The 72,089-nt window shown below is 39.5% G+C and overlaps 2 pseudogenes; one reads left to right on the top strand and one right to left on the bottom strand.

Annotated features, from left to right (window-relative positions):
• Window positions 1–57,564: 57,564 nt before the first annotated feature.
• On the bottom strand, window positions 57,565–58,419 carry LOC147465599 (uncharacterized; annotated as a pseudogene).
• Window positions 58,420–62,866: 4,447 nt separating this feature from the next.
• Window positions 62,867–63,609, top strand: LOC147465598 (uncharacterized; annotated as a pseudogene).
• The last annotated feature ends 8,480 nt before the right edge of the window (window positions 63,610–72,089 follow it).

The raw sequence follows: 72,089 nt of genomic DNA, 5'->3' as shown, positions 1-72,089 counted from the left end.
TCAACCATCTTTGAGCAAGTTTACATAAAGGAATTGGCAACCTCTTTTATTGGGTGCATCTCCCAAGCACGCCGCGGGACTACTAAGAAAAGGTACAATTTCTTTCAAACACATGCATGTGTTAACCCTCACGGCACACGGACACCTGATCACCTACGACGGACGTGTATTATGTATTTGGTAGAGTCAGGTACCGGGCTTGTCGGACCAATAGGGAAAGGTAGAGTGATCGTCGATGAGAGGCGCACTTTAACTTGGACATTCAAGGGATTAGTTGGTTAAGCATGGGCGCCCAAGTGTGAATGGGGTGAGCTCCTATAAAAGCCAACTAAACCTAATTTTTACTCATTCTTTCATTTGTGCAATTGAAGAGTGCTCTTGCTCCATCTCCATCTTCTTCTTCTTCTTCACCTCCTTGTGTGTGTGTGAGAGAGAGAGAGAGAGAGGGAGAGTGTGTGTGCGATCGAGCATTGCGAAGGCACGACGGCGGCGAAGCGGTTGAGCGCGGCACGACTGCAGCTTCTTCTTCATCGCGGCGAGGAATCCACCACGAAGGCGAGCGTAGAGCGGTGAGTGACACACCCTTTGTTTTCTTGAGCTTGCTAGTTTAGGCTTGTTGTGTGCTTGGAGCCGTTTGTGGCTCGCATACGGTGTATTGGCAAGTCCCTTGCTTCGACAGTGCGGCAAGGAGCGCACATTTTTGGCGCCGTTGCCGGGGATATGCCCTACACTAAGCTCGGTTAGCACTTTACGCTTCCTTGTGGTGCAATTTGTATCATAGGAAAGGCAGGGAAGGGGTGTGTGGAGATTTCTGTTTTTTGCGTTTTCTACATTTGCTGTCAAGTTTCAATTTCTGCTATTGTCTGCGTTTTTCAATTTCTGCAATTTCAAGTTCGGTGTTTTCAATTTCTGTCAAGTTCTGCAATTTCCGCGTTTTTTCTGCATTTTCTGCGTTTTTCCTGCATTTTCTGCAATTTCTGTGCTTTTTCTGCAATTTCTGTGTTTTTTCTGCAATCTCTGTATTTTCTGCGTTTTTTCTGCATTTTCTGCGTTTTTTTGCATTTCTGCATTTTTCAATTTCTGCGTTTTTCTGTAGGAAAAAAAAAAAGAAAAAAAAAGGTTAAAAATTTGGGAAAAAAAAACGCGAGCGAGTGGACGGCGATATTTTTCGAAAATAAAAAATTAAAACGGACGGGTTGGTTTGTATTCGAAAATAAAAAATTAAACGGACGGGTTGGTTTGTATAAAAGATAGATCGGGATCATTTTCCCAAGCCCAAGCCCAAGCCCAAGCCCAAGCCCAGGCCTCAGTCCTCAGTCTTATGATATATACTAGACTCACTCTTATATATATACCCTACTCCCTCAAGAGAGAATGAGAGCATGTGGGACAAGTCCTCCACTCTCCTCCTTTCTCTTCCCACTTGCACCCTTAGACTTTCTAGTTTGGGCCTAGTTCCCTACTGGAAATTGACAGTTTTAGGGATTCCGAGGGCATAGAGTGACCAAACGGAGGGCTGTAAAGCACGGCACGACCCTCTGACCGATACGCTTGTTTTGAGCTATCACACGGCCCATTCCACGACACGCTCAAAAAAATCTAGCAAAAAAACAAACAAAAGACACGCTAAAAACTAGTCACAAGGCCTCCTAGAGCAGCTTTTTGACACCTTAGGGTATCAAAAGCACATGCACTTACGCTCTGGGCGGGTGCTAGAACACGAGCATATTGAGAGTGCCTCTGTTCATACGGACACCCATTACCCATCCACGATAAGCTCTAGACCCTCAGCGAGGACACAAGGTAGCACCACCCAAGACCCTAAAATAGCCGCTAGTGATTCCTCCTCCGACTCAGAAATCATGGAAGCATACCCTACCCAAAACACTGTGAGAGAAGGCCATGCACCTCCCGAAGCTCCACAGCCTAGTACTAGTATGTTTAGCCGTTTCATGGAAACATTAGGTAGAGCTACTCGCTCGGAACCTGATGCAAATGGAGCACACGAAGAGGATGGGTTGGACTCTGACACACCTCTACGATACCCCATTGAGTTAAATAGTGCCTATGGAAAAGTGCTATATAACGCCTTATTGGACACGGGTGCTAAATACAATCTGCTATCCTATGGGGTGTGGTGTCAGTTAGGGAAGCCACCTCTATCTGAGAGTATTATCCAAGTCAAGGGTGTCAACAAGAAAAAAACTGCGGTTTTTGGAATCTGGCACACTTCTGTCAGTTATGACAATGGGGTGGTAGCTCAAGACTTTTTGGTCATGCCTACTGGAACTATGGAGGGTAATATAAACCTAGGCCGCACGTGGATGATAGCCACCAAATGCACTATTGATTGGGGGACTGGGGGTGTTACAACGCAAAAACCAACTCTTAGCCCTACCACTCAATCCATAGTCCCTCAGATATTGCCCAAGGAAATAAAACCCAAGACATTGCATGTCCAGGAGGTTGAACCATACGTCCCCATAGCCCAACTCTCTAGAGCTTCAACTAATGTAGTTGAAAGAAAGCTTGAGACACACAAGAACCATCCTAATATAACAGAGAAAACATACAATTGGGTCCCTAAAACCTCTGTAGTGAGCATGGTTGATGCAAAAAAACGGAAACCTAGTAAGAACCGTACCACTCGCTCCAAGAAAAGTAAGAAAATGTTGCGTTGGATTCCTAAACGACTATTGGAAGCCCAAGGATACTATGAAGGAAATGATCAAATCTGGGTGCCCAAACGTAAAGTGTACTCTTACCTGTCACTTGGCCCATGTAAACCCAATCCTGTGGCTCCAAAACAAATTGAAAATCGCGGAAAGGAAAAAATCATGGAATGTTACACACCCGTTCTAGAGCTAGTTTGGGTACCAAAGAAAGAACGATTTGTTCCACCTAGCTCAGGAAGGGGGGAGTCCCATGAAGATTCTAGCTCCTCATGTAATACATCCATAGAGGTAAAAGCTTCTACACAGCCTCCATCTATAGTAGTGGACCTCCATGAAGCTACAAAAGAATCCACACCTCCCAGTGTTCAAGAATCACCTGATGAACCACTTCAAGTTCGATCCTGGGAGAGTACCTTACCACCCTTGCAACTTGACGAGGCACCTAGGGTAATAGAAAACTACTGGCAAAAATCCTCACCTATTACCAACTGGAACAATTGGTTTCAAAGGGTGACAAGCTCATTTCAAACGGTATGATCTACCCAAGGAAGGGGGGAGTGTGTGTGGACATCCATCATTCACTTGTTTCCCTCTCAACCTTTTTCCCTGACCTCTTAATCTCCGATCTTAGGGAATGTATATATATAGCCTTATACTCACAAAAAAAGAAAAATAGTAAAGAGCAAGAGCGCCTAGCAATGAGAGAGCACCCTATCAGATCTTACATATAAGTCCAAATTCACCGTGTCAAGTCAAGCAACACACAAAAACAACTCTTATGTTTTAAAGGCCTAACCAAATCTATCTGTCTTGTCAGAAATGGCTACTTCACCAGAGGCATGCACTTCTATTTTTGATGAAAGGTACCCCTTGTCTTTTCAACAAGTGTTCTACGTATGCTACCCTATACTTTCTTGCGAATGGGATTTGATAGAGAGCCTTGCATGTGAGAGAAATTTTGAGGAGTTAGAATGGCTGATACGTCTATGGCTAACTAGTGATCCCTACCCAGTGGCGAATGTGTCTCCAATGGCACATGCTTATTCTTTTGCACAAGATGAGTATCCACGCATCACGAGGTTCTTGATTAGCATGCTTGCACAAGAGGATGATGAAGAGGAACTAATAGAGACCGAGGAAGACTATGGCCTCACGGACAACGATTTTATTTATCTAGATGATGAGGATAGAGGCCTAGCCTTAGGGTGGCCACCCGGTTTATATAATATCCTCTTTCCTTGATTCTAAAAGGGGTGACAGATAGGTAGGTTAGGGGTCTAGATTGTGTTTTGAGTTTGTTTTTTAGGAGTTTTAATTTTTTCCACTGATGTGCCTCCTGGAGGTATTCCTTTTGTTTCCTAGTGTGTACAGGAGCGTGTTGCTATTGATAGGATTTGGACCTTCATGGAACCTTTCTCTCGTTCACACTTCAAATCAAGCGCGACCATCAACACAAACAGGTGTTTCTTGTCCATTAGCATTGCCCTTATCTTTTTGCATCTATGTTTGTCTGCTTTGATTGTGATTGGTAGCATACTATTCAGCGCGTTGGCTTAGTATCCAACATTTAATTCAATGCAATCTTTTGTCATAATCACTTGTTTAGGTGTAAAAATCAAGCAGTCCGACTAAGCTAGTTTGACCAAGCTAGGTATTAGAAATCTTCTCTTAATACCATGGGGAATGCCTTCCTAATAAGCAATGGTTACTTAGGTTCTTAATCCGATTTAGGCAGCATTGTATGAAATGTACTAGGGCTTTCTAGTGGGCTTGACCCTATTGACCTTTAGCTTAAGTATTATAAAGGGAGTTTACTAATGTGATGAGCCTGGGGAGGGTAACAGTGTTATATGGCCCCCCAAAGTTACAAAATTAAAATGATGAAAATGAACAAACAAAAAATCAAAGTGCCACAATGTAAAATTTTAAGCTGGAAGAGAAATCTCAGCTTGATTTGGTACTTCACTCACATGTATTGCCTATGGTACTAGAGCCCTAGAGGTTCCCAGTGTGGGCGCTTTTCCTTGAAAAGCAAAAAACCCAAGGCATACAAAATAAGCACACACATCATAATTGAATCAATGTGAAAAGACCTTGGGGGGTCAAAGAAAAAGTAATCAGTCAGGCGATGATTTCATGAGAAATTCCTTTTATGGTAGCTTAACTACAAGGTTTTCTAGATATAGCCTCTAGTCAGCCCTTGAACATGAATACTTGGCTCTCGCAATTAAACAACTTAATTGACCACTGAAAATTAAGAAGCTTACCCATGGTATTAATATTCGATCTCTAGTGCTTTTCGACCGTCAAATTAGTGACCCCAGACTTGTTTAATTTTTTACCTTTACATCAGTTTATGCATTTGATTACATTGCAATTTAATGTTCATTGCTAACAAATTGTTTGAAATTCTTTTACCAATCAATGTGTCTACCTAAAACTGCATATGCTTTTTAAGAGAATGCAATTACTGTGCCAATGTTGTTTGATTTTGCAGTGACTGAAGAAGGCTAAGGACATTCATCTCAAATGCTCTTCCACCTCGACGAACCAGCTTCAACTCAATAGCTTCCGAGGACGGAATCTACATCAGGAAGGGGGGCATGTTAACCCTCACGGCACACGGACACCTGATCACCTACGACGGACGTGTATTATGTATTTGGTAGAGTCAGGTACCGGGCTTGTCGGACCAATAGGGAAAGGTAGAGTGATCGTCGATGAGAGGCGCACTTTAACTTGGACATTCAAGGGATTAGTTGGTTAAGCATGGGCGCCCAAGTGTGAATGGGGTGAGCTCCTATAAAAGCCAACTAAACCTAATTTTTACTCATTCTCTCATTTGTGCAATTGAAGAGTGCTCTTGCTCCATCTCCATCTTCTTCTTCTTCTTCACCTCCTTGTGTGTGTGTGTGAGAGAGAGAGAGAGAGGGAGAGTGTGTGTGCGATCGAGCATTGCGAAGGCACGACGGCGGCGAAGCGGTTGAGCGCGGCACGACTGCAGCTTCTTCTTCATCGCGGCGAGGAATCCACCACGAAGGCGAGCGTAGAGCGGTGAGTGACACACCCTTTGTTTTCTTGAGCTTGCTAGTTTAGGCTTGTTGTGTGCTTGGAGCCGTTTGTGGCTCGCATACGGTGTATTGGCAAGTCCCTTGCTTCGACAGTGCGGCAAGGAGCGCACAGCATGTCTTGGAATGCATCGTGTAGATACATCATACCAGTACAGTTTCACCGCACTCTATGCAACATAAAAAGTGCAAGCCTATTGACTTTAATTTTTTGAAAGCCCTACAGGGATACTAAGTTTTAAGAAACATTTTTTAGGGCAATCAAAAGAGAATCTCCTTCCATAGCCACCTGCTTCATTGTATCTTGGCAAGCTTGGAGCTTGATATCAAGAGTGCTATAGTGCGAAGAAATTTCTCTCGTTCAATGTTGATGGCAAAGAGGAGGGGCAAGCTGTGGGGGAGGCGAGTGATCATGAAGGGGAGTGAACTTGGGGTGGGGTGGGAATTGCAAAATCTTTGTAACTATTGAACTTAGTTGTAAGTGAGTTGAAGTATCCACAACTTTGGAAGAATAAAAAAGTTAAAAAGTAAAAATCCTTAGACTTTTGCATCAATATACTATATATTAAAACAGAGAGAAGAGAGCTCCACTAGGTTGCAAACCCATGCAACTATGAGCTTTCCTTGAGGGGTTCACTTTTCAAAAGTATCTATAGCACATGCGTTCAAGAGGTATTTATAAACCTCTTTACACACACAATCACCATGAATTAAGAGACCCCTCTTCTTTCATAAACTTGTAGCTTTTAAAATTCTTTTAATTTGTAAACCCCTCTTGTACATGTAAAGCTGTAACTTTTTGTTTATGTAACTTTTTGTTTATGAAAAATCCCTTTGGGTAAACTTACTTGCTACATTTACATATTTTAAGGTGGACCTTCCGAGGAGCTTTCCCTCTCTCCTTAATTAGACTCTCACGATACTCTCTCTCTCTCTCTCTCTCTTTGCTCGACGTGAGGGCTAGGCACAATGATCATATGGAGTTGCCTTTCGATCCATTTGATAAAATTTTTAGACGTTGAAAACCATATTTGAGATGGAAATTCTACATAAAATCAAACTTTTTAACTAAAATTCTTAAAAGTTGAGGCGAACTCAAATCCCCTTTGAAATAATTTGAGTCGATCATATTTTGATTTGAGTAGATGTTGGATAAAGTGAATTTATCTTTTTGCGAGCCTTGATCTTTGTCAACTCTCTCTCTCCCTCTCTCTCTCTCCCTCTCTCTCTCTCTCTCAAATTATGGGGTGCACTACCTCTCCAACTTCTCTTGACCTGTCAAGTCACACAATCCTTTTCTCCGATTGTGGACAAGCATCCGAGGTAGGACATAGCAAACTCATCAACGCTCGAGTGTCAGGTTGTAGCTAGTACACAAACTCGATCTTGATTTATAGGAATCACGATTATATGCATCTCATCTCTCATCCCAACTCTTACATATGATTTTCGAGTTGAATAAAGATTATAGATTTGTGATCTACATGTCGACCTCGTTTTGTGGATATATTACATGATATGCATGGTTTTGTCTGCTAGATTTGAAATTTCATTTTGAGGAAAAAAGTGAATACAAATAAACTAGTCATTTTGCATGTTTGAAATTAAAAGTTGTCCTTTGATTGCTCTTTTAATGTTAGAGATTTGACTCCCTTAAATTGTCAAATAAAGAGGCTCTCCTTAATCCCGATCTCTTCCTAATGGCTACACAACTGATGCATTTGGAGAACCAATACGTGCTCCAAATGCAACTAAGTAAGCAGCTACATGTTAGGGTAAGCTCAATTTGTGGCACCATATGGTAATTCCATCTAGCCATCTAGGAAGAGATAAATGATGAGATGGCCAATAGCAAGAGGGTGCAACCTCTCTCGCCAATGATTGTAAAACACGGCCTATTTGAGAGGTTCTTTTTTATTTAATCTTTGCACTTTGAGCATAATCATTTTGTTGTACTCTCTCTCTACGCTCTTACTCTTGGCATAACTAACCCTAATCACCATCTCTAACCCTAATCCTATCACCATGATTAAGCTATGCTTGTTAATCATTAGCGATTAGGGTAGCACATGCTTCTCAACAAGTGGTATTAGAGCCAACAATATCACACCTAGTCCAATCAGCCTTTTCACTTGTTTGTCATCATGTCATCAATAGCTTAATCAATCTCTTGCATTATTAATAAGTTCCACTCCCTAATCATCACTTGGGATATGAGCATGCACCACTACCCAAGATGATTAGGTGAGCGGGAGTCAATTATGCATGTTCTTTGCATATTTTTTTAATCAATCTTTACATCTCCTTGCACAATAAGCAACCGTATTGGCCCCTCGTATTGAAACAATTGGCGTTCATAATTTGTGTGTGGACATAGCTCTCATCAAGAGCTTTTTATAGCACTTCTCTGAGCCTAGATTGGTTAAGGAGTGCAATTTGAATTGATCAATTAAGTTGACATCCTTTTGAAGTTCACTGGTTTTTTGCAGATCCAAAGTTCCGTGTGTGTGTGTGTGTGTGTGTGTGGATACTTTCTTCATTGATGCTCATCATCCTATTTTCACACCACCACTTTTCTTTTTTGTGAGACCCACCACGTGGGAACCTAGAAAAAGCAATTCAAGGGCCATTGAAAGTAGATGCTCACACTAAAAACAAATAATGGTAAAATCCAATGTACTCAGTCTTTTGGTCCGATTGGGCCAAAGCCAACCATCTGCTCTTATCTTTGTGAATCATCATCACTAGCTTCAAGCTTGTCCTACACTAGAAGGGGATGCTTTTAGCTTGCTCAGTCCATGAAGTTCAACCCCATTACTTGCACTTTGTAGCACCCACAAACTTGTCACATGTTGATCCGTCCCTGGTCGAGTCATTTCTCAGTCCAACCAATTGAAGCTCGCATTGATTTGCAACTCATCATGTAAGTTTGCAACCGCTCTTGGCTTGTCTTTGCCTACCAATTTTCCCTCTCCTGCTCATCATAGGCTACTAACCTACGCGGCGCTCACGGCCATGTCCCTTCCCGATTGACACCTATCACTACGGATTTTAGACCTTTTCTTACTTCGACAAAAATGCCTTTTTTTCTACCCTCTTTTACACCTTAATGCATAAAAAATTTGAACATGTCACAAAGTTTCCCACCGGCTAAAAGTTAATTTTTAAACCTAGTTTTCTAGTAGCGCTGGCGGCGCCACTACTCCTTTTTAAGCAGTAGTGACGGGCGCTACTGCTCTTTTCCCTGCCTGCGAAACATTTTGAACTTAGAAAAATCAATGAAAAAGTCACCATTTTTAGCTTAAAAAACTTGTATTTCAATTGTAGACTGACAAAAGCCATATTGTCACTCAATTTTGGCACGTGAGAATATGTCTAAAACCTGTAGTGTATTGTCGAACCCCACATCTCCTCGTGGGCTCGCTATGTTTGCTAGCTTCACTCGCCTTGTAGTCCTGCCCTCCTAGTTTGCATGTGGCATGCATATCTATCAATTGTCCACCTACTCATCAACATCATCACTAGCTAGCATACGTTGGCTCACACATCATTTTTTTGTCAGTCACATTTGCTGCTCTCAAACTCAACATTTTTGAGCTTAAGATTTTCACATTTAAAGTCCCTTCTAAAGCGCCCATTTTCACGAGTCACTACTGCAAAAATTAAAAAAAAACTTCATCAACCCCCTAAGGTGGTGCTCCCACATCCATTAACATCTGACTTGAATGCTTTTGAGAAGCCTACTTTTCACACAGCTATCATCTCAAGGTTTTAAACCCTCATCTCTTGGCTTGAAGTAAAATTTGCTCATGTACCTCAAGGCTACAAAAACTTCACAACAAGAGACGTTTTGTATATGCAATGAATGTGACATTTGGCATTAAATACATAAGCATGACACCGAGTGCTTATATGTATCAAGTTTTTTAGAGCCCTTCTTAAAACAAACATTATGTATGCATTATAAATGCACCAAGGCACATGGCTCCACAACACACTAAGTGTAGGGTAAGACCACCCACCATCATGAGCACATGCATAAGAACCACACACATAATAAATGAAATGTATGTGTGCTTTGTACATTAGTCGGAAAGGTTGTACCCTCAAAAAAACGGACCAACGACATGAACTAGACGACAATAACTACACATGGTGAAGATCACAACATAAAGATCACAACAAAGATCAATGTTGAAGGGGAAAACATCCACAACCCAGCTTCATTAATGAGTTGAAACCCCATGAATGAATAATATTTGTACTACATAGGACTACTAGTGAACCTACTAAGTCTCACTCGTAAACCATAGCGATGAATCCAGTAGAGAACTAATAGGATGTATCATGGGACATTCAATCATGGTTGTTGAATCCGCTCAGAATCATCATGATGTATCTGATTGATAATCATAAAGTGATAAATCCAACGAGAACCACTATAATGTATCACGTAGATGAATCATGTTAGCCTATGAATACACCCTGACAAAAAAACATGAACTCTTTGTGAGACCCCAAGTTTGTCTTAAGGGGGCAATTGTTAGGTTAAGCCCAGCTTGTGGCACTGCATGAGAATGCTCTCTAGCCACTTAGGAAGAAATACGTTATGAGATTGTCCAATAGAAAGAGGCTGCAACCTCTCCATCCAATGATTGTAAAGCACTAAGCCTATTTGAGAGACTATTTTCTAGTTAATCTTTGCACTTTGAGCATAATCATTGTGTACTCTGTGTGTGTGTGTGTGTGTGTGTGTGTGTGCTCTTACTTTTAGCATAACCTAACCCTAATCACCATCTCTCTAGCCCTAACCCTAACACCATGGTTAAGCAAAGGCTTCACCCTCCATAGCTTAACATTGATTAGGGTAACACGCGCTTCCCTACACTATAGCACATATGGCCCAACTGGCCATGCGTGTATGCTAAGGATGAGCAATTACTTCATTCAAAGAGAAAAAATGCTCTTTGAATGCACCAAATGCATATCCCTAATGAATATGGACCGTTATTTGATCTGTATGCACATTTGGTGGATTTGAAGAACAAATATGGTCGTTGAATGCTCAAATATGCATCCACAGTGCATATGGATTGATCGACAATTTGCCAATGATGTGGTAGCACAATTGATTCATTTCGATAACAAATATGCTCTCTTAGTGCACCCAAATGCACTACCATATCGCACGTACATGATCCATAAGTTGATTTGTATGCACTATGTATGCACATTTGGTGCATTTGAAGAGCATTTTTCCTTCCAAATGCACATTCATAGGATATACAGACCGTATACGCTCTTGTAGCATGTTTGGATGCATGTGGAGAGCATATTTTCTCTTTGAATGCACCCAGTTTTCAGAGGGTGCACCTACAAATTTCCTATGTATCACGTGCAATCAGAGGGTAATTAAAAACCCCCTCTACACATTTCTTAACTGTTAATAAAATGACCCCTCTTTCTTAAGAAATATTTTTTTCTCAGAATTGAATTAAAAACCCCCTCCTGTAAATGTAAATGTGTAACTTTAGAGCTAAAATATACCCTCTTGTTGAGCACACATGATACATCTACAAATCAACAAGGTGCACCCCTTGGGACCCAATTGTGCATCCCTAGCATATATGGACCATCGATCAGTTTGTAAGCACTATGGATGCAAAATTGGTGCATTTTGGAGAGTCAATACACTTTTTAGATACATCCAATTGTGCGTCCATGGAGCATACAATCCCATGGATGGTCCGTTTACACTACGGATGCATAATTGGTGCATTTTGAAGAGCAAATACATGCTATGGATGCCGCTTTAACTAGAGATGGCTATATTGGCATGAGGGCAATGGGCTATTTTGCACAAGCTTTGCTTACATCTAATTTTTTCAATAATGGGGGTTGTTGTTTGTAGGTGATGTTTAGGCATGTCTATGGTTGTGACAAGGTGACATAACAGGAGTCTATCTATTTATTTATCTATCCAGCTACCTATGTATTGTATTCATATATCCATAAACATGTTTATTGATCATAAATTATGAAACCTTGTAACACACTATTGTTAAATGCTCGATAATTTTTCAAGCATCCTCGACACCATCTATGGACAAGATACAGAGAGCCATACTTCATGGCTACAGAAGCTACAGAGAAAGATGTCTCCACTCGATGCTTTTTTAAGTAGTTCTATCCAATATCCTTTTTTGTTGCATCAATATTTTCATATGTGTCATGTGTTTTATGTGTTTTTTCAATATTCAAATAGCTAATAGACATTTTGAATTATAGTAGCAACATGGTTAGAGTGACATGAATAAGGTTGCTCGGCAGATAGCGATAGGGTTAGCATCCTCAAAACTGGCTAAGAATATACAACAAGAGGAGAGGACTCCTCCTCCGATGACTTTATTGAAAAGAAAGGTACATGTTTTGGACCTTTAATCACTCCTAGAAGTGTTACTCAATCCACCACTTTGTTGTGCCACTTCGTAGGCATGGTGGGAAAATTGTGAATCAACTAGTTGTTTAGTGCCTAGAGTGCATGCTATAAATGGCTACAAAAGGTGGAGTGGAAGCCTCTTATGCTGAGAGTAATGCTAAAATATTCTCAAGATTATTTTTTTGGGGATTCAATTAGGTCCAAAACATGCCCCATGTGGCCTAATTAGCTTATGTCATGAATGTTTTATGTTTAAGAAATCGAGAATGCATGCCTGTTTGATGCAACAATTGGTGTCTTTGTCGGTTTTTTGATCAAAATTGGGGTTTGGTTGTGGTCAATGAGTTTGGGACTTTCTTGGGATTTACAACACCCTATTTGGGTTCATTTTGAAGAAGCTATGCTGAAAATACCCTTTTTGGGTCTATTATGTGGAGATTTTGGAGGTACAAATGGGAGAACTAACCCTAGTGTGCCTCATGGTAGGGATTAAAACCCACATGCAGAAGCTGAGAGTGAAAAATCAAGGTATCAATACATGACCTGTTGGAATTACGGTTGTAGAGAAACACACACAGTTTGGAGAAGATGAAGGAAGCTCAAGGCACACAATAGAAAGTGTGTTACTTAGTGTAGAATGGAAAGATAGATAGCCCTAGAGTGATGGGCGTATATACAATGCACGGGGGAAAAAAACTCCTAAAGAGGGAAAAAATGCCCCGGCGGTCCTAGTGTGTTCACACACATCACTACCACATGTATATGGTAACAAATCCCCCCTGGAGTGATGCGGTGAACGAGAGCTAGCACATGAGTAAAGGGAGCTCAAGGCACACAATAGAAAGTCTGTTACTTAGTGTAGAATGGAAAGATAGATAGCCCTAGAGTGATGGGCGTATATACAATGCACGGGGGAAAAAACCTCCTAAAGAGGGAAAAAATGCCCCGGCGGTCCTAATGTGTTCACACACATCACTACCACATGTATATGGTAACAAATCCCCCCTGGAGTGATGCGCTGAACGAGAGCTGGCACTTGAGTAAAGGGAAGTGCCATGCCCTAAGGACAGGATCAGTCCACAAAGGGGAGTAAGCCCAAACCTTTGCGGAAAGCTTCAAGCTTCTCAAGAGACAATGCCTTTGTGAAAAGATCTGCAAGGTTGTCCTGTGTTGGCACATAAGCCAAGCTGATCTCTCCTGCTGAGAGCCTCTCCCTGACATAGTGGTAATGCAACTCAATGTGCTTTGTGCGAGCATGAAAAATTGGGTTCCTCGCAACTGCCAATGCGCTCTGACTGTCAGTGTAGATAGTGTTGGCAGTGTCCTGTCCAACACCCAAATTAGCCATAAGGCGTCTGAGCCATTCACACTCAACCGTAGCTGTGAAGACTGCCCTGTACTCAGCCTCACAACTCGAAGTGGCCATAGTAGGTTGCTTCTTGCTCAGCCATGATATACATGAACTGCCAAGCATGAAACAAAAACCACTTGTGGACACTCACGTGTCAAAACAACCAGCCCAATCTGAGTCCGAAAAAGCATGTAAGTATGGCGGCAATGATCCCCCCTTGGGATAAAACAACCCAAGATGTAAAGTGCCACTAAGGTAGTGGAAAATCCTCTTGATAGCCTACCAATTCTTAGACCTTGGGCTATGCATAAATCTGCTGACCTGTGAGACTGCAAACTGAATATCCGGCCTCGTGTTGCATACATAAATGAGGCAACCAACAGCAGTTTGGTAAAGAGTGACATCAACTGGATCGCCAGCATCATGTAGACTCAACTTCAAACCTGTTTCCATGGGAGTGGCAATAGGTTTGCAATCCTCAAGTCCAAACTTACATAGCAATGTCTCTATGTAACTTTTCTGACACAAGGCAATAACACCATCACACTGCTTAAACTGTATACCCAAGTAATGATGCAACAGACCCAAATATTTCATCTTGAAAGTAGCATTCAAATCAGCCTTAAATTCAGCAATATGTCTCTCATTTGGTCCAGTGATCAGCAAATCATCAACATAAAGAACCACAATGAGAAGTACATCACCCTCACGCTTTACATACAATGTGCTTTCTGTTGGACTGTTATGAAAGCCTCATTTAACCAAATGAGTGTCAGCTTTCTCATACCAAGCACGAGGAGATTGCTTCAACCCATACAAAGCCTTCTTACATTTGCACACTTTGTCCTCTTGTCCTTTTATGACAAAACTGCAAGGCTGCGTTACATAAACTTCCTCAAATATGTCACCATTCAAGAAAGCAGTAACAATGTTTGATTGATGTACATCCCAACCAAAATGAGCTACCAATGCACATAGAAAACGTACAATAGTCATACGACAAGTGGGAGCAAAAGTCTCTTCATAATCTATGCCTTTTTGCTGTGCATAACCTTTTGCAATAAGTCGAGCCTTATGGCGATTGATCTCACCATCCGGCTTGCATTTCAACTTGTAAACCCACTTTGTACCAATGGCCTTTTTGCTACGAGTCAAATCACATAAAGTCCATGTGTCATTTTCTATAAGTGCATCATATTCTGATTGCATGGCAGCCATCCAATTTTCTGAATTCTGTGCTTCATCAAAAGACAGAGGCTCCTCAATATCATGTAAGCTAGACACAGGCAAATCATAACAATCGGATGCATAAGGTGCATGGTGAGAGCCTGAACGAGTATGACTAGACAAAGGTGCATCCAATTTACTGTCACGCAAAGTGTGCACCAGCCATTTTGGCATACCTCTAGCCTGCTCATTTTCAGCCCTTTCCTCATCAAGTACATCATGTACATCTACATCAGTAATAAGCTGATCTAAAACATTTTCAGAAACCCCCATAGGTTGTACATTTGCCTCATTGGAACTTACATTCGTATTTCCACCACTGAAAAGAGGCAAAAAAGTGTCATAAATGTCATGTGAGCTTACATTACTGTCTCTAGTACATGACAACAAGGGATGAATAGAATCTTCCACAAACACTACATCCCGAGAAACCAGAATACGTTTTGTTTGCGGATGATACAACCTGTAACCTTTGCTTTCAGCACTATAACCAACAAAAATACATTTGACAGCCTTATCGCCCAATTTTCTACAGTGCACTTGTGGCACCAAAGCATATGCCAAACAACCAAAAACACGCATGTGATCAATAGAAGGCTTTATATCATGCCATGCTTCATATGGAGTAATAGAATGCAAAGCTTTTTTAGGACACCTGTTAAGTACATAAGTGGCACACATGATGGCCTCAAGCCAAAAAGAATGCGGCAAAGCTTGACTTTTGACCATACATCGTGCCATTTCCGTCAGTGACCTGTTTTTCCTCTTAGCAACACCATTTTGTTGAGGTGCATAAGGCATTGTACATTGGTGTTTTATCCCACGACTACAGAGAAATGCATTAAATTCATGAGACATATACTCCCCCCCTCGATTGGAACGGAGGGTGCCCATAGTACATTTCGAGACATTTTCAACCATAGCCAAAAATTGTTTGAAGCACATAAAAACTTCAAACTTCGCTTTAAGTGGAAATACCCATGCATGCCTGGAGTAATCATCAATGAAAGTCACGAAGTATGGGTAATTGCCCAAGGACGGAGTTTGCATGGCCCCACAAACATCACTATGCACAAGCTGCAACCTGCATGTGGCCCGAACTGAACCATCCTTTGGAAATTTAGAACGCTGCATCTTACCCAAAATACAGCCTTCACAAACATGTTTGACAGGTGCTTCAAGAGGCGGCAAAGAAGCAACCATATCAGATTTCTGCAAATGCAGTAAACTGGCAAAATTTAGATGACCAAAACGTGCTTGCCAAAGTTTTGCATCTAAAATAGCCCTTGAATCTGCAATAGCATTTGCAAAATTTTGTCCACACTTGTCATACAAAGTGAGCTTATACAGCCCACGGCACAAAAGCCTAGATGCAACAATTTCATCACCAAAACTGAGATCATGAACTGTACATCTGTCATCCACAAATTTGACTACAAGTCCAAGTCTAGCAAGTGTGGATACAGATAAGAGATTCTTCTTGATCCCAGGTACATAAAGTGCATCAACAAGTGTGAAGGAACTGCCATTATCAGCAGTGAGCACACACTTTCCAACTCCCTGAACTGGATAAGAGGCGTTGTTGGCACAAGTGACTGAATTCCCATGAGGGATAGACTCGAGAGAGGTAAACAATTCACGATGTGAGGTAATGTGCTTTGTAGCACCACTATCGAAATACCACACATGTGAATCTGCAGCAACTGACAAGCATGCATCATGGACAGCAGGATTGTAAGTGCACTCTGGGCTAAAAGCCCATTCTGCATCAACATCAGCAACACAGTCTCCTTTCACAGAAGACTCAACAATGGCTGCATTTGTAGTGGAACCAACATTTGCAGTGGAACCACCCTCTTTCTTCTTAGCCTCTTTGGCCTTCAACTTAGGGCACCACTTGATCAAGTGATCATTGGTTTACAATAATGGCAACACATCTTCTTTTTGCCCTTATCACCAGAATTTCCAGATGAATTACTGCCAGCAGAAGCATTAGGAACAGAATTTTTTCCACTCGCAGCAGAACCATAAGAAGTGGTGCATTGCTGTTACTACCCTTTCTTTGAGAAGCAATAAAAGCCTGTTCAACTGCAGTCCTGTTTTTTCTAGAAAGTGACTCTTGCAACAACAATGTGCATAATGCATCAAACTTGACAACTTCAGGATTTCCTTGGGTCATCAGTCTCCAAGTACTAGCAAAAGTCTGGTAGGAATCTGGTAAGGCATCAAGAACAGTCTGCACAAGGGAACTGTCTGAAATGACTTCACCTGCAGAAATAAGTTGCTCATTGATATCCTTGACACTAGCAAGGAAAGTGTCCATATCATCTTCCTCATGCATAATCTTCGACTCCAGCTCTTTACGCAGCAAAGCAATTTTAGCCTCATTGCGGCTTGCATAAAGACCTGCTAGAATATCCCAAGCCTGTTTTGCAGATTTTGCTGAACGGATGTGAGGAACAATGGTGCGCTTCACAGACAACGCAATCAATGCATGAGACTGCGCATCCTTAATATCCCAACGAGCTTGTTCTACCGTAGGCAAAACCACTCTAACAGCTGCAATCCTTGCAGCAAGACCTGCAACATCCTCAACATCGCCTACATCCTCAGAACCAAGACGTACATCAATGCCCTGCACAATGTTTCAGACACCCTTTGACACAAGAACATGTTGCATCATATAAGCCCACATAGGGTAGTTGTCCCCATCCAACCTGTCCTCAACAGCAAACATCTTGAACACATTTGTGTTGTTGTGGTAAATGTTGTACCTGATGTGAAAACTGCTCGAAAATAGGAGAAGCGGAGCGGGAACAACCTATGCTATATAGCACAAATCGTAGAAGACTATAAGGCACCTGTTATGCAGAAAACGGCACTGACAGAAATTATGCACAAAATGACGAAATAGCCTGTGCAGTACTGCCTATAGTGGAAACGGAGGCCGAAATGAGCCCAAATCAAAATTCTGAGCAGACCAAGCTCTATGAGCTTGCCCAAAATATTTGTCGACCCGCGAACGCTTGCCAAAGCTCACTGAAATTGGAGAAAGTGAGCAGGCGTGTGCTGGAGCAGCTGGCGACTAAGCCCGGGAGGACGTGACCTGCTCTGATACCAATTGTTGGAATTAGGGTTGAAGAGAAACACACACAGCTTGGAGAAGACGAAGGAAGCTCAAGGCACACAATAGAGAGTGTGTTACTCAGTGTACAATGGAAAGATAGATAGCCCTAGAGTGATGGGCATATATACAATGCACGGGGGAAAAAACCTCCTAAAGAGGGAAAAAATGCCCCAGCGGTCCTAGTGTGTTCACACACATCACTACCACATGTATATGGTAACACGACCATGCACTTCCCATAAGTATCTAAGTGGTAGAGAGAAGCTTGTTAAAGCTCCATGGCTATGGAGGTCCTTTCACCTTGCTCAACAGGCGGAGCACTAGGCACTGAGGGTTGGATTGTGCCAACATTGATGCTTGGATTTCTATTTTCATTGTTGGACGGGGAAAGTTCCACACTTGGGTGCTCAGAATGGGTGCCCCCTTATGCTGGGGAAGCTTTTGACCATGTATGGACATGTGGGAGATAAGTGTGGGTGATTGCATGTGGTTGTTGGGTGGTTTGGTATCCAAGGTTTCATAAAAAATGATTGGCTAAGTTAAAAAGGGAAAGAAACCCATCTGTTGAGGTGCTATTCTAGGTAGGCCATGAGCTAGGAGCAAAACAAAGGGAAGAATTCTTTTTAATGCTAGTTTCGGGAAGGCTATGTGGCGAAATTTTGGAAAAGAGGAAAGATGGGGGAGTTGAAGGGGAAATTCACATGGTGAAGGGTTTTGAGGGAGATTTCTCTTGATGCAAAATTGGTGGGCTCTGTCTCAAGAAGGAAGAAAGGGGATTGGTGAGATTGTTCTTAGAAGAAGGAGAAGTGCTTTCTCATAGCTCTTGTGGATCTCTCTCTCTCTCTCTCTCTCTCTCTCTCTCTCTCTCTATATATATATATATATATATATATATATATATATATATATATGTATGTATATGTGAATGGAAAGGGAGAAGAAGAACAAGGGAGGGATTTCATGTGGCTCTCTTTTACTCTCAACAAGGGGGGGGGGGGGGGGGGGGGGGGGGGGGGGGAGTTCATATGCTATGGATAGGTTTTATGCAAGAAAATGGGGAAGAAGAGGATCTTTTTTATGAAGATTGGGAACTCTCAGCCTCTTGATGAAGGGAAAGGAAGAAGAAGCTTTTCTCATGAGGGCTCTCTCGAAGAAGGGAAAAAGGGGAAGAAGAAGAAGAGGCTTTTCTCATGGGTTGGTCAAGATTTTCTATTGCCAAAAGTAAGGTTTCAATAGTAGTAGATTGTGTAGGTCTAACAGGGTTGAAAGTTAGAGTGGATTTGGGGTTGGATTTGATGCCAACTATCCAATTATTGGTGGCTTTTCATAGGGAATTGTGCAATTGGATCATAAACCAATTGATACCAAGTTTATGGCCACTTTGCATTGCTTTGATTGTAAAAATCATCAATTGGACTTGTTTGTTGGTTTCCCCTCTCATATATCTCTCTCTAATCTGTATTGAATTACTATTATCTTGTGCGGTTAGTAGTCTATTATCTACATCTACACTATTTATCCTATGTTTTAGCTGCTCCCTCAAGTCTCTCACAATCAAAGGCATGATGCCTTCCCGGTCTCTCCCGTAGAACTGTGGACTTCCACAACATTCAGGTTCACAGTAACACTTCCAAGCAGAATATTGAAAAGATTACCTTGCATTTTTTAGTGTTCAAATTTTGTGAAACACATACTAACACCAAAACACTCTATAATCAGATAAAGGAAAGTCTCTAGGAGATTTTCTACTACAGACTCCACTCATTTGGAAACCTAGCACGGAAAACATGTATAAAGAAAAGCTCACCCAAGTCAAGGTAGGTGAGGGAAGGTAGCAGTGCTCAAAAAAAAACCTAGGTTTAGTGTAACACCACCTACAAATTTTGAGATTTACCTCTAAATTTTATAGTTGAAGGTGAGAAAACTTACAAAATTTGAAAAAACATAGTGTAAATTGGTGTAAAAACCTTCAGATTTAGTCAGTTTACGTCTATTGTTTCATATGTAGGTTTGACAAGTTTTTTGTGAAAAAGTGTTTTTGGAGCACTGGAAGGTAGGTGAGGGGTGGTATGTTTTGCCAAACTTGAAAATAGGACTGATAGTAATATGTAGGTACTAAGAGATGAAAATAGGACTTGTAGTACTATGTAAGTAGACTTTGATTTGAATATGCCTCTCAATTGCATGTATGCCTTTTGTGAGTCCTCTATAAATAAAAACTAATCCAATTCCAAGTGTTTATGAAAATTGATTTTCAAATTAAGCTGGATAAAAGATTTTGTTTGGTCTTACGACACACTATCTATGCAAATCTGGTTTAAAGTAACCAAGAGATGCTTAGTCTTTTAGAAATATTGAAATAAACATTGAAGCTCTTTTAGATGATCGTGCCACACCGCTTGCATGTAAACTTGACAAAACAACAATTTTTTAATGTTCATGTGACATGATAAGTGGGGACTTGAACCTTGCAGCATTGTCACCTCGCCTTTTAATGACATAACTAGGAAGATGTCCATGTGACATGATAAGTGAGGACTTGAACCTAGCATCGCCATACTCATAACAATTTTTCATGATGTAACTATGAAGATGTCCATGTGGCACGATAACCCCATGATAAGTGAGGAATAGTAGCACCTTGCGGATCGACTAGGGAGAGCTTTTTTTACCATGTAAGTGCAGGGTAGCGGGGTTTTCCAAAAAGATAAAGAATTGTATAAGCTAGGGGCCAGACCTCTCAAGGAATTGACAAGGGAGAGCTTTTTGTACCATGTAAGTGTAGGGTTGGGGGGGGGTTGGTTCAACAAGCTATATAATTGTATACACTAGGGGACGGTCCCCAATAGTTTGTTTTTGCTCAAATGTATAAGGAGAGGGTGGGATATAAGTCTCATTGAAGGGAGGAGGGGGAAGGGGAAGGAGAAGAGATAGAGATGCATTGGAAGGAAAGGAACATCTATTCCCTCTTTGGAGCCTATCAATAACATATATCTCCATTGACATATATAAATAGTGACATATATAAATAGAGAGTCTGATTAATACATAGAGGTAAACATTGCTAGCACAATATTTGTAACTCCTCCATGGAAGAATTGAGAGTTTGCGCATCGGTGTTTGATTTTATAAAGACCTAGATCATTTTCATATCAATAGATCCAAGTTATTTATACTCACAAGCTGCCATTGAGAACAACCTAATGAGTAATTCTTAAGTTTTGCTCTCTTGTGGTGCTAGAACTATTTGAGAGGCTTACGAACAAAAGGAGAATCCCATCAAGATATATTGAAATCAAGTTATATATACTCACAAGCTACCATTAAAGACAACCTAATGAGTAATTCTTAAGTTTTGTTCTCTCTTGGCAACAAAGGGCAGTGAGAGCTTATGCACACTCAAGAGTTTACTCACGAGTGCAACTGGAAAAGTGCAATGTGAATGAGCACCTTTTGGAGATCCAATTTGGCCTTTGGCCCTTGTTCCATTGACTTTTTATTACACGGCCTTGAAGAATTTGAAGACCAACTTGAACCTTTGCTTCACCAAAATTATTTGATCATTGAATGCTCTCAAGTGCACACACACAATGCTTCTGTTGTTTCAAACTAGAGAGTGAGCTTAAAAGCTTGGAACTTAATTGAGGCGTTCATTAGAAAAGCTTAACACAAAAGTGTGTGTGGACAAATTCACTTGAAAGCTTGTGATTGTGGCTACACATACACACACATAGTTGTGGTCTTCCAATTTGTTGCCATGGCTTCCTTTGAGAAGCTTAAAAAAAAGCAATTGTGGCCTTCAACAGAGTAACACCAATGCAAATGCGATCCTGAATGCAAAGTGAAAATGCAGTCCTAAATACAAAGTGAAACCTAATGTGCACAATAATTAACTTCAATTGACATGAAGGGTAGCAACTCAAGGAGTAAATCCAAAAATGTAACAAGAGTGTAATTAAAAGGAGCTGAAAGAGTGATTGCAATCAAATCCTCTTTGTTGGAGAGATGCACATTTGAAATGGCCTTGCTAAATTTGTATTGACCCCTTTGACATTGCCTCCTTTTCTTGTAGAATGAGCAGTGTAGTGCTAGATATGATTAGAGCTAATCCTTTCTAGGTTAGTCAGCAACAACTGGTCTCTAGAACCTTTGACTTCTCACAGAGAATCCATTTGTAGGCTAAGATCAGAATCCCATTTCTCAATGCGAGTGGCTCTAGTAGAGTCAATACCTTTTTGTCACTGAGGGAGAACCCATGAATTTTGGGAAACTTCATTTTTAAGAATTTTTAGTTGGTTTGTCCATAGACATTCAGGCTAGGTTAGGGTATGAAGACTTCTCCTATCTCCTTTTAGCTTTCCCTTTCTGCATAGGTAGTGTCTTCTCCTTTGCTTGAGTCATGAGGATGTTCAAGAGGCTTATAGTGAAGCTACATGTTCATTTTTGCCTACTAGTAATGAGCTTCATGCTGAGGTTAAAATTCCTTCTTGTTAGAGGGTTTCTTTCCGTGGATACTTTCAATGACTTCCCATTCATTGTCTAAGCTATCTGAGTATGAAGCTCCTCTTGTTTATCATTAGGATTATCAAGGGGACAAGGCATAGGAGATCCCTCCTGCAAATCTTTATTTTGAGCAGGTCTCTATTCCTTGGATTCTTGCATGTTACAATTGATAGGTTCAGGTGGTGCCTCCACATTGAAGGTTCAAAGACTTCCTCTAGCAAAACATCAAACTTATTGAAGCTTCTAGAGAAGGAAGCCTTATTATCTCTTTGGTTTTTTATAGTGTATCTTTTATTAACTTACTAGAGTTGTGATGGCCATTAGTAGGCTCATGCTTCTTGTTTGTAAGATCAGGACATTCCTTAATGACATCCCTTGTTGGTGACAATTGAAGCATGCATTGGGAAAGCTTTCGTAAATTATTTCTTGTACATGTGGCAGAGAGCCATTTGAGTTCGTTAGTGGGACTTCATAATTAAGATCCTTTCCAACATCAACCTTAATAATTAGAAATTGTGGATCCCATTTTGGGTTACTCATACTACCAATTTACCTCAACCAGGGATAGTACTCCACGCGCACGTCTAGAAAACCAACCCACAAGGGGATTTTGGTGATAGGTTTATCATCTTGCCCAAAATAGGAGTCCAGATCTTGTTTATTAATTATTATAGCATCTCTTTGGAATTCACCCCCTTGCCTTTGGTGACCAGAGGATGAAGGCCTAGAGCTAGCTTCATTAAAAGCCTTATCATTGCCTTCAACATTTATGCTTTCAAGATGTTCCCTTGATGGTCTATCATCAATTATCCCTACCCTTCCCTAAGGCGATACTTCATCTAGTTTCCTTTCTCGACATGATCATCCGACAAAAGTAACAGCTATTCTCCTAGAGAATACAAGAGGAGAGGATGTAATTTTGCAAATCCTACGTTGCTTGGAAAAGGTCCTACAATCTTAAGAAGCTCAAAGAGGGAGGAAAGAGTATCTCTTTTTTCACCTATGATGGCACCTTTGGTGCTACTGACAAAGTTTTAGCCTTCATCCAGCAATTTGATGCGTCCTTTGAAGACGAGGGCTTCACAGAGTCCTCCAAGCTACATCATGTAGCTATGCACTTTCAAACATATGCTCAAAAATGGTGGGCTAGCCTTTTTGGCAACGGTGAAACTCCAAAGACATGGAAAACTCTACGAGTTTCCATCATGAAACAATTCCTTGCAAGTGACACCGAAGATAAAGTGATCACCGCATGGCGGAGTTTGAAGCTACTCTGCAACAAGTCTAACCACAAATATGTGGACAATTTTTGGGGTTCACATCTCAAAGCTACAGTCTTTCAAAAGATAGACTTTGCTGAGCAAAAGCAATAATTTTGTGCGGGATTACTTGAAGAAATGGATGAGTATGTCAACTCACAATGGCCTAGTCCTATCACCGAAGTCATCCACCACACTATGGTTACTTCCCACATTAATTTCCAACAAGTTTCTAAAAGGAATGCCAAGCCCATGGAAAAAAAAGGCCGAAATGAATCAACATTTTTGTGCGGGATTACTTGAAGAAATGGATGAGTATGTCATCTCACAACGGCCTAGTCCTATCACCGAAGTCATCCACCACACTATGGTTACTTCCCACATTAATTTCCAACAAGGGTCTAAAAGGAATGCCAAGCCCATGGAAAACAAAGGCCAAAATGAATCAAGAGGGAAGAATAATGCTCAAAGTTCTTCCCAAGCTAACTCCAACAACAGGAACAACACCAAGGAGAAGGGAGTCTACAAAGGTAAAAATAAACTCTCTCTCCTAAAGAGTTAGAAGCTTTTTGAAAGGATCATAAATGTTTCAAGTGTGGGGAGCAAGGGCATGGTTACCGTTCTTGCCCTAAAAGAAATACACGCAATGAGACTCCTAGAGCTTCTACGGTCGAAGCTCCAAAAAATGATGATCATTGCAAAGGGTCATCCCTTTCTATGCTTGGGAAAAGGTGAGGGAGCATGATTCCTTCATCCTTTTTGACCCTCGCTCTACTCACAACTTCATATAAATGGAGTTGGCCACTAAGCTGCGCATTCAAGCTTTTGATGGGAGATACTGTAATTGTTGATGGAGCTTTCAAGGGGTAACAAGTGTCCATTACTCCCTTGATTGGGAAGTTGAGGCGCGTCAACAAAGAAGACTTTTTCATCTCCAGTGTGTTGTTTTTGCAAGCTTCCAATTTTAAGCTTTTGCAATCAAAACCAATTTTGTGAGTTTTTTCACTTTAGTTTCAGAGCCTTTTCTAACACCACAAAACAAGTTAGTTTAAAACAGAGACATTACTATACAACACACACCACAAAACATGTATCATTTTGCAATAACTTGGCTTTAGATTGAGAGCCTTTTCTAGCGACAACAAATGTTAATTTAAAAGATAGACATCATACATAAGATACACACCAAAAACCTGTACAAGTTTCCAAAAGAACTAATTTTGTGCTTGTACATTTGGCAAGATAGACACCACAAAGCATACATCTATAGATAAAAGGGATTCAACAAAAGTTTCAAAAGGTGGGGGAAAGTAATTTTTTTGCACACACATAAGAGATGTCTCATCCGATGCATACCTTTAAACTAATATTACTAAGGTTTTGGTCCACTACACCACAGGGTTTATCTTGCGCATTTACCTTAATACAAATGCAAGGTCTATGGGAGTTAGTGCACTCTGATGAATGACCATGTGTTCTTTTGGTTGAAGCCCAAGTATATGCACATACACATAGTACATGTGTTAACATGCCAAAAAAGCTTTGTGTGTGGATTCTCTCTTCTAAAAATCAGGGTAGGTTCAACTAGGTTCTACCTTAATATGTACATCATAACAACTCTTTGTCCAAAGTCAAAAAACTATGTGTTGTTCACTTTTCAGTTTCTCTTCCAAGAACGTTGCAACCATACTTGCAGCTGACTCCAATCTCTTTTGTGCTTCTTTAGAAATACTTTGTCTCCACTTACCCTTTTTGCTACTAGAACATCCCTGTGCAAGAGTAGCAGGCATATTGTTCATGTTTCATAGTGGTGTTGCAAGATCTCCAAATTGATATCCACTTTGCACTAAGTTGTCACTCTCTTACCTTGATAAGTTGGTTTCAATATCCACTCGTCAGAATGTAGGAATGACATGCAAGAATTTCACTTATCTCTATATTTTTTGTGTGTGGCTTACATCATAATTGCAATACCATATCCACATTGCAATCTTCTTGAGTCTATGTAAGCCTTACAAAGGAGCTCCATCAAAAGAAGCAATAGTTGCAGACCCTCCAAAAATCAAAGATCAAGAAGAAGTACTTCGTTCTAAGTCCATCCTATGAAAGACAAGGTATTCAGTGAGATTATCTGACAATATCTTATTAAGTTTAATAATTATTATTTTAAAGATGCTAGGTGGATGCAAAGACCCTAGCTTAAGGATCCTATGAACCGTGTCATGCTTACAATGATGCCTTAAAGTAAGTATATGAAAATGCATTTTAAATGAACAATGTTTTTGTCTTATAAGACTAGTTCTCTTTTTATTGTGCACAAATTTAAATAGTATGCATGCTTAGGATCATGTTTGTTGTGACCACGTCTCACAAACACCAAGTAGAACTTGTCACTCTACTTTGGAAGTATGATATGGACTAAAGAGTAGACATGCTTGCGGCAGCTACGTCTCCCAAGCACCAAATAGACTAGTCATCCATCTTGGAATGATGTCGTAGGGTAAAAAGGGATCCTCTACCCGCTAAGAAACATGGACTAATGACTAGGCTTTATCTTCTCTACCTCATAGTCGAGGACGACTATGATTTCAAGAGAGAGGTAATGTCATAAAATATAATATCTAACTTTACCAAATGATATTCTCATATTAAACTAATCATTTAACGTGGGAGGATAAACGGAAACAAGAGTTAGAATAGAGACATGTGCTTCTAGACCTATCTCAACAGGGGACCAAGAGGAGAGATGGTTGCATCTCAATAGGGGTCCAAAAGGAGATGGTCCATCAAAGAGCAATGTGCAATAAGTGCTTCTAGACTTACCTCAGCAGGGGTACAAGAGGAGAGATGGTTACATCTCAATAGGGGTCCAAAAGGAGGTAGTCTATCAAAGAGCAACGTGCATCTAATGGAGCTTAAAAACCTTAGGGTTAGCTTCATTAAATACCTCCAATGGTTAGTGTTAAAAGTCCTTTGACCTTAGGCAAAAGCTAGGACTAAGCTTAAGGTGGGAACCCGAACTAAGCTTGAGGTGCTTGTCGTGCTTGGTGACTAAGGTGCGTGCTTGAAGACTAAGGTGCTTGAGGTGCTTGCCATGCTTGATGGCTAAGGTACTTGAGGTGCTTGTCATACTTAATGAGGAAGGTGCTTGAGAAGCTTCCCATGCTTGGGGGGTACGGTGCTTGAGTCAAAAAGAGACCGTACAAACTTAATGAGGAAGGTTCTTGAGAAGCTTCCCATGCTTGGGGGGTAAGGTGCTTGAGTCAAAAATAGACCCTACAAACTTAATGAGGAAGGTGCTTGAGAAGCTTCCCATGCTTGGGGGGTAAGGTGCTTGAGTCAAAAAGAGACCCTACAAACTTAATGAGTAAGGTGCTTGAGAAGATTTCTATGCATGAAAGTCCCAAAGGTAGGGGAATATTTGATTTAACCTTCCACTCACCCAAAGGGCACCCCTTTTCTCAAAGGGCACATGGGACACATGTCCAGACTCTCCCTAAGCTTAACCACATGGTGTGCTTGAATGCTATTGGCTGGGCTAAAGAGGGATCCAATGAGCTTCCAGTTCCATCCAATAAATATCTATATATTTTCAAGCTCTCTCTCTCTCTAAGGGGTAAGGAGGACACTTGTCCAAAGACTACCCATGTACTTGAATGCATGTTGGATGTGATTGACTAGGGGGGACAGGGGTCCAATGAGCTTGAAACATGTGTAAAAGCTACAACTCGCCCCAAGCAAGCAAGGGGGGTGCTGGGGGGATATACACCACACACACACACTCATTTTGTGGATCATTCTCACTTGGTGAAAGTTGAGGAACTCCACCTCCTTCTCCAAGCTTGTGAGAAGTGAGAGCCTACACCAACACTCTTGTATATGGAATGCAAATCCAACCAAGAGCCATGCTTCAATGCTTAAGCTTTCCATCTTCTCCATATTCATTACTGTGCTATTATGTATGCTAGAAAGAAGAGTGATGATAAGTGAGGAACTATTTCTTTCTCCTATGGAATGTTTCTCCTTTCTCTTCCCTATCCTCATTCCCCGCTAGCTCTCTCCACCTTCGAAGGTGTTTGAGGCCTTGTGACTGAGGCTTGGGATAGTTAATTCTTTTTACAAATTTTATGTTATGCTTGTGATGCATGAAGATTTCCATCTTCATTGCATCACCTAGGTCACAAGGAACACAAATATTGTATTGTACTAAGTCTCTCTTGATGGGAGAAACTATAATACAAATGCCTATTGGAGGGGGGACCGGCTCCGTATGAATCCGGTCCTCAACTATTGTCATGTTCTCTAAACTCTCTCCTTGCAAAAGTATTGTTCATGCCAAGTTAACTAAGTTCACCCACTATGCTCACAAAGTAACCTCACAAAAGTACTTCATCTAATTTCGTAATTCTGCTACTCTCAAAGTTCATAGGCCATTTCCATTATAATTTTTAATGTAAGATAAGTTGTACTAGTACGGTGAAGGGTTCCCCATCTAACATAATAATGGTGTCATAAGTATCTTCTATTTTAAGAACATCTAAGGGATAGATGTTACTAAGCTGCTCTTTAAAACATATATTGTTTAAACTAAGAATATCGTCCATATATCTTGCAGTATGTATAAATTGTGTGAGTTTTTCTATGTCTCAGAGTTATGTAATCTTTGTATATACCATTTGTATTCAAAATAAGCTAAATAAAGGTTACTAGTGTTGATGAACAGGAGAATCCCATAGGAATCCCACTTCGTTGTGTAAATCAATTTGTTCCAAGTTGGATAAAAGTATTGTCGAGTAGCCAATGAAGGTGAATTATTAAACTACTTTGATTAAAATGTAGAGGGGTATTTTGTGTACATTTTTTTACCCAAGTTGGTTCTTCTATAAGAGAGATAGCAAAATAACGATTTCTTGGTTTATTTCTAAAGGCAAGATCAATCTGCTCTCGTAAGATTGAGAGCAAGCCATAAGGTCCAAAAAAAGGAATGTTTTTGTAGCATTGTGTAATGTCTCCCGTATAGACATGTGTAATATGTTCTAGGAGGTTTCACTACAAGAGGTATCCACATTAGCGATGCCCACACTGAAACGCTCAAAAGTGAAAATCCACGGCGTCGCTATGAGCGTCACTATTTTCTTTGTTACATAGTGACACCTATAGCGATGCTCATAGAGACACTGACAGGGGTAAAAAATAAATCGAGAGCGTCAGAAACTCAGATCTCAGATGTGAGTTTCGACGCTCAAGCGAAAGAGGTAAACCCACGCTCTCCCTCTCTCTCTCTTTCTTCCCTACACACACACACACACACACAGGAGGAGAGGATGGAGAGCCAGGTATTCTCCTTCCCTCTCCTCTCTCTCATGTTCCCTCTCTCTCTCTCTCTCTCTCTCTCTCTCTCTCACACACACACACACACACACACACACATTATGTCTTTGAAAGAGAGAGAGAGAGAGAGAGAGAGAGAGAGAGAGAGAGTACACACATGCATAAACAAAAAATACTTACACACACACATGCATAAACAAAGAATGTATACACACACATTGAGAGAGGAAAATAGAGAGAGAGAGAGAGAGAGAGAGAGAGAGAGAGAGAGAGAGAAATTAAAGAGAGAGAGAGATATATATAAAGCAAAGAGAAAGAGAGAGAGAGAGAGAGAGAGAGAGAGAGGAGAAAACAAAGAGAAAGAGAAAGAGGGAGAGAGAGAGAGAGAGAGAAAAAAAATCCAAAGAGAGAGAGAGGGGGAGAAGAAGAAAAGAGAGAGGTAAGGGGAGAAAAGAGAGAGAGAGAGAGAGAGAGAGAGAGAGAGAGAGAGAGAGAGATTAAAAAAAGTAGAGAAAATATGAAATAAAATGTTCTATTAAGATTTAGTGTTAGGTTAGATTTAAAATTACATTTAATAAAAATTAGGTTAGATTAAGATTTAAGATTAAGTTAGATTACATTTAAATTATATTTAAAATTTATACTAAATTTAAAATAAGGTTAGACTTAAGATTAGGTTAAGATTAAAATTAGATTTAAGATTACGTTAGATTACATTTAGATTTATGTTTATGTTGAGTTTAAGATTAGGCTAGACTTAAAATTAGGGCAAGATTTAAGATTAGCTAAGTTAGATTACATTTAGGTTTAGGATTTATGATTGGATTAGATTTAGGTTTATGTTGAGTTTAAGATTAGATTAGATTTAGATTGAAGTTATATTACATTTAGGTTTAGGTTAGATTTAAGATTAGATTAGATTTACGTTTATGTTGAGTTTAAGATTAGATTAGATCTAGATTTATGTTCAATTTAAAATTAGATTAGATTAGATTAAATTTAGGTTAGATTTAAGGGCATGTCAATGAAGGCTTTGCCCAAAGAGCAAACACTAGTTGACACAACAATATGTATATTCCCATCAAAATCTGACACCTATTAACTCACCCACTAACCATGTTCAATTAGGTCAGAATCACCATATGTTCAATTAGGTTAGATTTAAGGTTAAATTTTGGATTTAGTTTTTATATTATAAGTCTAACTTTGGGATTAGGGAAAAAACATTAGAGTTAGACGAATGATGATCCCTCTCTTCCTCTCTACGGATGCGACGTTAAGTTGAAAAGCTTTCAACGGCATGATACCCAAATTGGAGGCCAACATGTAATGTGCTAAGTAATCTCTCGAACGAAGATCTACTATGAAGAGATGTTAAGATGCTGTGAATTGCTACAGCTAGAGAAGAGGCAAAGGGGTTTTGTCCACTACATGCACTATCATGTAGACGTGGGTGTGTAGATTTCGCGTATCCACAAATATAGGCATTGATCAATAAATACGAGATTATAACCCGGTGGTTTTGATTTCCGTGCACCTCTAGACCGAGAAGTGCGGGGATTGGACATGACTAGAGAATGTGAGGTAGTTTACAATGTGAACAAAGAGAAAGAGAGAGAGAGAGAGAGAGAGAGAGAGAGAGAGAGAGAGAAAAGACAGAGGGTGCCAATAGAAGATTAAATTTATGTCCAAGTTATAAGGTTTTTACATTCATTATGAGTAGTGACGAGGATGTGGGGCCGTCCAACCAAAACACCTATCTCTCAACAAGGATCTTATGTCTTTGTAATCAATGCAAGCATGATGTGCGATCGACAAGACGCGTTTCTTTACAGCACGTTCGCAAATTTGGCGAGTTTGATCCATCTATTATAGATCCAGTTGTTGCCAATTATAACTCATCGGACTTTGACGCTGGTCAACAGGCAGCAATCTTGCAACCCAATAGACGTGTTCGCACGCGCTTTGGTCAAGCAGCATACGTGAGGCCACAAGATGTAGCCTCTGACAGCTTGGAGGATGATCATGTAGACCGCATTCCCAACGAGACAATGTTTGAGCCCAAGATCAATGAAATGATCGAGACGATCATGGATTTAGAAAGGCTTATCTATGATGATGAAAAGTGAAGCCGATACGCCATTGTATGATGGAGCAGGTGTGTCTAGATTGAAGGCGCTCTTGGTTCTTCTCAACATGCAGACAAAGTTTGGATGGAGTGACACTAGCATCACAACGCTTTTTAGGTGATCTATTATAATGTGTTTACTTCAATAAGAAACTTTAGATATATAATGATCTGATACATTACTTACACAAGTGTACCACATTTTTTTCGTTGTGTCGATTGCTCAAAGAGCACATATTGCCAGTTGATGATGTGATGCCAGATTCTAGAGAGTAAGCAAGAAAGATCTTGCAAAACTTGGGGATGGATTACAATTTGATTCACCCTTGTCCTAATGACTGCATTCTTTTCAGAGGCGAATACGTAGACATGGAGAAGTGTCCGAAATGTGATTCCGAGAGATATCGAGTAGATCTCCACGGAACAAAAATTCCACAAAACGTTTTGCGACATTTTTCTCTACTTCCTCGCATCAAGAATTTCTTCAAATGTAAGTCCATGGCCGCCCTAGCATCATGGCACGAGGAGAATATATCTTGAGATGGTGTGCTACGGATTCCTCAAGATTGCGCAGCCTAGAAACATATAGACGATACATGGCCGGATTTTTTCAGGGAAGCTCGAAATTTGCACATAGGCCTAGCCATGGATGGCGTAAATCCATTTGGTCGGAGATCAACATCTTACAGTGTATGGCCCGTTGTCATCGTCAACTACAACATTCCCCCATGGTTGACTACCAAGAAGGGGCACCTGTGGCTAAGCTTGATTGTGCCAGGGTGGTATAAAGTGAAGAATATGGATTTGTATCTTTGTCCACTATTGGAAGAGCTACAGCAATTGTCAATTGGCATAGAAGTGGTGGATATGAGCCGACGCACAGGTCAAAGGAATGCTTTCATCAGAGGCATTCTAATATGGACCATGCATGACTATCCCGGACTAACAGAATGCTCAGGTGATTTACACTCAAACTCAAATACTATAAATCTTGGTTTTTCTCACGTTTATCTATTGTCATGTGTATACATGCAGGGCTTCAAACAAGCGGATACAGAGAATGTGTCACATGTGGATCTAGACTTAATGCACGTCGGCAGGCCCCCTCATTGAAGAAGAAAATCTACGAAGGTCATCAAGCGTATCTTCCAAAGAATCATGTGGTATGCAATGGCTTTTTGGGAAGAGAGCCACCAAGAATGTCTGCACAAGTATGGTTAGAGCAGAAGGAGATGTGTGATGACGGTTTGCCCCCAGGGATGAAGAGACTCTCTCTATGGTACGAGTTACCATATTAGCCCAGACTCATAATCAATCACTTGCTCGATCCAATGCACATATTCAAGAATGTGGGTAATCTATTGTGGGACCATCTGATTGGAAAGAAAGATACTTTGGGAGCCAGGGTTGACCTTAGAAATGTGAAATGTATGGAGCAATATTGGCTGCAGACAACATCCGATGGATTGATAAAACTCCCTAAAGTGTCATGGATTTTGATAGGATCCCAAGAACGCAAAGTAAAAGAGACCATTCGATCTGTGTGGACCCCCACTGGTGTAATACACTCGCTCCGAACGTGTTTCACTAAAGAAGGAAAGCTTACCAGTTTGAAGTCACACTACTGGCATAAAATGTGTCAAGTATGTTTGAAGTAGAATATATCATAGTGGAAATTGTGTAACAAATTCGTGTGTGGACTTTAATATCATTGCTAGGCGTGTTTTACAGTTTATTTTACCGATGGCCATTGAGGGATTTTTGTCTCCTGACGTCCGTAACACAATCTACAAACTTGCGAAGTTGGTGCAATGGATCTCACAAAAGGAGATCAATGTAGACTGCATACCATTCACCAAACTAAACACTGTGGAGGTTGTGTGCATGTTTGAGAAACACCTTCCTACTACCATGTTAACCATTCAGGTCCATCTTCTTGTTCACATCGTTGATGAGGTGGAAATAGCTGGCACAATACATTCCATATGGATGTTCTTTTTAGAACGTTTCATGAAAACGCTCAAGGGATATGTGCGTCAGAAGGCACATCCGGAGGGTAACATGGCAGAAGGTTGGCTGGTATCAGAGTCCCTAGTTTACATTAGAGAGTGGGTAGATGGATTTGATAAAGCCCAAGACACGCTATGGCAAACCATAGGTGATGAGCGAAAATCTGGGATTTTCATGTGCAATCTCGCTATTGAGAAGAAGATGACGGAAGATCTAGAGGCTAAAATCAACCGATTTTGCATGCTTCACAATCCAATGATGCAAAAGTGGATTTCACAATACGAGGATGCAAAGCAAGAGCGACAAAGGGCACGAATCGAGTGGAGATGAGGAAGCTGACCGCCGATGCATTATCCAGCGGGTCTGGAGAGCCTACCAAAATTCATGATCTTAAGATGGTTGCACAACCAATTGAAAATTGCACAACAGTGCGATGAAGAAGTGACTGAGGAGAAGTGGGAGTACTCTTGGTGTTGCACGACCAAGGTAAGTTTGCAATGTACGACTAGCGACTTTCTAGATGTTTGAACGGCCACTCATAATCTTTATTGGTTGTAGTATAAGTCATACATAGCAGTATGGTGTAAAGGTCAACATTTTAGGGTGGAACGGATCGACAAAAGACATTTTACTCAAGATTGTGGAATCATGGCAAAATCTGAACAGTCTAGTCGATGATGGTCCTCTGATGCAGATCATGTGGTGGCGGAACTCACTTACTTCGGCATGCTACAAGAGATTTTGAGGATCAATTATTTGAGTAATTTTTTTTTACTTGTTCGACTTGCAATGGTTCAAGATAAACATGGAGGGTCGCAACGCTACTGTGCGTAAGGAGAGTCTGGTTTCCTTGAGGCAGATTCAACTAAAAAATGGACCGACCTAAGAGACACTTTCGTACTACCCGAGCATTGTGAGCAAGTAACTATGTAAATAGTTTACATCCAATTTTAGAAGTTATGTGCTTGGAAGCTCTCATGTAAGTTATGTGGCTCTGGCAGGTGATATTTCATCCTACAAAGTTTACATCAAACTAGTGGTATGTCATAAAGGTAGCCCCTCGTAGTGCATGAACATATGAGGGCTACCATGTGCCAATCACAGCGGCATCAATGGAAGAGATCGGAGAAGATGCTTAGTCAGAAGCCATTGAGGTGGTGCCAGAAAAGCATCAAGCTGCTACTCTCTATGGGGTGCATGCAAAGGATCTACAAAATGAAACGGAGGACCTATGCCTAAACGGAGAGCTCTATATAGATATAGGGAGTTATGCTGAGCTATGCGAGGATGAGAGAGAGACCTCTTAAAGCCATAAACATTGTGTTCGAAAAATTTTGCTCCGTTTTATAATATATAATGTATTCATGTGGCTTTTTGTCCATTCTTGTCTATATTCTATACTTGAGAAATTTAAATTGTGTTTAATCGTCATTGTATCCACTCCATGTACGTATGCTCCACATATGTTCTCACAAGCAAGGTATGATAGTATGATAGTATGATATGATATGATAGTATCGGTGTGTCGTGAAAGTATGATATGCCAACGAGCACTGTGCTTTGAGTGCAATGGAGACTGAGGTTGCAATCGTGAAGGAGGTGATCCGTCTCTGCTCATAAATGTTGCTCGCCCCTCCACTAGATCTAGTTGATCGGGTGAAAGAGAGTGCTTCTTAGTGTCTTTTTCACCCGATCAACTAGATCTAGTGGAGGGACGAGTAGCATCTATGAGCAGAGATGGATCACCTCCATCGTGATTGCAGCCTCAGTCTCCATCGCACTCGGAGTGTAGTGCTTTTACAAAATACATAGAATGCATACGGGAGACAAATTCACAAGAATCTCTCTACACAGGAATCCCTCCCCCTTTATGAGTCCTCTCTCTCTCTCTCTCTCTCTCTCTCTCTCTCTCTCTCTCTCTCTCTCTCTCTCTCTCTCTCTCTACTTGTCCATGTTTTCTTCTCCATTCATTATTAAGATTAAATGTTCGTGTGTTTAATGCATGTATGGATGATGATGAGTTTCTTTCTTCTTTGTTACCCCAGCAATGGAGGTGGTGCGAGGAGCATCATTTCTCTGAAGCACCATCATATTGTTCTACTCCTTCAGTGTCTCCCTCTGTTTTGGAGCATTCAGCACACTTCAAAGCTTCGATGTCGACGAGATGATCTTCACACTCGTCTAGGCACCGACGCTCTAGTGGTGGCGGTGGTGATTGTTGTGCGGATGCGGCTGCTGATGCCTTGACACCACCTCATGTTCGACGAGGCTCCTTACCTTCCCGTTCTTTGCCCACCCCCACACCAGCCACGACATTGCCATCTATGCCAAGTTTTATGTGGCTATTGGCCTATCTTGGCTACACACCACTAGCTACTACTCCGGGAGTCACCTCAATCGACACTCCTCGCTTAGGGGCCTAAACTCTAGTGGACACACCTCACGTCCGTACCCCCATCAACACACCACTAGAGACCCCTGCCGAGACACCCAGGTTCACGTGTCACAGGCAAGAGGGCTTGTTGTACTCGATCGACATCAGTGGCGGCATCATCTTGGATGACGAAGGCAAGAAGGTGATCTCGTGCATGCACAGTCTTTGCTCTCAGGTGTTCAGACACTACATACTAAACACCTGGAGTGAAGTGCCAAGTGAATTAAAAGACAGGGTCATCAACATGCTGCATGACGAGTTTCCCATGTCAAGTCAGGATGAGCGCTTCAATGAAGACCATATGAAGGTTCGAATGCGCGAGTACTGCAAGCTCAAGCGTTTTGAAGTACAAAAATCAATAAAGCATGGGTGAAACATACCAGATTGGCTGGCCAAAGAATATTGGAAGAATACGAAGCGAGCAGCATGCGAGAATCCTAACAAGTGTGTGGAAGCAACAAAAGGAGGCATCCAAAGCGCGAGTAGAGACAGGGAGCTCACACCACTTGGGGAGCGACGGGTGGACATCATTTGAGGCCAATTTTGTAAGTGTTTTTGCATTGCTCTTTAGGTTTGGTAGTTACGTCTATTTGTACTTTTAAATTCTAACATAATGGATTCTTTGTATGTTTTGAACAGTGGTCGATGACAGGACGTGACCCCACATCGTACGAGTGCAAGTACGCAGGCCTAAAGGGCTTAAACACCCTGATGGACATTCTGAGTTCTTGCGGCGGCATGGTTAGTATTTCACTTTACTCTTTTACATTTGCTGTATTTTAATGATAAGCTAAGAAAATAGATTGTTTTGTAAATTATATGTTTATACTTACAGAAAGTCTTTTTTTTTTTGCAAAATCCGACAGATACGTCGCTTGGACGCGATGAGACGTCTAATTAGACGATGTCAGTCTAGCCGTAGCCAGATAGCATTAGTTTCCTTTTGTCATAGCATGTATAATGAGATGACGTGTGTATGTCTTTTTGTAACTATTGGAAAACCATGTATTTCCTCACTAATGACAATGGTGTTGTAACTATTACATTTGCAAAGCTTAACAATCAAGTGATTTTGCCTATGATGTGTACAATTGTCATTGATTTACTTTCGTCAATTTACTTTTGTCAGGTTTGTATCTTTATTCTGCAAACAATACTATGCATGATGAAGTTAATGGTTATATTGTCTTGTGGGTGACTACTTTGGGTCTATACCTTGCACTTTCTTTCAAAGGTAAATCTAGGCTTATCTTGGATTCATTTATGTTTACTCTATTATTGAAACATTCAATATGGTTAATGGGTGGTAGGGCATTAAATGCCCTACCACTCAAAAAAATTTACTCTCAGGCATCGCTATATAAGGATCTGCAACGTTGCTATCTGCGTTGCTAAATAAGGCCTGTAATCGTCTCTATTTGTGTTGCTATATAGAGATGCAGATAGCGACGTTCCCGTAGTGACGGTCTTAGGGACGCCCGGGAGTATAAAAACCCAATGTATTTTCGTCACTAAAAACGTCACAAGTGCACACAACCTCTTGTAGTGTTTAGAAATAGTTCGGTACTGTTCTTAATAATCCAAAATGGATTGTAATTGATTCCCAAAAAATTGAGAGTGGTTTTTCGTTTAGTTGCATAGTGGAGTTCTAGTTCAATTAGGATCAAATTAAGACAGTTGGTCATGCAACCCGTAATTTTAGTATAGATTCCATTGGAGGCATCTAAGATCCATCTAAACTTATGTTTATGTGCTTTGTAAGGAAAAATTATAGGTAGTGTTTATTATCCATATTGTAACCAATTTCTTGAAGTTGAAATGTAAGTACCTTCCCAGTATCTATTGGGTTAAGGGCAGAAATGGAGAACTCGTCCCCATTCAATCTTTCTAGTGCATCTAAACATATCAGTTGTTTACAAATAATTGAAGTTGTGTTGGGAGCCTTTTCTAGTCCCACAATAAAGAATTTAGATGCTAGATCTCTAATTTTTGTAATTAAATCAAGAGTAAACCAAGTAGTGTCCGTACTAAGCCATTGTGGGTTCATGTTTCCTACCTTGTTTGAAAAGGTTTGAAAAAAGTAGTTGAGAAAGGACGTGGATCTCCACTGACTCCAGATGGAGTTTAGTAACCAAGTTGGTTAAGCAGTTAAGAAGGGCAGCAAAAGCTAAGTGAGAGTTGGGTGGTGGTAAGGGAATATGATTCAATCCTTTGTTCAGTAATACGCGAATCTCCTGATCCTCGCAAATGTCTAAGTTTGAAGTATAGATGTGTGAGCTGAATTTTTCAAATTGTGATGTACAGTCTGCATAGTCAGCACAATTATAGGTAGGGATGTCATGTAATCTTAAAAAGTCAGTATTGTAAAACCAATTTTTCAATGGATGTGTATTTCCATCCAAATAAAACAGAATCAAGTAGAGAAGTGTTACCAAAGTGTTGATGAAATATGTCCATAAAAATGGACTTAGGTGTGTATTATTCTAGAGTTTTGTTAACAAAAAGACAATGCACAAAAATCTGGTTTTGAGCCTCCTTCTTTTTATTCAAGATCTTCTTGCCTACCACATTGGTAGTAACCTAAAAATATTACAATCACATATCAAGAAGATGTTTTACAGGAAGATTTTTGGCTCTACCTCTACCAATATAGATTTTAGTTTTACCTTTGCCAAAGTTAGAACTAGAAGTAATAGAGGGAATTAAAAAGGAAGTAAGTGAATTAGGAGTGTGAGTTAAAGAAATAGGTCATTTTAGGGAAGGGGTAGATTCTTCTTCCATATTAGGTTTAAGCCATAGGTCTTTATTCTTTTGTAGTTTCCATAGGATGTCAGAAAAGTTGCAGGTTCGTCTTCTTTAAGCTCTTTGAGAACTTGAATCATCATGTTGTGGAAGTGAATGAAAGAAATTTGAGCTAAAACCAAGTTACGAGCTTGTCTACCCAGCCATGAACCTCTTAATGATAAGTGAAATTCTGGAGTTTTGTCTCGGAATAGTAATTCTAGGTGATTAAGAATGTACCAAACCGCATGACCAAACCAAGTGATGCTTGATTCACATGCTGCTTTGTTTTCAAGGAACTTGCAGGCACTTTGATATAGGGCCTATAAATGTTCCAAATAGAATTTGTATAGTAGTCTGCATTAGGCTTGGAGAAAGCCATAATACCCTTTGTGCGCCCATAAATCCCAGTATTAGTAGATCATTTTGCGGGATCCAAAAAGTTCATGGTAAAGGGAGCACTGATTAACTCTCCTTTATCCAAAAATTGGGTGCCTTTAAGAATATGAACCACCCTACATTCATCCATGCAGGCAGTAGGCAAATTGGCTAAGAAAATCCAAGATTCAAGTGAGATAAATGCCAAAAAGCCTTTGTTAAGAAGGGTCCAAAGCTGATTGTCCACATTTGCACCTTCAACCTCTACTTGTTTCGAAGGAAGAAATGGGAAGCTTTTTGACACTTTAGGAACCATTTCTAAAAGAGTGGGCTCACTAAGTGAGCATAATTCATGTTGAAAATTCTTAACAGCTTCAAGTACTGTTGGATTGCGACTTAAAATATTGCTTGTAACATTGACTGTTGGAGCCGATGTAGTAATGAAGGCTGGGTTGAGTCCGCATAACTTTTTAAGAAAATTGGTTAACTTTGCACCAGAGGAGGAAAAGGTAGCAAGTGATTGTGTGTTCTTTAATTTTTCTTCTACAAGTTTTAATTCCTTCCTTCTACAAGTTTAAGTCCTTCCTTCTTGTTTTTAACCAAAGCTGCTAAGAGTTTGATCCAATCATTAAATGAAAGAAGTTGTAGTAAATAACCATGAGGATAATTCTCTACATTTGTTGATCCAAAAATAATGTTAGATGCAGTTGCATCTCAATGCAACGTAGAACATAAGTACTCACTTTAGAAGAAACAAGCTTGATAGGGAATTCCAACCCAAGGGCCAAGGAATCAGTCTGAAAAATAGATAAATCGTCATAAATTAGAGGAAAGTAGAAAGAAAGCTAAAAAAAGGGGTTACAACCAAATTTAATTTTTTTTGCCAGCTATAGAAAGGAAAGGTTTGTATCTATTTGCAAGAGACATCAAAGGACGCCTAAGAGTATGTTTGTACAATTTGGCACGGGCCATTCTCAATATTTTATTGATAGCTTCTATATTTTATGGGGAGTAAGGAATCCGCATTCGGATAGTGTATTTGTAGGGTTGAGATACCTGACAAAAAGTGAATGAAAAATTAAAGCGATAAGACATACATCCTTTAAACTAGTCAATCTGAGGATATGATAATCGTGTGTATGTATCCCAATTAGATAATCATGTCAACACCTAATAATCTATTTTTTATATATCTTTTCCATACTCCTGGACATAAATTGACAAAGCAATATTATGCCCTTGTGCCTATGTGTGTGTGTTGGAGTATTAAACTATATACTTTATTCACAATTTGAACAATATATTCAAAAAGAGACATGATAAAGCTTAATAAAAGTGATTACATACAAATTTTTACCAAAAACAATGGAGTTTTGATGTTTTATTACATCTAAAAAATAAAAATGAAGTAGCAACAGTAGAAGAAGTATCCCTGCCAAAAATATTGTTCGAACAACAATTGAATTCAATGATAAAGGAAATCGGAATCCTTACATGCGGCCATCATGTAAACAAAAAAATCATCAGCAATTCTGTTTAAACATGGAATGCAAGTATAGGGCGGATCCGGCGGTATATGTCCCTTTTATCCTTGCATTTAAACAATGTTCAATGATAGCCGTGTATCAAAGACTAGTCACTTAAGATTAGTTCGAAAGTGTAAGAGGGTGAAAGCCTGGTAAAGATTAGGCATAGGTTTTTTTTTTTAAAAAAAACCTCACTACTTAACTAGCAAAAGCACTTAAAAAGGACTAAGCTCTTATGGAAAGACCAAGCAAAGATTTAAGTAGTCATTTAGGGCAACATATTGAGTTAAAACTTACATACTATCATTGAAAATGTACAAGTATGTAAGTACCCTTCTATGAACATCTGTGTTTGTCTAAATATAAGAACTATTTAGCCATGTAAGTATAGTCTTATTTGGTTTCTGATTCATTTTATCAGTATATGGCAATTCTCATGACTGAAAGTAGTGAAATTGCTGCTATTATTGTCTAAGATAATATATGGCAATAAGGAAATGAAAATTTCTTTACCTTAGTAAAGATTATGCCAATCTGACAAAAAATTTCCACGGACTTATTAATTTAACAGGTTGCAATTTGTAAAGCTCAGTAGAAATAATCATATTTGGTTCTTTAAGAAGGAGAAAACTAAGATTTTTTACGGAGAAAATCTACCTGAGGGAGGAAGAGTGTACTCACAATTAGCAAAGGGTCTAAACGCATTTAGGTATTTGCTCTCAAAAATAAACATGAGTAGCAGCATAAAAGGAAATTAAAATTTTTCTATGTTCGTGGGTTACGTATATAGAAATTGTGTGATCTACTACAAGCATGAGTCAATTTAATTTCTATAAGACCAAAATTATGCTATATAAAGAGAACGTATTCCACTGAGAGTAGAAGGATGCGATCGAGTCAGTATCTGTTTGTTTTTCTGTCATCATGTGTAGTACTGAGTAGATGCTTGTATACCTTTGGCACTGAAATTGTATGCTCAACCGCTTTTTGGACCTTTTTGAGCTATTCCTCTTTCAAAGGTTAGTGACTTGCATGAGAGAGTAAGCGTGATTGCGAATGGAGGCTTTAATGCATGTGTACAAGTTGATATATAAGAGGATAGAGAGTTATATTGACTGTGCTCCAACTAATTAAGAGTGCATATGCTTCTGATAGATATTGTTTGAGAAGAATAAGGCAAATAACTAGTGTAACATTGTGTAAGGGCAATACAAAGGGAGTGCAACTTCATCCTAATGTGTGCATTTAAATAGGTTTCATGTGTGTGTGTGTGTGTGTGTGTGTGTGTGTGTGTGTGTGTGTGTGTGTGTGTGTGTGTGTGTGTGTGTGTGTGTGTGTGTGTGTGTGTGTGTGATCGAAAGAGAGAAGGAAAATAACGAGCCAAAGTTAGTTTCGCTACTTGCTGCTATAAGCAGTTTTTTTTGCAGGCAAATGTTAACAAATGTCATCCTTTTGTGAGTGCAGTCAAATTTTGTTACCTCTGTGTAAATATGTGATCAAGTAGCACAAGTAATACTTTATGCTTTGCCCTGTATATACCATGCAATAATTGCATGTGTGTGTGTGTGTTTGTGTGTGTGTGTGTGTGTGTGTGTGTGTGTGTGTGTGTGTGTGTGTGTGTGTGTGTGTGTGTGTGTGTGTGTGTGTGTGTGTGTGTGTGTGTTGTGTGTGTGTGTGTGTGTGTGTGTGTGTGTGTGTGTTTTTGTGTGTGTGTGTGTGTGCGTGTGTGTGGGTGTGTGTGTTTACAACAACAAGTGCACAGGCGATATGGTGTGCTATTGTACACTGTAGTGGTGCTGCAGAATAGTCTAGGTAACTCGTTATTTTTTAATATATACAAACACCTTTTTGTATCTCGAGTATTCAAAAAGTTAAATAGCCAATTTTGCAGTAGTTCCCACATTCCTCTAATGTCGTCATCCGTGCTAGGGAAAATTGTGTATCAGCTTAATATCATGTTTATTTCTAATTTCCCAAACATGCCGGTTAATTAACCTAATTTTCATAAACTTTCCTTTTGGTAGATTCCAAGATAATGAAGGTACAAATTACCTAATTGTCAAAAATTTGGAACACTATAATTGGTATGGTGAATATGTAATGAACGGAAAAATAGTCTCTAAAATAGTAGAAGCACCACCTCAATTAGATCCTCCTATAGCAATTTGTATCTACAAAAAGAAGGTGATAAAATAGCGACAAATCATGGTGAGTTAGGGATATATGAGCACACGGTTGGAGGAGCTACATCCTACTTTTAGTGTTTGGAACCCTACTCAAGTAAGCTGAGTACTGGAAAGATCTTGTATCTATTCACATTTGACACAGTCCTAGGAAGTAATGTAATATAGGTCGATAAGTACAACGTGAATAAAAACCCATAGATCCAAAGGAGGTAGCACAACTTGCTATGCCAAGAACATTCTAGAGGCAAACCATAGATACAAAAACCACAGCTGAATGGTCATTGCAATCTAGGTTTCACAGAGAGACAACACTAGAACATGGTTATGTAACGGGTGAACATCAATCGATAACAAGGCTACCAACACTACCAGCATCACTCTCACAATGGCATAAGGAAGCGAGTAGAGTGTGGTTGTCATATCTAACGGCTAGAGACATAATAGACATGAAGGGAGCTAGAGTGGAATGAGATTCCTCAGGAGATCTTCATGTCCTACGACATCATAGGGACTACGGTTTAAGAGATCCTATGGAAGTAGATCCCTTAGCAGCCCATAGACTAGAAGATGAAAAAGGGTTGGGAGACCAATTGCTATGCCTAGTAGACCATAAACGAATTAGACAGTCCCAAGTTTAAAAATGGTAAATAGAAAATACACTCGAGATAGAGATCCAAGAGATCACGTGGCAATTTTTGGAAGAGTAAGACGAGCAGAGGAAATCTTGGACTTTTCAACTCAATTTGCGGGATTCGGACTAACTCTGGAAGATGACGTGGCTACATGGTTTGACTCATTGGAAAGACGGGATTTTGAGACTCTAGATGATCTCTTTGAAGAAATCATCAAGAATTCTTGCTAAAAGGCATAGCTCACAATACAGTCTTGCAAATTCACATATTCAAATAGAAGGAGGGTGAGCTAGTATGCAAAGCGGCATTGCGTTTCAAGTGGTATGTAAAATTCTATCCAACAATAGAATTACCTATGTAGTCATGACTAATGCTGATCTTTATCCAACGAATAAGGGATGCAGACCTTCAAAAGGATATGCATATGAAATAGAGCTCGACCTTAAACAAATTAGTTAAAGAAGCTCTTTAGTGGATAATTGTGTTATGTATAGAGAGAGAAATGATAAGGATTGTAAGAGTCAGGAGGACGCTCAACACAATGATTCATAGATGCCTGAGTCCATTGCAAAACTAGTGGCACCTATTGATCACGAAAAGTTTATCGACGACATAGTCAAGTGGTTAACTCCTCTTATAAAGTCTGATTTGGGGAATCCTAAGTGGTGTGAAAGTGAGAGGAAATGGGCAAACCATATGAGGGAAGAGTGCTACTATAGCAAGGAATACGGCAGGGAGAGGTATGTACAACCTCTTCCAGTAGGTGACCTAGTCCACCTAGATATGCTACAAAGAATGCGCCAAGTCCAGTAGGACTTTCAAGGCCACAGCCTATCTTAGGCCAACAATCTCCACTGCTAGGTGCTAGAATGCCTATAGACATGAGATACACGTTGATGATGGAAGCATCTAGTAAACAAGCACTAGTACCAACTACAATGTATTATAACAACCAAAGTGGGTACTACCCTTCAGAGCAATAACAGACGAGAGATGGAGTGGTGAGGCTGGTACAACCTCCACATCATATGTTTTGACCTAAAGAAAGAAGGTATGAGATGGACAAAAGGACATTACAATTCATTGCAAATAGCAGCTTAGGTAGGTCAAAGCCTGCTTACAGCCAACTGGCAGCAACTGCAATTAGAAAACCATACCTTAAAAGTTTTGTCTTTTCAAGCATAGAGGTCAATACAGTGGATAAAAGTATAGCATGTGGATACTCTATAAATTAGAAATTCAAAGTGGAGCTAAAATATAGTTTCAAATTTGGTAAAAAATAGCTAGAGTAAAAAACTCACAGAGTTGACACTTTTTTACCTAGATTCGAAGATGTTGAGCTTCAAATTCATCAAGCATAGCCTAGATAAAAAGAGCATAATTTGAATATGCAAGATATATGAACAAAACCAGAAACTAACATAGTTGGTAGAAACCACAAATTTTGCCACTCTGACAGTCTTTTTCCTTTTTAAGTATAAAAGTCAATACGGTGGACAAAAATATGGCATGTGGGTACTCTACAGGTCAGAAATCAAACAAGGAATTCAAATATGGGGTCAAAAGTGATAAAAATTGATCAAGGTTAAAAATGACCATTGAAGACCCATGTCACCAAACAGGGATAAGATAATTTTTGGGCAAAAAATGAAGACTCAAGGATCCGAATGGACCAAGCATGACATAAAGAGAGTAGCATAGACTACATATACCAACTTTATGAACAAAAGTAAAAAATGACATTAGCGGCACCGACCGCAGTTACTGCCATTAAGCTCAGATACAGATATTGATTGACAAGCAGAGAGCTCTTGTCAAGAGGATTCTACCAGGACTTCACATGAGTCCCCACGTACCAACCATGAAAAATTTGGATCAAAAAATGTTCACATAGGGACAAATTGTGTCCATTTCAGTCTGAAAGACAAAAACTGAACTTAAAATTGCAAAAAGTAGTACAAAGTCAGGGAATTTTCACATTTAAAGCTCAAACACACTTAATAGAACCTAGTGTGACAAAAAGTTAAGCAAAAAGTTGGCCAAATTTCAAGGTAGGTTAAAAATACGCATTTTTTGCACGTATTTTATCAAACAAGTCACGAACATATAGAGCTTAGGTCTGCGACTCAACATTTTCCCACAAAAAACTCAAGAAAGACCACAGAGACCTATTGGAGCAATTTCAAATCAATCAAAAAACCCTAGATGACCATAACTTGGTCAAATGCCTTTCTACGGATATAAACAATTACAAAGAGAAGCCAAGACAAGAATTAAAATGTTGGTGCATAGAATAAGAGTGATGTACTCATCAAGGGGAAGCTATAGGTACCATTGCCATATCAAATTGGCAAAAAAAACACCAATCCCTTTTGCTGTCACCTGTCACATGCATTTACCCAAGAGCTCAAATGACAAAATCACCCTAGCATGTGGGTAGTCTACAGAAAGCTCTTGAAGAGTAGTGTCCAAAAATGAAGAGACGTCGAGAAAAAGTGTAAAGAGTTAGGATTTGACCATAAGTGACACATCAAAACACCAAAATGTTCATAGCTTGAGATTGAACGATCCAAATTGGACATGCATAGCATAGAGAAATCATAAGGAACAAGATGGTATCAATAGATCTGGAAGAAGCCAAAAAAGGCACCAGTCGCTTATGTTGCCAGGACCACATACATTTTACCCAGCAACACACATGGAAAAAACACCCAAGCAAGTGGGCAGTCTATAGAAAGCTCTCGGAAAGTATAAACAATATGGAGTCAAATATAGGGAAAAGTGTAAAAAGCCAGGAGTTGATCCTAGGTAGCCCAACAAAACCCTAAAAGGGCCATAACAATATCCAAAATAGCCAGACCACCAGAAAGCAAGAATGTGAAGCCACAAAGCTATGCAAAGGAGGACATCAGCACGAACAAGAAGAGCTTTAAAGAGTAGACCTCACTGTTAAAGAATCAAGAAAATCTAAAGTATGCCAAATTATTGGACAAAATGGTGGCATCTAAAGACCAACACAATGGTAAAGGCCTAAATCTCCATAACCTCAATGGGATTTTGGCCTTGAAACAGGTAAGCCCAAGTCTCCATTAAAAATACATGGCATAAAAAGTGAGACTACCTCCACTCAAGCCTAGCTCATTCTCAAATTCCACCTCATGAGTGATAAGGATCAGATTTAGCCTATGAACCAACCCGTAAGAAATGTACATGAGATGAGAGGAAACACAAATGTGCATTCCCTCAAATACAAAAGTGGGAAATCTATTCTTAATTAAACTTATGCTCACTCTAATTCTCTTAAGTCGAGCACCTGAGCCACTTAATGAGCAAGGCACTAGTCCCAAAGCTTCAAGTAATATTTTGTGTGGTCTAAGAGTGTTATAGAATTGATATTTTATTATCGCTAACAGGTGGCAAAAGCATCAAAAGATAATGGATTATGCAGAAGGATGTTACATTTTATGTATATTTGATTATTCAAGTGCTCTTTATGAGCTTTGGTCAATTATGTCCGGCCGGCCAGTTTGTACTCACATTGACCATTGAAGAAATCTATAAATGAAATACGTGCAAGAGGGAAATGGTCACTCTTGCACGAGGGGAGATTGCACCCAGTGTCCATCTCATTCTTCTCTCCTCTCTCGCCGTGCCGGGTGCAGCACTCCGCTCTAGGAGGTGCGCTTGCACGTTCTCGCTCGCTCTATCTCACTCTCTATCTCTCTCTGTTTGCATACATCGTGGTTATGTGCTATGCGAGTCGTCAGGTACGTAGATTTAGTCGTTTATGTCTTGTTATGTGCTATTTTTCAGTATGTTGTAGGGAAGCCATGATTCTGGCTGTAGCAGTGGTATCAGAGTGTGGGCTACGCTGCAAGACTAAAGATTTTTGTCAAGTAGCAGCTAAGTGTTTTGTTTCCTTATGCTTGCAGATTTCATTAATTACTTCAATTTATAATAATTAGTGACAATTGTATGAGATACATAGTGATCTTTAGAAAATTGAGGAGAACCCTTTCTTTATTATGATGATATAATGATTATTAGTACAATTATGTTAATAATAACTAATAATAGAATGGATTAGACTAAATTATACGAGGACATTAGAGAGAGCGAGGAATTTTGTGGACTATGAAAAAGGAAGATTTGCAGAGCTGCGAACTGAGTGCGATCTCGGGTGTGATCATTGTCGGACGTCTTTTGCACGTAGCCCAGATCCATAGTCACCAAATGGCAAGCAAGACGAGGAGGGTCGGAGAGAGCGTCGTGTGAGGGAGGTGGAGGTAGCAAAGCAACTGTATGTTTTTGCTCTCCCGCCCTTGGCAGATATTGCCCAAGCAGACTTACAAAGACCACCGGCAACGTCATTAGCATCTGCCATCCGACAACATCCGCAACATGCAGGGGTACTCGCATGCAACCACCCCCTACCTCTTCCTTTTTGGACTCACCGACTAGCAGACACTAACGACGACCACAAGCTCGTGCAACTGTACTGTTTTTTTTTGCATGGCGGCAGACAGCCCTACCCACATACAAATGGTGGTCTCAATTTATATGAAACAATAATAATAATATGAATAAAAGGAGTGTGTTTGAGATCGCCTGCGCATGCAGGTCCACAGCCTTAGTAGCTTACGATGATCACCACCCCATTATAAACCCCACCTTTTCACCCTATTCTCGTATGCTTCCATGCAAGGTAGGCCTTGACCAGTAAAGGGTGGCGACAGTTGCACTACACACCAACTCTCTCTCCGCCCACCAACCCGTTGTTGATGACCTGCGGTCCCTCTACTTTGCATGGCCATTTTTGCGCATGAAGTGTGCATGGCTTGAGAGAAGTAGTAGCGATCCACTTGCCAAAGCATTGGCCAGTGATTTCCATCAGTGTAGATCACACTTTCTCACTCTCTCTTTCTCCCCACTGCAATCGCCACTCCTCCACGCATTCCCTTGGCATGCAGCTCCCACCACCCTCCCCCTTACTTTGGCATGCTGTGTCTGTGTCTCGGTTATCGTTTCACATTCTTCAAGTTCTAGGGTATGCGTTTAGAAGTGAAGGCAAAAATCTGCCTCTGCTTGTTGTTAATGTAGGGTTTCGTTCATTTTGTCAAATTAGATGGATCCTATGCGTTGTATTGTTGCCATTCTTGCATTGTGTGTGTTTGTCTTCTCTAACGACTATCAGAGGTCCTTTTCCGGTGGAAGCAGAACTAGGTGGCGAACTTGCAAGGTGGTTGCATTAGCATATCGGCTGTGTAGATGAAAGCTTGGAGCTTCCTAGCCTCTCATTCTGCTGGCATGTTGTAATGTGTAAGCTTTACCATTGGACTCCACATAGCTCATCTCATTGTGCCTTTAGCGTTCATCTAGAAACCTGCTTCTCGAACTTCAGAAACCTTGAAACTTCAAAAAACAGAAATGTAAAAAAAAAAAAAAGGTTATGTCAAGAGGCCAAGCTTTCCAAGTTTTCACATTGATATTTCTTCTCATGTGCAAGTTGCAGAGTACATATACACGCAAATGTAAATATGGGTGGGCATGTATGTGTATCTATGCCAGTATACTGTTTGGTAGGGGTGTGCGTGTGTGTGGATGCTCACCCAAATGCATTGACATGTACACTTACACTTTGCAACTCAATGTGCACACTCTCACACCCGTTTGTTTTGCACAACTGCACTTTACAATCAATGTCATAGCACATGCACATTTGTACATGTATTTTTTCTCTCTCTCTCCCTCTCCCTCGTTTCTCCTGGTATTCGGACATCCTGGGACGTAGAAGCAAGCCATGGCCATGATTCCTCTTTCTGCGTGCTATTTCACTAACCTCAGCTTGTCCTTCAATTTCTGCTCTTTGGCCCTGGATCTGAGCCTCGACGATGGATAATTCTTTCTCGCCTCTACATCAAGTTTGGCCAAGGGCGCAGCAGCTGCTATGGTCAAAGCTTTCGTATTCATGACGATTTTCAGGACTTCCTCCATTGGAACTCCATTGTCCTTGCAAGCCATATTACATCAGTAGGCCATGCTAACTAGAAGAGCAAACGCTGGGCAGCAGATAGTCTAATGCTGTTTGTTGGAATACACTAGTAGGGAGGACATATAAACTTTAACATGCCTTTATCAGTGAGGAACCAAACAAACCAAACCAGCACTAGCTCAACTAGTTGTCATTACAAAGCTGTCGCAGTTGGAAATGGTAGAAATCCACAGTTGAGAGCGGGGTCGCTCATCTATGAAACTGTGGTTTAAGAGCCTTGTTATCTGTTTTGAAGGCGACAGTAAACAATTGATTGTATTTGTTTGCCCAAAGAATCTCGGCACTTTTGGCTTGCATGTGCTTATGGTATTGAGAGCTGAGATTCTAAATGTGATCCATTAAAAGCAGACTTACATGGTCCTTGTCATTCTCTCCCAATTAGAGTGCCTTTCTTTTTTGACAAAAGCTGGCAAATGCATTTGCAGTATTTCCTAATGCCAAGCTAGTGCTTATCCTTTTTGGCGTGGAAGATGAACTTGACATGCCACTTCTCGGATCCAAGTGACCTCAATTACTTTGATTGTATATGTATGCGAGTATGTACAACATTCTACACTACAAAAGAAACGAGATTCTTCTGACTCTCGCTCCTTATCAAATGCCCCAAAGCACAGGAGTGTACCCTTGTCATCACCACTACACTTTGGAGATCGACGTAGCTGGACTTGGAGATTTTTTCTAGCCATTGGTGGCTCTTTATAATTGTATAGATGTATGATTGGTTCTAGTCGTCGTATGCATCATCTACTTTTGTGATCTAGTCTCTTGAGTCAAGTATCTTGCGTCCAGAACCACACAAGCGTAACTGCATAGGTGTTCCTCATTAACGTGTATATTACAATCCTCTATTCGAACTGATGATGCAAACTTTTGATCACCCTTATGGCCATTTGCAAAGGTCCACCTTGGACATATTGACACCGATTGATACAATAATGGGAAATAGTAGACATGAATTGGCATTTACGCCCGTCTAGTTAGCATTATCATCTTACAATTTCCTATGAGCTCTTGATCTGTCTAATAAAGAGGATGGCGATGATGAACATGTGGCGTTATAGAACATGGGACCTGTTGTCTTTTAGTTTATTTTGATACTTTCATGTCCTACATTGTCAACACCGTCAATAATCATAACGTGCTAGGGTCAAATTTTCATCCTCAAGATACATCCTGCCTTGGGGGGTTCACTATGTGTAGAACTACCATATCACGTGCGTTCAAGACATGATTGTAAAACCCCTTATCTGTAAATTTTGTTAGGAATATAATGTACCATTTTCTTTTAAAATCTGTAAGTTCTTTTCAAATTTGAAAAAATAAAGTCCTTATGTATATATATTTTTGTAAGTTTCAAGAACTTTAAATACCCTTCTGTTGAACTCACGTGATAGGTTACATTTTTCGTAGGTGACCTCCCCGGGCATCTTGCCTTAATATTCTAGCAATGATGACCCTAGGCAAACTCTAATTAGGTACACTTTTTAGCTACCAACACCCGGATTATTAAGCAATTATCAGCCATAAACAAGAAAATCCCTCTCTCATCATTATTTGCAAGAGCCATTATCCCCATAATGTAAGTTTATATCCATTAGCAATGATGTTGTGTAATTAGATTTTCACTTTGATTGCTCTACAAATTGTTTTAAATGTTACATCATATGGCAGTCAAATTGTTTTTGCATATTACTCAATATTATTCCATTTATTTGCTTTTGTATCACATCCCTGCCAATGTTTCTGATACTCCTTCGCAGAGAACTGTGTTTATTGCCCTCTACAACAGAATTTGAATCCAACTACTTTAGGAGACCTGCTTTTGACCTACCCTAACATTCATACATTGAGCGTCGCCTCACTTTCTCTGAAGACCGATATCCACTGGTAAACCCAGTCTTGCAAACCACCCTGTAAATTTAGATAACACCTCTCTTATCCGCTCATTTGTACTTCAAGTTGTCTACTTTCATTCTCTTTTCTTGGCAAACAGACTTTGCATCAAATTTTTCCTTCATGGTGTTTCAAATGTTAATGCATTTGATATGCAATTATTAAAGTCTTCTTAAACTTAACAAGCAATTGGTTTTAGTGCTTTGTTTGTTGTTTTTTTTTTTTGAAAATTTTTGCAAATAAATCTAAATACAATGCTCTCATATCAAACTCCAGGTATGACACTCCTTAGTGCATTCTGATAATACCCCTCTTGAAACATCATAAGTAAGATCTATCTATGTATCTTTAGACTTAAAAGTAACATTAATAAATTCTAGATTTTATATTTTATGGCCAAATTATTAACACAACATTCACACATTTTCGATTTGTTAACTATCCCTTGGTGAAAGTTTGATAGTCACAGTTTTCACTTATTTGTACCTCTCTCTACATGCACACATTGTTGTATATATTTTTTAAATACGGTCTATTATCCAGGTAAGTACCTCCAATACCTCCAAGTAAGTGGTATGGGACACTAGAATAGGTAGTATGTGGATGACGGCAGGCATAAGCTAATGTTGCTTAGTTTCATAAATTTTTCTTTTATTATGTGATGTTTTGACACAACATACTAATCACTGTTTTTGACAAGTATTGTTTGCAGATATCTATCTTTGCAACTGAGGACAGTTGCTTTCAAACGGAGACGTATGTTATAGAATTGATATTTTATTATCCATTGCAGCTGACATGTGGCAAAAGCATCAGAAGATAATGGATTATGCAGAAGGATGTTACATTTTATGTATATTTGATTATTCAAGTGCTCTTTATGAGCTTTGGCCAATTATGTCCGTCCGGCCAGTTGTACTCACATTGACCATTGAAGAAATCTATAAATGAAATACGTGCAAGAGGGAAATAGTCACGCTTGCACGAGGGGAGATTGCACCCAGTGTCAGTCTCATTCTTCTCTCCTCTCTTCTTTCCTCTCTCGTCGTGCCAGGTGTAATAGTGGAAGTCTATGTCTATTTAAGTCAAGAAAGAAGTCCAAAAGACACTCATGCATTGAGCACGATGAGGAATGAGTGGAGAAACTTCTACATCGAAACCCTTCTAGGAAAAGTGGAAGCTATTGAGATGTCATTGGATATCAGATGTGCTACGTTCTTTCCTTGAAGTACCCATCAACTCCATTTCTCACCGCATGCTTTTCTTGAATATATCTCTCATGTGCATATAGAGTGTCCCATAATTGACACATGCATTTGGCACTCTTTCTTTTTGTCTCCAAGGAACTCACCTTGTATGAACAGATACTCAATTTCCCACAGCTCAACTGCAATAAGAGCATAAACCAAAGAAAATTTTTCCCATTGGGTTTTTCCCTTTGGTCATTCAGGCTTTAGACCCTAATCTAGAAGCACACATCAATAACATCTTGTACATACTTCTTCTACAAGCGGAATCAGCAACAGAATAAAAAACATGCTATCCAATGTTCAAAAACAACAAAGCAAGGCCAATCTGATCGTATAAATGTGTTATCAAGAATATTTTTTCAAAGATTTCAATAGAGCTCTCATAACAAAATATCAAAGCAACAAATCGAGATCAAAACGACCAAAATACAAGCTTTGACAAAAGTATCATGAGAACCAAATTACTTAAAGATGCAGGTATCAACAATCATCAACATCTTCACCTGCAAAAGAGACAAAGCACAAACTAAAAATAGATACACACATGCTGCACCAACAAAAGCTAGTTTAAGAACGACACAACACGGATCAGCTCCAACAAATGATGGTGACCTTCCAACAAAGCAAAGCACAGGCCCTACTAAAGACAATGAAGTCTTGTCAGGGATGACAAGAACAGGAAAGGGGTGAGTGTTGAAGTGATTGACCAACACACGTCAAATCCGACTGGTCAATGAAGGCACATTAATGATTCTTTCACTTTTTTGCTTAAAGTCGGCTTTATAACTCCTAATTTGAGAAAGCTATGTAATAATGAAAAAGGCTAGAGAGCAAGGTGTACCCACTGCTATAATAATTGTCTCTTTTTAGCCCAAATACCTAATTTAAAGCCCTAGGGATATAAGCCAAAGGTTGTAATTATGGGGGAGGAATTACTGTAAACTAAGGCATACATGAAGATTGGTCTAGACTCCTGCATTCACAATGCTTTGTATCTATAAGGGAATCATGTGAAATTCAAGGTGTTGCTTCTCTACACTCTAAGATTTGCATTGATACTCTTCGAGTGTGTGTACGCAACGCGTTGAGCGGTTTTGGCTCTTGGTCGCCTAGTGTGTGTATCTTCTACTTATGGTTTGTATGAATGTTCTTTGTTGATGAAATTAACCATGAATAGAGGTAGGTGGGTCTAAAATGCCTTCATTTTTTTAATCGAATATGGTTATAACATTGACTGTAGCGGATATTGAAATAACAATAGTGAGCATTTCCTTTAAGAGAATTCTTAAACACCATAAAAAGAGTAATTGATTAAAGGTAGCAAAATGAACATTACACCTTATTAGCTTGGCATGAACAATACTTCTAAAAGAAATAGAAAGAATTAGAGAAATTGAAAACAATTGAGGACCAGATTTATGTGGAGCCAGTCCCCCCTCCAAAAGGATTTTCTATTATAGATTGCCCATAAAGAGAGACTTGGTACAATACAAGATTGTGTTCCTTGAGACCTCGTTTGTGCAATGAAGATGGGAGACTTCATATACAAAAAATATTATGCCCTTAATTAACTTGCAAAAGCATTAACATATCCCCAGACTAAATCCCAAGACCTCAAACACCTTCAAAAATAAAGACCTGCAATAGAATTCAAAAAACCACTTGGCCAAAACTTGCAATTATCTATCTATCTATATATATATATATATATATATATATATATATATCTATATTATATATATATATATATATATATATATATATATAGAGAGAGAGAGAGAGAGAGAAGTTTTAATGTCATAGGAACACATTAAGAGACCTCAAAACTCTATCTCACATGTCTTGAGCTTATGCTCTGGTATTTAAGAGGAATTGTGATAACCAATCTACCACACTCAAAGGTTATTATAGTTTTCTTTTTTGATTCACTAAGAGAGATCTCAAAGATCTAGCTGACAAGTTTTGAACTCAAAACCTTTGTGTGCATGCTTATGTATGTGTGTGTGTGTGTGTGTGTGTGTGTGTGGAAGAAAAAGAGAGAGATAGGGAGAGAGGGGGCAGCAAGAAGAAAAGATCTTATGTCTTGGTGAAAAATACACTACAAGAGGTTATGTGCACTTGTGACGCTTTTAGCGATGGAAATACATTGGGTTTTTATACTCCCCGACATCGCTAAGACTGTTGCTAATAGCATTGCTATGGGAACGTTGCTAACAATGTTGCTACGAAAACATCGCTATAATCATCACTATATGCATCACTATATGTGGTGCTATATAGCGAGACGTGTATTGATGCATATAGCAATGGTTATAGTCCTTCTATAGCGACGCTTATAGCGACATAGCAGAACCTTATATAGAGACGCTTATAGCGACGCCCAGAGTAAAATTTTTTGGGTGGCAGGGCATTGAATACCCTGCCACCCATCAACCATATTGAATGTTTCCATAATAGAGTAAACCTAAATGAATCCAAGATAAGCCCAGATTCACCTTTGAAAGAAAGTGCAAGGTATAGACCCAACGTAGTCACCCACAAGACAATATAACCATTGACTCCATCATGCATAGTATTGTTTGCAGAATAAAGATACAAAACTGACAAAAGTAATTGGACGAAAGTAAATCAATGATAATTATAAACAACATAGGAAAAATCACTTGATTGTTAAGCTTTGCAAATGTAATAGTTACAACACAATTGTCATTATTGAGAAAACACATGGTTTTCCAATAGTTACAAAAAGATATATACACGTCATCTCATTATACATGTTATGACAAAAGGACGCTAATGCTATCTAGCTATGGCTAGACTGACATCGTCTAATCAGACGTCTCATCACATCCAAGCGGCGTATCTGTTGGATTCTACACAAAAAAACAATAAGGCTTTCTGTAAGTATAGAATTATAATTACAAAACAATCTATTTTCTTAGCTTATCATTAAAATACAACAAATGTAAAAGAGTAAAGTGAAATACTAACCATGCCACTGTGGAAACTCAAAATGTCCATTAGTGCGTTTAAGCCCTTTATGCCTGCATACTCGCGCTCGTACCGTGTGGGGTCACGTCCTATCATCGACCACTGTTCAAAACATATAAAGAATCCATTATGTTAGAATTTAAAAGTACAAATAGATGTAACTAACAAACCTAAAGAGCAATGAAAAAACACTTACAAAATCGGCCTCAAATGATGCCCACTTGCCGCTCCCCAAGTGGTGCGAGCTCCCTGCCTCTACCCGCGCTTTGGTTGCCTCCTTTTGCTGCTTCCACTTGTCAGGATTCTCGCATACTTCTCGCTTTGCATTCTTCCAATCTTCTTTGGCCAGCCAATCTAGTCTATTCCACCCATGCTTTATTGCTTTTTGTACTTCAGAACCCTTGTGCTTGCAGTATTGCGCATTCGAACCTTCATCAAGTCTTCATTGAAGCGCTCATCCCAACATGACACGGGAAACTTGTCATGCAGCATGCTAATGACTTTGTCTTTTAACTCATTTGGCACTTCAATATAGGTGTTTAGTATGTAGTGTCTAAACACCTAAGAGTAAAGACCGCGCATGCGCAAGATCACCTTCTTGCCTTCGTCATCCAAGATGATGTCGTCACTGATGTCGACCGAGTACGGCAAGCCCTCTCGCCTGTGACGCGTGAACCTGGGTGTCTCGATAAGGGTCTCTAGAGGTGTCTCGATGGGGGTACGCACATTAGGTGTCTCCAATGGAGTCTGGGCCCTGAAGCGAGGAGTGTCGACTGGGGTGACTCCCGGAGAAGTAGCTAGTGGTGTGTAGCCAGGAACGGCCGATAACCGTTCAAAACCTGCGTAGATGTCAATGTCATGGCTGGTGTGGGGGTGGAAAAAGAAGGGGAAGGTAAGGAGCCTCGTCGAACATGAGGTAGTGTCGAGGCATCAGCGGCGGCATCCCAACAGCAACCGCCCGCTGCCACCACTAGAGCGTCGTTGCCTAGACGAGTGTGAAGATCGGCTCATTGGCAACGAAGCTTTAGAGCGTGTTGAATGCTTTGAAACAGAGGGAGACATTGAAGGAGTGGAACGACGTGATGGTGCTCCAAAGCGATGATGCTCCTCGTACCACCTCCTCTGTTGGGGTGACAAAGAAGAAAGAAACTCATCATCATCCAACCTACATTAAATACACAAAAAATTTAATCTTAATATTGAATGGAGAAGAAAACATGGACAAGTTATAATCTATACTATAGATAATAGGGAGAGGGATTCGTGTGTAGAGAGAGAGAGAGAGAGAGAGAGAGAGAGAGAGAGAGGATTCATAAAGGGGGAGGGATTTCTTGTAGAGAGATTCCTGTGAAGTTCTTATGAATTTGTCTCTCGTGTGCATTCTACATATCTTGTAAAACTTTGTCTTGGACAACATGCCTTTTATATGTAGCTGTGACAAGACACTCTGGTCATAAATTAAATTTCGTTTCTATTTGCCATAGTTTTCTTGAGTATTTGCGATAGATCTTTATCTATTACAAGAGAGAGAGAGAGAGAGAGAGAGAGAGAGAGAGAGAGAGAGAGAGAGAGAGAGAAGTAGCATACCTAGAGTGGAAGCAACGATTAAACACAATTAAAATTTCTCAAGTATAGCATATAGACAGGAATGGATAAAAAGCCATGTGAATACAATATATATTATAAAGCGGAGAAATTTTTTTCAAATACAATGCTTATTGCTTTAAGAGGTCTCTCTCTCATCCTCGCATACCTCAACATAACTCCCTATGTCTATATAGAGCTCTCCGTTTAGACAAATGTCCTCCGTTTCATTTTGTAGATCCTCTGCATGCACCCCATAAAATTGGCCATAAAAACAAAAATTTTTATCTTAATGTAGTCCTTAACCAACATTGTCACTCTACATATCAAATTTCATAGAAATGGCTTTCATAACTACATAAGCAATAGATATACGAAGAACATCCAAGATAAATGTGAAGATATTGGGCTTGCATGCATGGATTTTCTCGAAGCAAGCTCAAAAAAGCTTTATTCTTACAATGAAACTCCATCACATGCCATATAAACTTGAAAACATTGAGAATTTAAGAAAATAATAAAAAGCACAAATCAAAATAAGTATCTTCACATCAAAATGTCAAGTTTTTGAACATAAACATAGTTCGATGAGTTTAAAGTCATAAAAACTATGCTTGAATGGGAAGATCTTCTTCCTCCTAATTCCTTGTCTCCTCTCCCATTGAAGTTATTTGAAGAGGAGTGTCACTAGCTTGCTCCTCAACTTCTACATTATCTGGTTCAAAATCCAGAAGATCAACTATCTCCCCAACTTTCTCACTACCAATTGGAGGTTGTGGCTCTCCAGATGCATCAAAGAAGCGAGGATCAGATGCCATGCTTTTCATTCCCACCTCTTGGAACTCATCTGGTAACTCCTTAAGATCTGTGACTCGTTGCTCAATAAATTTAACTTAAAGTGGATCACATTCCACAGAAACCACATTTCGGCCTCGCTTCAATGCACTAACAGTTGTAGTGCCTGTCCCCGCAAAGAGGTCCATTACCCATTCTCCTCTCATTGAGAGTAAATCAATCAAATCCATCATCAAAAGTTGAGGCTTTTGATATGGATTTATGACTCCTTGTACGTCTGCACCGATATGTTTGAACTTTTTGCAGACTCTTGGTCGTTCAAAAACATTTGTGCGATTTGGTTTCACTGCAAAATTATATGATCCTTTACTCTGCACACCTAGAGATGAGTAAAATCCAATGGTAGCAAACTCGCAAGCCCAAGAAAGGCGATCAAGCTTATATCCACGGATGTTTGGCTTTATCCTACAGAAAAATAGATCATATGTAAGAAGAAAGCAAAAAATAACACCTTACTACTAGTATAAAAATCCAAAGGTTTCACTTACCATGTTAGCATTTGACATGTCATGTTTGAGTCAGTGAAAGCTTTTTGCGCTGCAGTAACTCGATCATGGGCATGAAAAAATACTAGTAACCAAGAGTCACAAGTAGTTATTTTTCCAAAAGCCTCTATAACTTTTTTATAGGCAGATACTCCATACTTTACATCATCATTGACAGAGTTTGGGGCACTAAAACCATAAGGAGCATCTGCAATGGCTAGTGTGTAAGACTGTGGGGTAACAAATGTGCTCATTTCTTCAACCCTACCTTCAAGAACACACCAATGAGATGGAGACTCATCTACATTATCCGGAATATAAAGTGAGAGACCAGGAGTGATTTCAAAGCTTTGGGGTTGTTGTCTCCTTTGCCTCTAAAGACGACACCGTGACAAGGATTGTTCAAAGTCGACAGGGATCTGCTTGATGGCAACCAGTGGATCTTTGTTCTAGAATACACAACAAAGATATAAGAGAAAAGGAAAAGACTTAATTAAAAAAAGATAAATTTGAAGTCTAACTAGAGTTGATTTTATAATTTGTAAGTGAATTCTAGAATCCTCAAAGAATAAGCTTTAAAACCCATGAAATAAATCACAAGTTAAATAATCCATGGGATTCTAGAATCAAGCCACATGCAAAATAAAAATACTTGAACTTTGGATTTCAGAATCCAAATGGTTTTCTTGGGATTCTAGAATCTAAACCCAAAACCAGCAAATAGGACATTGATTTAAGATTTTAAAAACTAAAGGGTTACCTTAGGATTCTGGAATCCAAAGCCACATAAATGTAATGTAAGAAGGCTATCACAAGATTCCAAAATAATCAAAAGCAATAATAGAAGATATTCAAAGTCATTTTTGGCCAAATAACAAGAAATTATAACCAAGGGTAACAACTCACCGTGTTAGAAAATAGCAACATATACTTCTCCAACACATGGGGTTTGCTTGAGTCTGGATGGTACTGCACTACCTCGTCCCAATTAGAGCAATTCAATTTTTCAATCATTATTCTTTGCATGTGCAACATGGTCTTTTGCCTGATGATAGACAAAGATAAATATTATTCATGATAGAAATAAAAACATCAATGAATATTTCAAATCATTATAATTACAAACCTTTCAAATTATTCTCCCATTTGCTCTAGAGAGATGCTTCCACCCTTCACACGTGAGAGTACAACAATAATCAATGATTTTTCACGTATTCCTTGCAATTGTCTCCATGGTGTTATTTCATATCTTCGGGGACGGGCTTTGGTGAATCCTCTTTTGAGACACCTTTTCCTTTGAAAGATGCATGGGACTTTCTTATCTTTTGACCCTTAAGCTTTCCCTGCTCATGTAGCTTGAAGATCTCCTCTTGTAAGTCCCAAACTTCTCCATCTCAAAAGGCAAGTTAAAAATATTTTTCATACTATTTAGTATTAGGCTTTTGACTTGCTCCACGACCACCTTTCTTTTTCACTTCAAGGCCACACTTTTCACAAAGTGCTACTCGAAAATTGTCGTCAAATTTTCCACCACGCTTTATGGCATCAACCCACTCATTATGAAAGAATATTATCTTTTGAATGAAAGACATCTCCAAACGAAATTCCGAGTCAATGTTATGGTCAAGGGCAAGAACCTTTGCTTCCTCATCTGTTAAGCCAGCATACACCCAACACATGGCCATTTTGTATGTGTCCACATGCTCATACTCTGCAGCAAGCTCTTTCTTCGCAATCAATGAGTGAGTGCCCCCAAGAACCCAATATCTATAGGACTCAGCATGGCCTTTACCCAAGAATTTTTTGTAGGACACTGTTGTCTATCCACCAAAACAAGCAAAGGTAACACAATGCAAGACATTAGTGTACCTGAGTGCCCCCCTGAGCTTGAACTTAGTTGAGGTTGACTGGAAATTTTCCGCTTTGAAGTCACTTTAATCCTTTTACTTGCTTGAAATTGTTGCAAGTGAGATGCCATGACCAAGATCCATCATGCCATCAAAACATTGTCGGCCTCGACACACGCCGCAGACGCAAAGCCTCGTAGCCTGTTGTCATTTTTGCCATTTGCGCACCACCAAAGTGCTCTCTTTTTCATCATATGTGCATGGCTTTTAATGGAAAAAACCAATTGCGTACCTTTTTCCCTGTTTGTGGCTCTAGACGCTACTACTTCTCTTGTCTTGTCACGTTTGCTAGAGGGGTGTGTCTGTGTACATTCTTTGCCTTAAACGTTGTAGTTTTTGGATTTCAGAATCCTTTTTTTTTTTGAAAATCGGATTTTGGAATCCACGGTCTCTGTAAACACGGATTTTGAAATCCATAATTTTTGTAAAAACGGATTTTGGAGACCAGAGTCTAGGTAAAAACGGATTCTGGAATCCACAGTCTCCGTAAAAACGGATTTTGGAATCCACAATCTACATAAAAACAGTTTCTAGAATCCACAATCTCCATTCCAAAATCCACTTTGATTGACAACTTGCATTTCACATGCAATATTGGCCTTAAAAGTTGGATTCTAGAATCCAATTTTATCATAGGCTTCAATTCTAGAAGAAGTTATACTACTCTTGTCTTTCTTGAAAAAATTGAACCAGTAAGACATGTCTTTTTGTACAATTTAGTTTTTTTTAATGGAAAATATTCTAAAAGTTTGTTATTTTATGAAAATAAGCAATAGGATTCTGGAATCCAGATTTTTGTTCCACTTTAGATTTTAGTCATTATATTATGCTTCACTTTTTGAAAAAAAGTACTTATTAAAAACACAGTTTGTTTTAGCACTAAAATTTTTTAAGTGACCTAGTTGTTTTTTAAATTTTCTACAATTTAACCTAAAAACGTCAATACATAAAATTCAAAAATTTTAAAAACTTAAACATACTAAAACCTTTGAATTAATGCTCCAAATATTGAATAATCCAAAAATTCTTGCTTACCTTGGAAAAGGAATTGTTAAAAAGAAGCAGAATTGCAAGCAAGTGTGATGAGTGGTCTAGAGCTTGGAATACAACTTCTGCATGTAAAAAATGAGACCTTCGTCCCCTTTTAAAGCCTCTTATTTTTTAATATACTATATTTTTATTATTTTTAAAAATAAATTTTATTAAAAACCCCCTATTAAGTCTCCCTTTAGAGCTATAATCATGCAAGTTGCTTCATTTTGTTTGTCACACTCTACCAAATGGAGCTTCTAAGTAGTCCAAGTAATGTAGAACCTTTTTGTCCTTCTATGTCACTAACACCTTCTATAAACATAACTTTTCTTGCTAGTGCGGGAACTCCAATTTCTACACGATCCTCAAGAAGAGTTTCTTTTGATGTGGTGGAAGAAGAACTTCAGCATCTTCATGGGAATGAAGCAGTTAACAACACATACCATGAGCAACGATGGACTCAAGGGGTAAGAGGTTACAGAAAACAACAACTTCTTTCAAGGCGAGAAGTTCAAGCAACATCTAGAGAGTTTTGTTGTGCCAAAAACTGCTTGAGAAGCTTAGGGTTTCAAAAAATTCAACAAGAGCGTAACAATTTTTTCAACTTAAAGAGGGGTCCATAGAATGTATTCTTGAGGTCATGTATATGTTGCTCCACCTCTTCAACAAAATATGTTGTATCGGATGTTGTTGTTTGCAGAGCAAGTTTCCTAAAGGTATTTGGCATAAGCAATTTAAGAATTCAAAAAATCATATAGAATGTGAGCCAAGAAAGTGTTTCTTTAGCATATAGCATACATGAAACCCCCCAATATTGTTTCCTCAAACAATGGTTGGGAAATTTCTTCACCTTTAATGGAGAAGTGCTACCTAACTCAAACTTCACACATCTACCCGACAACTTTACTAAGCGAGAGGTATACAATTTATATGTGGAGTCACAAAAAGATATTCTAAACTCCACTCTTTCGCTACCATCTTTCTTGCGAATTTGGAGACAAGAATTTCATCATGTTAAAATTCCCAAGAAGAGCAGGATGGGTGTTTGCCAGATATGTGCAGAGTTAAAAGCAAAGCGAGACACAACAAAGACTACGGAGGAGAAATGTAAGTTATTTTAGTTTGCTTAGTTAAATTAAATTACTTCTCTCTAAAATTTCTCTTAAATTACTTCTCTCTAAATGTAAGTTATTTTAGTTTGCTTAGTTAAATTAAATTACTTCTCTCTAAAATTTCAAAAATCTAACACTCTTCAAACTCTTTTACAGTGCCCATTCTACAAGCATTGAAAATTCACAAGGAGGAACAAAGTACAGAGTGCCAAAAGCTAGCAAAGCAAAGGAAAAAGTGTTTACAGAAGAAAGACAAATATCTAGGCCTAGTCATCGATGGCATGGATCAGAAGAAAACAATGTTGCCACATTTTATGCGTCCTCCAAAGAATCTCAAAGAGGAAAACTTCATCCAGCTCCATGTTGTTGGAGCCTTAGTTTTCAATGGTGTCATGTCATCCAGGATCTTTATTAATTTTCCAAATATTCATAATGATCCTAATTTGACAATCACCATCATTCAGAACATCATTGAAGAATGGCAAGGTAAACTACCACATGTCCTCTACTTACAGCTTGAGAACACTAGTAGAGAAAATAAAAACCAAGTTCTCCTTGCATACTTGAATATGCTGGTGCAAAGGAAGATATTCAAAAAATTGAATCTTGGGTTTTTACTAGTGGGACACACACATGACCAAATTGACCAAATGTTTAGCAGGTTCTCAGTCAAGTTGGCAAAGAAAAGCACATTTGACCTTCCACAAATCTATGTCTTGCTGGAAGATGCCTATGTTCCCAAGCCCTCCATTAAAATTGTGGAAGAAACATATGATTTTAGGTCTTTTTCAATTGGTGATGCCACTAACATTCCATCATTTGCACATCTCAATGATCATAGTTTTCAACATCAATTTAGACTCAAGCAGGTAGAGGAACAGACTCTCATGTGGTGTAAAAAATACTCAAACTCTGAAGATTGTTGCCAGTGGAGGGCTTGAAGTTCTTATTGTTTATTCCTGATTGTGAAATTCAACGAGCAAAGTACATGTTGCTCTTTACAACAAGTGAGACACAAAAAGCTGAGAGGGAAAACCACCCTATTGATCCTCTACAATGCCTAAATGAGATCAAGGAGACAATACATGGTGCACGTGTGTGTTTCCCAGCAAGCTCTCTAGAATGGTGGGAGAGTTTTTTTCCAAAGCAGGTGAAGCTGGTTGAAGAGCTCAAGGATGACACGTTTCAGCTTGAACATGCATTTGCGTGGCACCATGGTGGTCTTTGCGAAAGGAGTGGTAATTTTGTGGCTAGTGGTGTAAACACTGTGTAGATTTCAGCAGATTTGTTATCTCTTATTCATGGAGAAAAAAGGGAGATGTATGTTGGCCCAAGGAAGAGCACAAAACGTCGACAAACAGGAGAGAGAAATGTGGGAAGGAGATGTAAATGAGATAAAAGAGGGCACAAGATTGTTGTTCTTGCCACAAACGATGAAAATGATCATCCCTTTTGGCTTGCAAAAGTCACAAAAGTTTTCAGAGAGCACAATGCATTGAATGGCATGGAAGTGCACTGGACCGAACAACTGCAGAAGATCCATTGAAAGAAAAATATGATCTTGAGATGGTGAAACCAAGCAAAAAGGGAAAAAAATCAGGAAGTTCTCATCGTGTGGACACACTTAATCTAGAGGATGTGAAAATCCTTGTGTATGGGTTTGACTTAAAGAAATCTGGTCACGTACGCAGAACAACCATTGAGATGTTGAAGCAAAAGGTCAAAGATCTCTCCTAGACATTACAAGGGGAATTTTTCTCCTTTTCAATTATTGTAATTTATTTTGTCTTGGAATCATTAATGAAGTGTGAAGGTTTTGGAATCCCTTAAATATAGTGATTTTTTAAAAGTTTTTTTAATTTCAGTGCTTAAGTGAATTTTATAATGTCTAAAAGTGGGTATTTTTAAAAAAAATTAAAGAAAGTCATAAAATAATATGGTATTTTTTCAAATAATCTTCAAAATGTGGCCCTTTTATCATGTTTTTTGGAAAATTGGACTTGAGTTGTCGTTTGCACGATTTTCTTGTCATTTTTCATAACTTGCTGTTTGACGCTTTAGGGAGTTTTATCGATCCATCGGGTGCTATTTGTGGCCAATATTGCTCCATATGATCCACATTTCTAAGGTCAACCTTGGCTCCCAAAGTATCTTTCTTGCCGATCAGATGGTCCCACAGCAGATTACCCACATTCTTGAATATGTGCATTTGATCGAGCAAGTGATTGATCATGAGTCTGGGCCAATATGGAAACTCGTAACATAGAGGGAGTCTCTTCATCCCTGGGGGCAAACCGTCATCACACATCTCCTTCTGATCTAACCATGCTTGTGCAGACATCCTCAGTGGCTCTCTTCCCAAAAAGCCATCGTGTGACTCATTATTCTCTGGAAGATACGGTTGATGACCTTCGTAGATTTGCTTCTTCAGTGAGGGCGCCACATTAAGTCTAGGTCCACATGTGACACATGCTCTGTATTCGCTTGTTTGAAGCCTTGCATGTGTACACATGACAATAAATAAGCTTGAGAAAAACCAAGATTTATAGTACTTGAGTTTGAGTGTAAATCACCTGAGCATTCTGTTAGTCCGGGATAGTCATGCATGGTCCACATTAGAATGTCTCTGATCAAAGCATTCCATCGACCTGTGTGTTGACTCATATCCACCACTTCTATGCCAATCCACAATTGTTGAAGCTCTTCCGATAGTGGACAAAGATACACATCCATATTCTTCACTTTATACCGCCCTGACACAATCAAGCTTAGAAACAGGTGCCCCTTCTTGGTAGTCAACCATGGGGGAATGTTGTAGTTGACGATGACAATGGGCCATACACTGCAAGATGTTGATCTCTGAGCAAATGGATTTACGCCACCCATAGCCAGGCCTATGTGCAAATTTTGAACTTCCTTGGGAAAATCCGACCATGTATCGTCTATATGTTTCCAAGTTGCGCAATCTACAAGAATCCGTAGCACACCATCCGAAGATCTATTCTCCTCGTGTGCCATGATGCTAGGGAGGCCATGGACTTACCTTTGAAGAAATGCTTGATGCGAGGAAGCATAGGAAAATGTCGCAAAACCTTTTGTGGAATTTTTTGTCCGTGGAGATCTACTCGATATCTCTCGGAATCACCTTTTGGACACTTCCCCATGTCTAAGTATTCCCCTCTAAAAAGAATGCAATCGCTAGGACAAGCGTGAATCAAATTGTAATCCATCCCCAAGTTTTGCAAGATCTTTCTTGCTTCCTCTCTGGAACCAGGCATCACATTATCAACTAGCAGTATGTGCTCTTTGAGAAATCTACACAACGAAAAAAATGTGGTACACTTGTGTAAGTAATCTATCAGATCATTATGCATCTAGAGTTTTTTATTGGAGTAAACACATTGTAATAGATTACCTGAAAAGCGTTGTGACGCTAATGTCACTCCATCCAAACTTTGCCTGCATGTTGAGAAGAACCAAGAGCGCCCTCAATCTAGACACACGTGCTCCATCATACAATGGCATATCGGCTTCACTTTTCATATCATCATAGATAAGCCTTTTTGAATCCAAGATCATCTCGATCATTTTATCGATCTTGGGCTCAAACATTGCCTCATTGGGAATGTGATCTGCATGATTATCCTCCGAGCTGTCAGAGGATACATCTTGTGGCCTCACGTATGTTGCTTGATCAAAGCACCTACGAACACGTCTATTGGGTTGCAAGATTGCTGCGTGTTGGCCAGCGTCAAAGTCCAACGAGTTATAATTGGCAACAAGTCGATCTATAATAGATGGATCAAACTCACCAAATTCACGAACGTGCTACAAAGAAATGCATCTTGTCCGTCACACAGCATGCTTGCATTGATTACAAGGACATAAGATCCTTGCTAAGAGATAGGTGTTTCGGTTGGACGGCCCCACATCCTCGTCACTACTCATAATAAATGTAAAAACCTTATAACTTGGACATAAATTTAATCTTCTATTGGCATCCTCTGTCTTTTATCTCTCTCTCTCTCTCTCTCTCTCTCTCTCTCTCTCTCTCTCTCTCTCTCTCTCTCTCTCTCTCTCTCTCTCTCTCTCTCTCTCTCTCTCTCTCTCTCTCTCTCTCTGTTCACACAGTGTAAACTACCTCACATTCTCTAGTCATGTTCGATCCACACACACCTCGGTCTAGAGGTACACGGAGATCAGAACCACCGGATTATAATCTTGTTTTTATTGGTCAATGCCTATATTTGTGGGTATGAGAAATCTACACACCCACGTCTACATGATAGTGCATGTAGTGGACAAAACCCCTTTGCCTCTTCTCTAGCTGTAGGAATTCACAGCATTTTAACATCTCTTCACAGCAGATTCTTGTTCAAAGGATTACTTAGCACATTACATGTTGGCCTCCAATCTGAGTATTATGTCATCGAAAGCTTTCCAACTTAAGGTCGCATGCGTAGAGAGGACAAGAGGGATCACCGTTCGCCTAACTCTAATTTTTTTCCATAATCCCGAAGGTAGACTTTTATATAAAAACTAAATCCAAAATCTAATCTTAAATCTAACCTAATTGAACATATGGTGACTCTGAGCTAATTGAACATGGTTAGTGGGTGAGTTAATAGGTGTCATATTTTGATGGGAATATACATATTGTTGTGTACCTAGTGCTTGCTCTTTGGGCAAAGCCTTCATATATATGCCCTAAAATCTAACCTAAATCTAATCTAATGTAATTTTAAATCTAACATAAATCTAGATCTAATCTAATCTTAAACTCAACATAACCCTAAATCTAATCTAATCTTAAATCTAACCTAAACCTAAATGTAATCTAACTTAAATCTAAATCTAATCTAATATTAAATCTTGTCTTAATCTTGAATTTAAATTTAATCTAATCTTAAACTCAACATAAACCTAAATTTAATCCAATCTTAAATCCTAAGCCTAAATGTAATCTAACTTAAATCTAACCTAACTAATCTTAAATCTTACCCTAATTTTAAATCTAACGTAAATCTAAATCTAACATAATCTTAAACTCAGCATAAGCCTAAATCTAACCTAAACCTAAATGTAATCTAGCCTAATCTTAGATCTAATTTAAATTTAACCTAATTTTAAATTTATCATAAATTTTAAATATAAGTTAAATGTATTCTAACTTAATCTTAGATCTTAATCTAACCTAATTTTAAATTTAATTTTAAATCTAGCCTAACCCTACATCTTAATATAACATTTCATTTCATATTTTCTCTACTTTTTTTAATCTATCTCTCCTCTCTCTCTTTGTTTTCTCCCCTTACCTCTCTCTTTTCGTCTTCTCCCCCTCTCTCTCTCTTTGGTTTCTCTCTCTCTCTCTCTCTCTCTCTCTCTCTCTCTCTCTCTCTCTCTCTGTGTGTGTGTGTGTGTGTGTGTGTGTGTGTGTGTGTGTGTGTGTGTGTGTGTGTGTCTTTCAAAGACACAATGTGGGTGTGGGTGTGTGTGTGTGTGTGAGAGAGAGAGAGAGGGAGGGAGAGAGAGAGAAAGAGGGAAAGGGAACATGAAAGAGAGGAGAGGGAAGAATCATACCTCGCTCTCCTTCCTGTCCTTGTGTGCGTGTGTGCGTGTGTGTGTGTGGGGGGGGGGGGGGGGGGGGGGGGGGGGGGGGGGGGGGGGGGGGAGAGAGAGAGAGAGAGAGAGAGAGAGAGAGAGAGAGAGAGAGGGTTTACCTCTTTCTCTTGAGCGTCAAAACTCAGATCTGAGATCTGAGTTTTTCGCCCTCTCGGTTTATTTTTACCCTGCCGACGTCGCTATGGGCGTTGCTATGCAACAAAGAAAATAGCGACGCTCATAGCGACACCGTGGATTTTAACTTTTGAGCGTCGCACTGCCAGCGTCGCTAATGAGAAGTACCTCTTGTAGTGATAAGAGAACTTGTGAGGAAGTGCAAAAGAGCAGCTGGAACTGGGGTGGGGGGAAGAAACTAGATACTTCAAGAATTCCATATTGCACTAGTTCTCCTAGCTCTCCAAAGCATTAGGACCACTTCAAAGTCCCTTCTGGATAGAAATTGCCAAGAAAGTGAGTAATAAGGGTCTAAAATGGCTTGGTCACTTCTGGGATGGTAATTGTAAGAGATCAAAATCCACTGACGTGCTGGCAACCCAGTATCAACCAAGTGACTATGATATATTTCTATCTAATAGAGTGCTTAAAGAACTTGACAATGTTGTAATGCCCATCTATGAATCTAGTTTTGAGTGGAATGCCTGAAGATGGCCCGGAAGTAGCCTATTCTGGAAACCTAATTCAAAGTCATTTATCATGGATTAATGCACAAGGATAATTTGTTTAGCCCCCTCAACAAAATATGGAAGAGAAAATGGCCTAGAGAACGGTGGAAAGAAACCATGTAGAACATCTAGAAGCCAAAGTGGCCTCAGAATGTGAAGGTATTCTTTTGAAAGGTGCTATGGGGTGCTCTCTCGATAGGCATAAAGATTGAGGAAAGAGGAATTGGATCCGATTGTTGCTCAGGTTGTAGGATAGCTAGTGAGGACCTGGTGCACCTTTTCATGGAATGCTAGGCAATCAAGGTCCTGGTAGGGAATATTTGCAAGTGGGTCCAAAAGACATGGCAAATCATGTTCTTCAAGACTGATATGTTCCTTAGAGGCAAAGGATGAGAAATCATGCTCTTCTTATCTGCACTCAAATTGTGAGATACTTCTTTTTTTGCCATATATGGGAGGAGAGGAATCGTTGGGTGTTTGAAAGAGACCCTACTGTGGCAAGCTTCTCAGAGATCATCCAAGAAATTAGAGTGACGGTTTGTCTACTCAGAAGCAAACAAGACTTGAACGATTGGTCTAGGGCTTCCAATGCCATTTTGGCAAACTGCAACAAGTAAAATCTTGGCATTATAGTACACATAGTGTGTTCTTGATAGCCCCGGGAAGGGGACATCCAAATTGTAATTCTTAAAACCTCGAGGCTCGGCCTGAGCTTGAGGTCGTTTGTAATGTCTTTGAGATTTTTATACATTCACTCACTATTGTGAGTTTGAAAAAAAAGATTGTGTGTGACTCAATACCCAATGCCCCTCTTTAAAGAGGGAGGTAAACAAATGTCAATAGCCTCTCACAAGGGCCTACAAAACATAGTAAAAAGAAATTTGTCAACATTAGCTTGCCACATGACACTAATAAGAAATCTTTATCCAATGGTCCACAATTGCACCCAAAATGCAACGCTTTACTATAAGCTTATGTGGTCCACAAATGAGTAACAAATAAATTAGTATCTCCATCTACAAGACAATGCACAAAGGCTACTAAGGACATGTAGAGCATAAGCTGTGGTAGCTTCTTGAGTTGCACGTTGAAATACACTTTTCAAAAGCTTTATAGCCTAGGTTAAGATGTGACAATGGATGAGGGTATATTCCATCTAAATGCCAAGTTGAATCCATCTAGGGTTTATAGTCCAAAGGGAATCACATGTGTTATCAACTCACCTAATGAAGTTAACTTTTGGTCCTTCTTCGCACTGGTTTTTTTCTTTGACCATGCAAAGCTTTTGGGAGTCTTGTGTTTGACTAGTTTTGTTGATGGCTTACTATTTTAGGCTGATTTATGCTATAATTATGGGAAGAATGGCTATGATGGTTGCTTATGCAAGTAGCAGTTGTGTAGCAATTGTTATATTTATTTATTGATGAGCAATAATTTGAGGAAATAAATTGGTGATTTTCTAATGAATTGATTTTATTGGCTTGTTTTAGCTTGCTAATTTGGTGATTAGTTGTTCTTTAGGTGAGCTACTTTTCCTTCCTTATTTGCGGATGTTTGTGATGCCTTGCCGTGAATTGTTATGGTAGCAAGTTTTTGTCTTAGCTTAGGTTGTAGTAGATATGAATTATTGTTTTGTTTACTTGCCTTGTGCTGATTTGCTACATTCTTTATGATGTCTTGCCATGAATTGTAGGTTGCGGTGTTATGGTCGCAAGTTTTGGTCATGGCGATAGGTTGTGGAAGAGGTTCCATATTTTTCTATATGTTGAGAAACTTGCACCAAATTTTTCTTGTGGTAGCGAGGTACTCGTGAGGTGTAGGAAATAGCAAGGTGTAGGACACTCTATTCTTACTAGTACCTTGCAATAAATTCTCTACTTACTAGTAGAGAATGCCTTCATGGCTAGTAGTATGTCTCTTTTGGTTTTTATATCTTGGTTCATTTATGGCTAGTAGCATGTCTACATGAAATTTGGTGTATAGTTGATTTATAGTAGCTAGTCAAATACCTTGTGTCTTGTTTTCAAGAGCTTGTGTCTTGTTTTCAAGAGCTTGTGTCTTGTGATTTCTAATTGGTCAATGAGGTGCTAATCGATCATCACTTTCATCTTTGTGTTTAATGTGGGATATGCATGGTGTGCCGGGTGGTGTGGTGTGAGATTTAAAACTACCTTTTTAATGCATCTATTGTGATTTTTGAAAGATGGACCTTATGGGTCTTGATGTTGAATCATGGTAGTTATGGTGTATGAGCTTCAAAATATTTATGGTAAGGCCAATTCTACAATTGATTTGTTTGAGCTATAATTTTTGTAGAGTATAATTTTTGGGCAGGCCCTTTTTACTCCCTTTTTTACATGGTGGTTGCCTTTGATGGAGCAAAAGACACCGTACGCACACTCACACACCCACCTCAACATAGCACAAGGAATTCACTTACTTTACTCACCTCACACACAACCACTTAAGAGATCAATGAAAATCCTTCCCCTAAACACAATTTAAGCTCTAAATGTCTTGACCTACAAGCCATTGACTACCTATAGATGCTATGTAGTGACTCGAGCTGATCAAGGCTCAGAATCACACTCAATAGCTACTAAAAGACACAAGAAAAACCATCAAAAACTAAAAACTCTATCCACAAAAGGATTCTCTCAAACCATTGCAAAAGCTTTAAGAAAATCCACTATGTTGGACTATTTGGAGTAGCCTCAACCCTAATGGCATCGATACAGGGTCTCATAGTCTTGCAGAAAGCCGCACCTTCTTTTCTCAATTCCTCACACAGACACAACCATGGAAACCTTAGAAATTCCATAGATCTACTAAGTGAAAAATTGAATAGAAGATACTCTCATTCACTCCTCCATACACTCGAAAACAGGATGCAAAAAAGTTGGGACTGCATAGAACAAGATGTAGTAACCCTGCTTCTTCCCACACACAAAGAGATTAATGGGCTAATAATGGACTTTCCAAACATTCCCTTACCTCAGACACTCATGCCACCGTGCGTGATGTGGCAAAAATACCCCTTTTCACATCATTTTGACCTTTTTGGGCCAATTTTGGACAATTTTGTCCCCCAACAAGCATTTTTGGCGGAAAAAATACCAAACAGACTCCAAAATCCACCAAATTTTGTAGGCTTGATTGTTAATACCTAGACTTTATTTCTACATATTAAAATTCTATTTTTGACCACTTCTATGTTGGTTCACACATTGTTGCATATCAAGCACCGCAAATAGACACCGCAAATAGACAGTTATCGCACAAGTCAAACTTGACCACTTCTATGTTGGTTCACACATTGTTGCATATCAAGCACCGCAAATAGACAGTTATCACACAAGTCAAACTTCCAAGGTGGGATGAGAGTGCCCGTACTTTCCATTTGCATTATTTAAATTATATAAAGCTCAAAATAATTCTCTAGATCTTTAAAAGGCCACTTGGAAGGCTTTGACACCGTTCCCAAGTTTGTACATGTGTCCAATTGCTGGCACTCAACATGACTATTTGCCATATATACACTGTCCACCATATTTGAAACCTAATATCACATTGAAAAAGCTTCCAAATG

Source organism: Adiantum capillus-veneris, chromosome 1 (genome assembly GCF_014529385.1).
Source record: "Adiantum capillus-veneris isolate H3 chromosome 1, ASM1452938v2, whole genome shotgun sequence".
Taxonomy (NCBI): Eukaryota; Viridiplantae; Streptophyta; class Polypodiopsida; order Polypodiales; family Pteridaceae; genus Adiantum; species Adiantum capillus-veneris.
The sequence above is the reverse complement of the archived record's forward strand: the minus strand, read 5'-3'. Positions and strand labels throughout refer to the sequence as shown.